At 34.9% G+C, this 72,089-nt stretch overlaps 1 long non-coding RNA gene across 1 annotated transcript; it reads right to left on the reverse strand.

Moving 5' to 3' along the window:
* Positions 1-2,355: 2,355 nt before the first annotated feature.
* Positions 2,356-41,183, reverse strand: LOC124354865. Its single transcript, XR_006921719.1, has 3 exons — positions 39,940-41,183; positions 38,253-38,526; positions 2,356-2,576 (listed from the first exon to the last, which is right to left on the reverse strand). It is a non-coding gene; the product is annotated as an uncharacterized LOC124354865 (long non-coding RNA).
* Positions 41,184-72,089: the final 30,906 nt, after the last annotated feature.

Consider the following 72,089-nt stretch of genomic DNA (forward strand, 5'->3'; position numbering starts at 1 on the left):
GCATTTTATTGTCTTTCAGGATCCTCACCACTGAACTTTGACTCATACCAGAATCAATATCTATTCTTCTGGAAGAATCATTTGGGTTTAGTTGCACCGCCGTCAATACTTCTGGTGCCCTATCACTTCTTACAGGCCTTGCAAGCGTTTTTCCCTTATTGCTGTCAGGCTGTACCTGTCCTGTTTCACGAACTCGAATAGCAAGTCTTTGAAAGGCCATTCGTGACTGAGGTTCTGTATTTGGAAACCGTTCGGCATACACCCTCGCAGAAGCCACATAGTTTTGAAAACATTCGCCTAACACCATTAGCATATCAAATGTCTCTGCATTTTTGTACGGCATTTCGAAAAACCACAAGCTGTCCTTAACAGCAGACACCAATGAACTGACTAAGGGTAGCCTTATCACATTTGTCAGATAGATATGTCTATCCAGCATACCGCAAGTGATAAGCCTGTTGAGGGTGGTACAAAGTACCTTTCTAGTCCAAGACTGCATTGAGTTTGTGCATACATGAATCAATGTTATCTTTAAAAGATAACATAGAAACTACTACAAAAATATTGGGCCACATTAGAAAATTAAAACATGACAAATAAAACATGAACAATTAAAAATTTTGGTCTGATTTCATAACAAATTCTGTTTATTTAATCACAAAAACCTGTTTGTTCAAATAAAAATAATTTGTTACATTTTGTAAACAGACATACGTAATTCAGTTTTTCGGCTGCCATTTTGAAACAGTAAGAGATAGGGAAAAAAGTTAAATACAAAAAAAGTTTGTTTTAAAAAGACCTTTTATTTGATATAAAATTTATTATATGTTGCTATTTAAGAATTTTGAGTGTTAGGATTTTTTTGTATTCTTAAATTTTGAATATTTTTGAAATTTAGAAAATCCAGTGAAAAATGCCCGTACCCCATATTTATATAACAGCCTAAGTTATATTTTTAATTTTTTTTAATGGGTCAGTAATATTGCAATTATAACATCCAGAAGACATATTTTTATTAATCTACGGTATAGTATCGTACATATCAAGTCTCCGTATTTGCAGCATTACTTTAATGGAAGATATCTGATACAACCCGTTAAACACAAATACACACTAAAGTGTTTTGGATACGATAATTGTAAAATATAAATAAATATTTAATACCACTAGTCGTGTACATCAAAATGGGAATGTAAGTAGTAAAATATTCGTAAAGTTGTAGTACTTTTTAAATTTCAACATTGCGATTATGTATACTTTTTACATTCTTATTACATAAACCATGCGTATTTCTAACTTAGACTGCAAAATACAAAATAATTCAATGTTATATAATATTCCGCAAGATTTTAAAAGGACATTTTAGGCTAAATGGCATTAAAACGGTGTTTCAAAATGTAAGTGTATACAGGTCCGGCAGCACACTTGACACAAATTCCATTACAAATCTAAATATTAAATAAAATGTCCTATACGTTGAATGGTAAACAATGACTAACAACCTGTCAATCACTTACTTATCGGTATCATTAAGATAACTCTAATACAGCGATATGACGAGTGACGCGGTTCTGCTTTTAGTTCTGTGTCAAGCCACTCGGAATTCTCCGAAATTAGGAGTAATTCAGTTATTAAACAATCCATTAATTGGTGACAAACAAGAGTCGCCAGACTCTGTAACGGAGTAATTAAACCAAGGGAAAACTTACTACTATGTGCGTTCTAGTCTAGATTCTTAGACTGTTCAACTTTAAAACATGCACTGTCACTAAATCGTCAGTATTATAATATTATCTGATTGGAAAACCACCGGTAATGATGACGTAACCACCGCAGTAACTGAGTAGCAATACTCATAAGGAATCTGTAGTAACACCTTAGGAACCAGTGCTACCACTTTCATGGCCATGAGTCAACGGAAATGAAATGTAAAAACAAAACTCTGACAACACAAAACTACTAAAGTGTAAAGTTTTGGACAAAATGACATACAATTTTGTAAAATATTCGCTAAGTATTGGACTCAAAAATTGAGGTAAGGTAAGTTAAGTGACATAAAAAACGCGTTACATGTTTTTAATAGATGGGAGTGTATCAAAATAATCTCTAACGCTTGAGACGTAAACTTTTGCCTATACGATACAAAACGGAGGATTTACAATTATTTGACCGCATCCTCTTCAATATTTTTAAGCGTGTATCGTGGTAATAATTCAAACCAAAAGAGAAATTCACCGCGAATTAGTACATTATTATAATTTATTCACTTTCTATTAACAAAATATTAAGTAATTACACAGAAATGTTATAAACACCTACAGTTCACAGAATTAACTCAGATTCCGAAGGTATACAAAGGTGTCATTATTTATCAGTATTCCTTTTTATAACCTTTATTACACAACTACATATAGACTAGAGCATGTTTCAGGGTACTCACCAGTAGTAGTGTCCCGGGCGCTGTAGACCTCGCCGTATGTCCCCTCGCCTATCAGCTCCTGGAGGGTGAACCGGGTACCGGGCTCAGGGCAAGCTTCCAGGTCCACGTGCCTGCTGAGTCCACGGTACGCCATAGCCTGCAACAGGGGTCACGTGTTAGAAGTAATTGTGCAGGCGGGCGCTGTAGACCTCGCCGTATGTCCCCTCGCCTATCAGCTCCTGGAGGGTGAACCGGAAAAAATGAAAATTTTAAATTGGAAAATCATCTCACAAAAATTACTAGCGACGAAAAACTTGCAATCAACGGAACAATAATAAATATGAACACGAAAAATGGTATGAATATAATTAGCAACACTTGGGGTCGGGAACTTAGACGGTGAAACCTCCACAAGTTCCGACTTTCTAAAAGTAGTTGAATACGTAGATTACATTTAGAATTTAGTGTAGATTTGACGAATAAAATAAATTAAGTCAGTGGTCTTAGATAGTGTTTCGGATACAGGTGCTCTTGTACACTACTTTACTTACTATTTATGTGTAATTTTTAATCGTGTGTTTTGATACTGTTATCATTAGTACAAAAAACTTGTTTTATGGTATACATTACGTTTAACATCTATATATATATATATTAAAGTGAATGTTTGTTTGTCCTTTATGGAATCGTAAACTACTTAACCGATCATTATGAAAATTTGTATGTACATGTATTTTTCCACAGAGAAGGGTTTATATGCTATGCCCATTGATGTAACTCGCCACCAGGCAACGCTGAAAAAAAATAAAGGTTTACAAAGCGCCTGCACATTATAAACTGCAATTACGAGACAGTTATGTATATTAAATAACAAAATACTATTTGAAGGCGCTAAGTTTTGAGCTCGTATTATGTTTTTAAAATACATTTTTAGGTTGAACTTAAACGTTGAGTGTTAGACCACTTTGTAATAAAGTACAGTACGTACAATATTCTTTTGACAGATTTTCTTGATCGTGACATCGAGGCAAACTCTACATCGGCGTTGGAAATATAATTCACTTGAACCAGAAGTGCTCATACACGGGCAAAGCTTACGAAAAAGCGTGCGAAGCCGCGGAAAACAGCTAGTTTCTTATAAAGGATTGTGCCGATTTATGTTGAAAAATATGCACAATCCTGATCCCGTTCCAAGAGCCAGACAGTTTTTAAAAATTCCAAAAGTCACGTGACGTGGTATTGTTAAGGATATAGACAGTAAAAACGTTTTTCAAGAATTATTCCTCCCTCAAATTAAAAATAAGGTATTTCTATGGAGTTCTTCCCAAAAGTAAACGCGCCACAGACTCCAGAACCGATCGCGTAGATAGGGAGAGTGACTGCGGTGGGAAACTGTCGTGAGAACGCGGGACGAGGTTTGAGTCGTGCAGAGGCGGCCCAGTTCTGTCAGTTCCCTTCACACTTTCACGGCCCAAGTGGACAATACAGGGCCCGCAGGCGCAGCGGCTGGATTCACCGGCCGTCATTGAATGAATGAATCCACCACTTAACCTCCATTACAAAACACAACCGACTGATTTAATGTTCCAATCGGACCCAACTAGACCGTGAACACTGCCCCAGGGTGTAGCCTATAGTTAGAAGAGTGCCATTTGATCAATTTGATTCGCTACAAGTTTCATTTAGATGAGGAAATGGTCGTGTACATCGATGATCGACGTACTGTACAGAGACTGCAAGGTCAGGGTGCAGTATAAGCAACAGCCCGATGCATGAGGGCTATGTTCACCATTCGATTTGGTGGCTGAGTGCTGATTCCAGTTCTCGCAGTCACTAACCTTGTCACCACCATAATTATTACACGCTCTACTGTACTTAAATTGATTATTTAACTCTCTTAGTATTCATATCCTATTGAGGAATTAAAGTCAGAGGGAAAGGAAGTCTTCTACGTAGCAAAACAGCATCTGACTTTTAAACTTGAATCTAAAATGAATCATTAGATTGGAATACCTTTCAGTAACTATCACTTAACTCAGGAATGTTTAAAATGTTATTTTAAATGAAGATACCCATGGCATTCGTGGTTTTCGGCAGGGAATTGCGTGCGAAGGCTAACTGCTAATATTTATTTACAATTTTTAGTGAATTTAAATTTAAGCTATTTTAAACTATTTTTTTCTTTGAGAAACTTTTCACAACGTATTTGGCAAGTTATGTAAGGTTTGTTACCGTTTGATCATCAAAAAGTTGTTTTACGATTAATTTATAACTAACTGTTTATTTATTTCTCTAAAAATGTACAACCTACAGAAGAATTAACCTCTAACAGAAATTAATCTCTTCCACGTAGAAAAACAGCAAGGCCTTTAGGTTTATACAAGCAAAAGAAAATACTTCTAAGGAAAACATTAATTGTGCTTTACTTTACTTACCAATCATCTGTAATCAAATTAAAATTGAAGGACTAAGCATCGGAAATAATAAAACTAAAAACGTAAATTATGTCTAGGGATCCTTGCCTCTTCATGAAACATAGAACTTTTTCCGTTACACACATTCCCACACGGCTAGCTGCTGTAACTAATCAATTAGGAGAATGGCGTATATCATCTAGTTATTGTATTGAAATAATTTAATAAAATATGTTCTCAGTAAAATATAAATAAATTAGATTAAACAAGGTAGAAAATGTGACACATTAAATTACTTATTACAGCCTCATTACTTTATTACTTGAATTCATTTTGTTCTATCATACAAAACAGGGTTCATTATTATCACAGAAAATATTAAGGTGATGATTGACTAAAACGACCGTTCACAACGCGATCGGGCAGTTCAGACGTAGTACTATCGGCTTTATTATAAAATAGACAATCAAGGCTACCTACCCACCGTTAACAGGACTTCGAACAACACTGAAGAACTAGTCCTAGATACTTATCTCAGCGAAAAGTGTAGGTTTGGACTGTCTTTGATTATAATACTTACATGTCTCATATAATACATTACGTTTCACAACAGTATAATGTTCATCACCAGAGATCTAAATACCGCGTGCCGCCTACGGGATGCACCTGTTAGTATCCAGCTTCGAGTCCACGATGACGGCACTTGAGAGCAACTCACAACAACTGTGTTGTAAAGATTTTTTTATAAATCAACCATTAAGATAGGTTCCAAATCATTTTTAAAACGAAGTGGATTAGCTTTATGGAAGAGGCCTAAAACCCTTAATATTCCATTCGCAAAACGATTGCGACGAATAAAATGGTTGAATGGTCAGTGAATGGTTCCCTCAGGAGGAAGGTTGAGGAAAATCCAAGAAAATATAAGGTAGGTAATAAAATAATGTTAATCTCGAGTATACGAGGTAAAAGAACAAAACTGACGACGTCACCAACAAAGGGATACTCATTTCAATTTTTCATGTTATGTATAAATTATTATCACTATTCTACAAGAATAAGTATTTGAAAAAAAAAACACTTATAATAGCTCAAGATATTTCGCTAGTTGTCTATTTTCAAGTTAGACCTCCATAAAACATGAAAAATTGGTTTTCTTCGACCACACTTCTTTCCTGAGTCTTTAAATTCTCAAGTTGTTAATTTATACTAAAGATGCGGAGGTACACTTCATGTGTAAATAAAGTTAGAAATGATTTTGGCAATTTGTTCCACCAATTGTGAATACTAACCTAAGCAAATGTATTGTAACAAGCATTACCTCATGAAATTATCTTAAATGTAAAGACAGCAATTAACTCTTAATTGTGATTTATAATTAGAACACTGCAAATGCAATTAAACCCCTTATGCAATTTGTTCGGCTCGACAGATTCACTATGAAGAAAGTAAATGAAGCCGGATGAAATGATTAATCAAGGGTAACGCTTCCTGACTGATGAAGGAAATGTGCCATATCGATAGAGTTGCAACACACCGGCATTACGTCACGCTCAGTGCACAGATCTAATCAACGGCAGTTTATGCGGTCTTCTACACGATTGAAGAACCACATAGAGACAAGCTTTGTGTGTGGTTTGTAGAACTTATTTTGTCAAACATACTTCTTGACTACTTGGGGTATTTGTAATTGTCCATTTCTGTCGTGGAGTTTCACAACAGAGTTCGAAGCACACTGATTCCAAGTAATCAAGTAATTACTACTAAACTGTAATTTTATGGTATTCCATCAATCGTAAAGGTTAAACTGTAATCGACACGATTGCCTGCAGTGAGATATCCCTTAATTACGAAAACGGTGCCAAAGATTTAATAGTGGGTCGGCGGAAATGTCAGCGGAAAAGGTCAGTCTCCGGGGTTCATTCCAGGCAACCGTAGGGTAAGTAATCGAGCCGGCTCTTCTTGCACTGAATCGGGCGAGGACATTACGCTGACCCGACATGGGATGAAAGTGGAATCAGGCTGAGGTCACAAGGTCACGTGGTTATTAAATAAACGAACCGTCCGACCGACTGTCCGGGTCCTAGGGTTATTAGTGAAAACGGCCCCGGCTGTTCGAGCACTTTCCTTCGTTTACACGGACTATCAGCGGGACCATCACCTCGGATTTACGAGCGCGGGTCGCCCACTTTCACTGATCTTCGTGAATAATAATGAACAATTCTGACGGTGGAAGAGATTCGATAACGTCATTTGAACTTTCTCTGAGTGGTAATCAAGAAAACTGTTTCTCTAAATGGTGGTAGTAAAAGTTTAACGGCCGAATAACGACATGTAGGTTTATTACCGCTACGAGGAGTACTGTGTGTTTTATTTACAAGTGGTAAAAGTTCGCATATGAGCTCTGAACGCTGAAGATCGTGTCGTCCGGAGCTGAGATTGGGAACACCTTCCTCGGGAAGAATGAGGGGTTTGGGGTCTTCCAAGCCGCAAATTTGAGGATATGACCTCAGTTTCAGAGATGTAGAGATTTAATAGAAAGAAGCTTTCGCTTAATTTAAAAAATTAAACCTTAATCTAAAAGATAGCCAACTGTAAATTATTATTATTCTTAAAATTTGCAATTTAAAATCATCATAGGTTCTCTAATTATAACTGAGCAAAGGATTAAAGGTTTTGGAATTTTACTAATGAATGATTGTAATAATAAATGTAAAACAATAAAATTACTCTCCCTGTCTCATCTATATAACCGTTTAATACTTTTTGTACCCATTTAATACTTGTACCAAGTTTATTGCGTTATAAAGCATTGTACTTCAGTGAATTTGAGATATTTTTTCAATTAGTACAGCCTTCTAAGTATTTATATCCGAAATACCTAAACCGTCAATAAAGTACTCATCAAATGATGAAAGTTTTTAAAGACAAAAACGAAAATTTTTCAAAATGTTCTATCATAAACAGATTTCTTTCCAAAATATATTAAGGCAATGAAGCTACCACCATCATTAAATAAAATTCTCAAAAATGATTATGCTTAAAAAGCTTGAAAAATGAAATAATGGACACTTTCAGAAACTTTTCGGTTATAACGATAATGTCAAATTTTAAAAATCTACTTTACCACATAGCATCCAAAACTAATATCAATATGTATTATTAAAAATAGTTTTAAATTTTGAAATGTATGTAACGACACTATATTAGCTTATGTCTTACATTATATTTAGGATAGTAATGGAATTATATGCATACTTAATAATCAGACAGTTTTGTAACGGTTAAAACAAAAAAATAATTTTAAGTGATAGATGCATTAAAAAAGGTTTGTTACGAGCGATAAATAAACAAGTGCATAGAGAGAGTAGAAAGCTGGTGAGGAATCCTGCTCATACATTCGCACCAGTAAAGAGTGTGAAAAACATGCGTTTGTCCTGACATAGACTGCCTATAATTGTTGTACCGAAGAGGGGAACTTGTAAGCTAATTGCAGTTCACAGAAAGCGACGACTCATTAATAACCACGCAGTTAATGAACCAGATAGTTCCAGCGAATGGATAGGACTACCACAAGGACCCGTTCTGGAACCTGTTATGTTCCGGGCTGTATCTTTTTATTAAGCATTTAACAATGAATTTTAGAGTTTTTATGGATGTAACAATTAGTTTTCAGTGATTAAACACACTTTACAGCTTGCTTTATAGCCATAACTGAATGTTTTAATTTGAGCTGCTAGGATGCAGTTTTTGGATTTATCTAAACATCCATCATACATAGTGAAATGTATACATTTATATACGAACGTATATAAATATAATCATTTATGTATGTCTGTTTGTCTACTGTATCTGTCACGATATTTCGAAAACCTGCTGACCTATTGTCATCCAATAACTTTCTTTTTGTTCCAGGTAGACTTTGACCAACCAATCTTTAAGCATGTTGTCTAAAAGATTTACAAGAAAAAGGGCAAGGAAGACCTTGAATAAACATGTTTTCGTCCATGCTTTATACTTGGTTTCGGGAAGGTCAATGAACTCTGTGATATCAGTTATGATATCAAATTCTCTGTAGGTAAGCGAGGGGACTTTGTTATAATAGACTTGAACAGCTCTGAAGCAGCCTTGCTCTTCAGTGATGCTGGCGTTGAGAATAGAGTAATAAACCCAAAAGTTAATAACATACACTTCGAGGTATCGGGCGGTACCTATCTATACGTTTTGGTTCTTTTTCCCGATGTTACACAACAACGAATTTAGATTTTCTTAAAGCTGCGGGTAATTCACCACTGTATAGTATGAAATGAAAGAAACAGGTAGACCACCCTACCCCAGAACCGGTGATATTTATGAACTCAGAAAGATTATCATCCAAATCGGATGCTTTCTCAGTTGGTAAAACGGAAATGACCACTTAAGGATACTCCCCTTTCAGCTATAGGCTACTCATTAATGTTTATTTACTTAATTTGGTAAGTAAATTTCTTGTAACATTAGTGATGAGTATACTTAATACACAGGAATCTAAGTTTATTGCCCTACATATATCTAGTATCATATTGGTTGAGTAAAATTATAATGACATAAATTACAAATACTCGTAGTTTTACAGTTTACTTTTATCACAACCTTTTCATATATCACACTTGGTTAGGAATTTTATACCAAGACTCTATAACCACTTTAAATTGTCGCCCAAGTAAAAAAATAAGTACGGGAAAATACTGAAGCTTCAAAGTTAGAATGCAGGCGAATCATAAAAATCTAACAAAGTAGCAAATTTATTCTGATTATGAAACTGAACTATGACATTACCTTTTTCTCAAATCGATTTTTTCTTAATGAATTTGTATGTAAGGAAATAACGTAAATATTGAGGGTCTATACAAATAAAGCGAATTAAGTGTAAAAGTGATAAAACACATATTTTAACTAAAAATTACTTTTCAATTCCTACTATTTACAGGTGAAGAACCTAAATTTCTAAAACTACACCGTTGAAGAGAGTATAACACGAATAATTGTCTACCTTGGAACACATTATAAGGAAAACCCCCTATTCAGACACATTAATATTTTCAATAACATTTTCTCAACGTTTCCTACCGATGTTGGTCTTCTTACTTTTACGAGAAATCCAGATCCACCAATCTGGAATAAATCCTCGCTGGTAGGAACCCACTTGTCAATGCACGGAGCCGTGGTCAACCTGCTCCTCGGACATAACCGATTATCGCTGCCGATATTACGGTACCGGTGACCGGTGACCGGTGACCGCGCTGCACTCTCGGTGTAACCGGCCGGTAACTCACAGGTGACAGCAGCCTCCGGCCGTGCGTCACGCCTTGTCAAGTCTGCCGTCATGTCCGCGGCGAAACGTCCCCAGAAAAACCACCATTAGTCCGCTCACGTGACGGCGACGCGACGGTGAGAACTGCCCGGGTGATGAGTGGGACCTTGGAGCCGCGTTGTCGTCTGGGTAAATCACTTCATGAGAGCAAAGCGATAAAACTAATTGATTAAGATTCCTTCGTCCAGTTCCACTGAAGACGTGGGTTAAACCTGCTTCACAACTTGGCACTGGATAGATGAAGGTCAGATCTGCCCGGTCTTATAGTTGATGGACTAATCATAGTCTATGAAACTCGTAGTTTAAGTCATCCCAACACGTAAACACACTTACAGACTAGCAATATTTTTGATCGATTTCTTTCACTTAAATGATGGATGAGATAACTTTATTTTATAGCATATACTGAACCTATGATATTTTACCATAAGATCCGAACAATGAAGATTTTGGTTATTTTCCTGTGTCTTTTTTAAATTTCATTAATATTGTCGGTGGATTTTGTCGCCGTTGTAAGTATTGCTGTTACTTACTGATCAACCTGCAACACAGCAGTAAAGCAACAAGACAACAAATATAGCTCTCAAATCCAACTTAAACTTTGGGTGAGATTCGTGTACCGGTAATAGGAATAAATCAACTGCTACACCACTCTGTGCACCCTCCTGGCTATGGTGGAGCGTGCTCAGGCTCAGCGAAGACATCCTACGTACTTTTTACTACTACGAAAAAAGACGACGTCCCATACCCTGAATGGGTTTGTAATCGTGGCAACGACGAACTTTACTTTGCGGCTTGTAAAGTTTCAGTGCTAAAGGAAAAGGTACAAGAAACAAAGTACAGCTCCAGTCTATACATAGTTCGATAAAATCTCACAGAGGTAACTGAGATTCACCAGGTAGAGGCACATAGACCCTGAAGTTATCATTGATAAGTTCAGTACCGCGCGAGAGCAATTTAAGCCTCTTTCAGAGCAATATTTTGACAGTCATCACACTGGCTTAAACAAAATACTCTTTCTTAGGTGGTGTGAATTAGAAACATCTCTACTGGTTGGTCGTTTTGGTTTCTGTACAATAAATCTTTAAACATATAAGAAGAAATTAGCATTGACATATATCAATTACTAAAAGAAAATGTATTTCTATCACAAATTGTTTCAAAATTCTGCACAAATAATCTTCTTGTATGATCAAACTTTTCTTACATTAGCATTACATTTTATTGCAGTTACAGTAAATCGCATCTTAATTGTACTAGCACGGTTAAAACCCACAACGAATGGACTCATCCCTGGCAAAGTAACATCTTTAAATCGTATTCAAATTATTTTTTATGATTTTTAATTTTTTAATAAATAACTTATATAATCTTTGCTATACTTTAACTCTTTTTGCGTGGGTAATATTGTCTTACACCAAAATAGGGATTTAAAGTTTAAGGAACGTTTTCATTTAACTTTATTACTAGAGACACTAATCTAGACAAGTGGCTTGCTGAATGAAAGCAATGCTAAAGGCGGGGTGGAGGAAAATCTCCTCTCCCCAGGGAGTAAAGAGACATAGCGGAGATGCCAGCTCTGTACAGAAGTCCAGAGCTGGGGGCGGATATGTGGCAGGACGGGGTTGGAGGGGGTGGTGCGTGCATTATTGCGCCCTTTGTGCTTAGGCTGTACTTATGTAAGCCTTCTTCACATTCCAAAACCGACCCTCTGCCTTTTGTTGGGAAGACAATCCCGCTGGGTTTGAAATTACTCACAAAAGGCCTACTAATTACTTAAAAAACAGTAATAAGAATTTGGATAGTTGAATTCGTACTAATAATACGTCCTTGAAGCCACAGCGACTAATTCTTTATTTTGTTCTTTATTTATCACGATCTCCGTTTTCAATAACATCATTGGAACTTTGTGGGGTTGTAGTACGTTGACCCAATTATAATTAAATTCCATACATTACACATTGTATGGAATTTGGTAAAACACGACGTAAGCGTGTGTTTCTACATTAAACAATGTTTAACCTACGTAATGGATTATTCTAAATATTGTTTTTTATTTTCCACTTCCTCAGTAACGCTGTGTTTATCATAGCTGTGGTGGGAAGGGTTGAGTCAATGCGAGTGTTGGATTCAGCATTTCACCTTCCGCTCTGTGGAGTGTCTGAAATTTGACACTGTCACTGACGATTCCAGAAATCTGGAGTCCACGTCAGTCTGAAGATATCCTAAAAAGTCGACGAAGAAGCCATTTAAAACATCGTGTGTAAACATTGTAGTGCACTCAATTGTTCACCTGATAAGACTATGACACTCTTCACCTACAGTACATTGAATGGCTGCTGGGTAAACCAGAAAGAGGTCTTTTTTATTCTGGGTGTCTGTGATGGCTAAAATATACGAATAAAGAGTTTTGAATGTCTTCGTCATGACTTTTTAGATCTCCTCACACGGACATGGACTGAAGATTCCAGGAGTCAAGTCTGTGACAGGGTCAGACTTCGGACATTGCACTGAGCGGAAGTGAAAAGGGACTAAACTCAATATTCGCATTAAAACTTAGTCTCTCCTTTTTCAGATGAAACCAATCTAAAAAATTCCAAGTCTTGCGGGGTTAGTAGCAAAATGATAAATTGATCTTTTCTTCTCTGGAATTGTCTTTTTTGTCGCACACTGTAGCCTTCAAGTTTGTTATTGCAATATTTACGTAATGGAACTTCCTGATCGTGCATTCCAATAGCAGTACCACGGCAATTTTACACTACTCTCTGCGTGTTCTTTGTCGCTCCAAACCTTTGGGAAATGTGTAGAACCCTGAGTCCTTTGTGCGTTTTAATTTATCTTTGCAGGGCCTAAATGTTTCAAAACGAGGAACTCAATATGATAATGATATCAATGAACATGAGGACAGTTTGTCTTTGCTTGGTAAGATCTAAACCAGGCATAGCTTCTGATACGCAAGAACTCTACAAGTCTCTACTGGAACTGGAAGCAACGATACTGGAGTTTGCGAGTGGAGGTAAGAGTCAATATCATGCAAGCCTCCAGCGGCGGAAGTGGAAGATCAGTCGCGGTGATCGCGGTCCGTTACAGCGGTCGTCGCCGTCGTTCGGACACGGTCTGACGCCGACGCCACTCTAATTGAAAACTCTTCTTCCGGCTCCGTCTAGATGTGATTGTGGGGGCTGTGGTCTTCGGAGACAGGGCTCTACGCTCTGGAGACTTTGACCGCAGTGACCGAGAAAATTGTTATTGCTCATTGACTGAGATGTTTCCTAGACAGACTGAATAAGGCAACTTAGACCAATACAAACGACCACAATTGAAAACGAATTTCTCTCTTCGTACCACTACAGGGAACAAGGACACGTATACATACCACATTATATATATATATATATATATATATATATATATATATATATACACACAATAACATTACAATCCGTTAAAGTTATTGACACACTTCGTGTTATAGCAGCTCATTACTTCTAGTCCTGTTCTAGCCTATTTTTGTACTGTTATAAAAGTATGTAATGTTATATATGAATGAAAAGGTGAATACATTATTTACATCTTTGTATCGGATGTGTTTGACCGAACTGTCACAAACCAAATTTTCATCATCTAAAAACTACAAATTTAGTGGATAAAATAGCATGTCAAAATACTTCAAAACTATAAAATATAACAGAAAATATTAACGGATCTGTTTTATAGCACATATTTTAATCGACATGTACAATATAGTGATAGGTCTTTTAGTGTCGGAGCTAAGACCATTGCCCCTAGAACTTCCAAAATGCACGGTCAAAAGTTTTAAGGAATGGAAGCACAAAGGGAAAAAGTGGAGACTTTAAGAAAATACTCCTTTAAAAGGGTCCTTATAATGGTATAATGGTAGAAGCTCAGGTTATCTCTAATTTCCCCCGGCAATCAACAATGTATTCCTTACTTTGACAGGGCGGCACCTACTAACTAGTCCTGAAACTAAGTAATTCACATTATGCATAGATACAAAGCTGAACAACATTCTACAGCTTTTATTTCAAATGTTTGGCTAGAAGTGTTATCGTCTAAAAATAATTATTAATTTCTAAATAAACTAGTAAAAACATAGTATAAAAGTGTTTCATCAAATCACTAAAAACCCATAAAGGCAGCAAAACTGTGACGGGAAGGGGTGTGGGCTTCACTCTTCTAATTGGGTCACAACAATAATAACTGACTCATTATAGTCAAGAAAGGAAACCTGACTTCCTTCTAATTTACCAGTAGCCAGAATTTCGGGCTGTATCAGTTATGTGTTAAATTTAAGTTCATCTTAAGAGATGAATTGACTGTTTAGTGGTTTACATACATTCCAAGTACATTAAAAGTAATGGTTTTAAGGAAATCCTTCAAGCAGTTGAACGTGGTGAAAGAGGTTTAATTGTCAAATTATTTCTTGCATACATCAAAGACTTTGTATTGACACGTGCTCTGCTGGTCTATACTGAGTAACGTCCGACGGAAATACGCCTAAACCTCTACGTTATAGGCGACTGCCACATGCAACGTATTAAGCAAGAAATTGTGTGGATGGCTGTTTAAAGATGGCTTCAAGAATTAATAGTTCTATACAAATTATATAGTGTTACTACTCCACACAGCTAATATAGAATAATACGTCATATAGGAGGGTACATTTTAGTGGACCCTGAAGGTATTTAACTGACATCTGCAGAACTATCAGTATCTTCTAAACATAGATTTTTAAATTTCCCAGTGCCTTTTTCATTTTTGACAATCTCTCCTAACTAAATAACAGCAATATCCGGCGGCAGGTTCTAACCTTTATAGCAAGTTTCTACCATTATACCGCTATATGACTCTCATCAGCATTATCATAATTCCAATGCCTTTGCAATTATAATCGATATCCGGCGAGCAAAATCATTTGATCTCCGGCTACATTACCGGAACAAATTTTAATTTTGTTAGATAATATTTAATGCAATTAAATATAAAATTATACTATTCACGGGGAGACATTAGTTATAAGAAGAGAAGAAGAAGAAATAGAGTTTGCCTTTTAACCTACATAGGACAACAGTTTTGATTAAAAACACTGTAATTCGCGACGAAGCCATCGACTAGAACCACCTACTACACCCATGACAACACACGATGCATATCCCGGAACCCCGAGGCGACTATTTGGTTTCTACACTAGTTTCACCAACTAACAACTCACTCCACGCTCGGAAAACTATTAAAAAGTGGAATAACACCGAAGGGACATAAACTCAAGTTCTAGACCACTGAGTTTCGCCGTGAGCGTGTTTGCGTGTCACGTGTGGTAGCAAACACAAGGTTTAACGCCAACAATGGCAATAAAGTCAACAATGAGTGGACAACACGTGCTTAAACAATGTGTTACAGTTACACAGTTGCTGTTTCAATAACCGGGAGAAGACAGGACACCAAACTGACTTTAAACCTTCCAACATTGAAACACAAGTCTGTTAAGTGCGTGATTTGTCCTGGAAATGTTACAAATTACCAATTTTACAAACAGTAATCAGCGTTGACTATGTACTTTTGTCTTTTAGTTTTATTACACCCTAAATTTATAAGTCAATACCTTGAAAAGAAATGCCTGTCGCAATAATAAACATTACGTAAATTAATATATACCACTTAGTGCCAATATCCAATTATTTACATTTTAATTTTTTACAACGTAAACATATTAATAAGCTTAGGAAAAGGCATTCTTGTTTTAACACCACTTTAAAAACTAATAAAATATATAATGTGAATGAAGAAGGCCAGTTGTAGATATAATGGTTAGAATTTCGTGCTGAATTAACTCTGAAAGTTTGACTCTGTAAAAGTCGAATATTCAGAACTTGTTCAAAACTATGCATGGTACTATTTGTTTGTGAGATAGGGCTTCCATGTATTGGGACCTGAAGCCGTATGTGTGTAGGTATTGACGTTTGAGAAGCTACACAATGACATCTATTTTTATATTAAGAATACCAAAACAAACTGTTTGAATTTTTTATTCTATGGCCGTTAAGGATGAATCGAGATCAGATTTTGGTGTCGTCACATGCAGTCTAGCAAAGCAATGCTCGTTGGCCGGTACAAGCGACCACGTCTACCTGACACTAGTCAGTGGGTGGTGACGACTGGACGGTTTGCAACTGATGGCAGAAATATGTTAAATTATTACTAAAACCTTCACCGTCAGAGCGTTACTACTTCCCACCCTCCGAGTCAAATTACTGTACCTACCGTGCATAAAGTAATAAATTGGCGTTTCTCCAAAACGGCGGTAAATTAAAACTGATTGAACGACCAATTTGGAGTCGACGGACTGTGGACTGGGTAGTGCCGAGCGATAGCTGATCTCCCATCAAGGCGGTTATCTAGGCGAGCCAACGATATGCTCTCGGATCGAATTAGCAGCGTTCAATTCGGCCCCGGCCACGCGCGAAATTGCGTTATGAATAACGGCCTCACGATCTGACATGTTTTTTACTTGTAAAATCTGTGACGTCTTTTAAGTCCAGCAAGAAGTTTTGACTAGAGTAATGCTCATACAAATTCATGTTTACCGGTGTTGTTTTTGATTGATCAATTATTTTGGTGACATGTGTCACATTTATTAGTTAGTCAACTAAAAATCTTAAAGTGTACCGAATTAAAAATATCAGTTGCGAAAAAATAGTTTTACAAAAAGTTCCAAATACTTTCGATGTGCCTTATAAGCCGTTCCATAATTTTAAAGGATGCACCATGGAAGAGTCTATAATAAAAATGAAAGAAAAAATGTTTCAAGTTCATACTTATTCTCCCAAGGTCGTTTCGACAAAGCCTACGCATAAACATTATCGCATTATCGTAACATAAAGGCAGTCCATCTTGTTACGGTTCTTTTACATCATCATCTAAGGATTGGCCTTGGATAACATCCAACATATATATCTTGATGTATAGTATATAAATATTCATGTTACATGTATAAATTATACTTGTATTACAACTTTTACTGAATTAATTGTTAGGATACCATCATACGCTTAGATCACTCGTGTTAATATTATTCATTATGAATAAACGCAAACCCTACAATAGACCTTATCCCGAGTACTAGTTAGGACTTACATAAGCTCCTATTCCTGTAAAACAGGCAAATTCTTAAGTGTTAGGCTTAAAACTTTGAAATTGAAACATTTTACTCGCATCCACAACTTATTTAAAATTCGTTGAAATAATATTATCAGAACTTCAGCATGAGTAGCCACATTAGGAAAGACAATTAAAATAAATGTAATACTTGCTAACCCACTGAATGTTCACTCACTTGGAAAAAGATTCTTTTGAAACTGCCAAAGAATCTTATACATTACAATGCTATAAAAGTAATTGAAATTTATGTAATGAATGCACTTTCGTAATTGAAACATCCATAGTATTTTCCATTCAGTAGTGAAACAGTTCTAGGCACTTAGTAGTCTTTGATAACATAGTACCTATCTGATTTTTTACGGAGAGGCCGAATTATCTTGCTTATGTCCATGTGCTACTTCCCTGTGCAAGGATCTTATCAAATGAAATAGGTAAGGAGAGTTTACACTACTGGTAAACGTACAAAGGTCACTTACTGGTCTGTACTAAATCTATTTTGGCGCAAAAAATGGCGGTCTCTTTAGACCGTACTGGTTTAGTATTTTGTACTTTCTTGTATCTATTTATAACACAAAAATAATTCGTTTTCTGTACACGAGAGGTGTTAGCTGAATATAAAACTCACCTTATTAATCGAAGTCAGCTAAAACGCAGCAGGCTGACATAAATTAATATAAATGTGTGTAAAATTTTTGTTTCATTTCGCACGTGCCACGTTGGTATATGAAATTTAATAACACACGTAAATTTTTAAATAATTAAAGATTCTTGAACTTGAACTTGAAGTGTAGAAGCCGTCTGTGAGTCAACAACGCCTTAATTTGTATTTTATGAGCGATTTAATATATTTATGTGGTGCCACACCACTCTTTTTACAAGACTTTAAAATGAAATGATAGATTCAAGTGAGCTCACTGCTCTATATATCTCAGTTGCTGAAAGAGAGTACGAGGTGGTATTATTTAGACCGTGTTTAAGAGTAGACAGACTTTCCAGGCGTAAAAGTTACTAATGATGGAGTGCTTTTATTCTAGGCTTTCCAAACTGCAAGCGGTGTTTACTTTTCTCACTTTTAAGCGTAGTTCTGGGAAATCTAAGGGACAAAGAACGTTTTATCAATAAAACTACGGACGGCTTTGTTTAATTTCTTTCTATTATCATTTTAAATTTTGTGTATTACAAAATATTCTAACAGTCTTATTGAAATTATGTTAGTCTACAGCATGCATGAAATAATAACACGTACAGTGTTCCTTCGTATCTCTTCAACAGATCGTATTGGGTTACGGCGTACCTAATAATTATAGAACATTTGCTGAGTCCTAAACAGTTAATTACACTTACAAATAAACAGTACAAACGAGTTACAAAAATCCACCTTGTTGACTACACGACAATGGAAAATATGTGAGTAAACGCCGTCTGAACCACTCGCGTGTTTCTAACCGACATCCATTTGGTGCGAACATAAATGAACAAATATAATTATGTTTCTGAATTACCAAGGAAATCATGTTTGTTGAGACAGTGATATTTGGACTGCCTGAATTTAAACCACCCACAGAACTCCGCAGAGTTCAAATACACCAATTTAATAGCAAGTATTCATTGAGTAGTCATCACAGAAAAAAATACAGAAGCCTTACTGTGTTCAGAGCGCGATTCCACGCCCAGGTCCAGTACTACTAACACTAGCGCATTCTTTTGATTGGTCCTCGTTGCTAAGGTTTCGTAGTTATTCACCATTCGAGACATTAACGAACAACTGTTCTCCAAGTATTGCGGGGTAGGTCCTTTCACGTAAGCGAATTCCTCTGCTCAGAACACGGCCTACTCGTGACAGCTCAAGGCGGTCCGACCTAAAGGAATTCGCTTCTCAAACCATTCAGTTGTAACGACCAGGGTGTTATATAATGTACAGGCAAGTCTTATAACCTTACTAGACACATCGCAAACTTGGCAAACAATTTTCATACATCATAAGATAAACATATTTACAATACAATTTACATTTTTATAACACTGCCCTGCTTATTTTCTTCTGCCAAGAGGGATGAGAGAATCTAAATTGGTTGTAAGAGCGATGTACAGTTAATACCTAAATTAGAAATTTAAAATTACAATATAAGAGTTAATAATTCTCCTGAATGTTACTTTACTCATACCATTCTTTAAGTTAGCTATAACGCAAGGTATTGAGCGTACGCTTTTAAAATCCACTATAGTTTTAAAAGTTTTAAAATTTACCTTATTATTTTTTAATAAAACTATACGTACTAATGTTTTAACAAACATTCAGTCACTGACAAGTTATACAAGTAATAACTAATAGTGTAATTATACCATATACTTTTTTGAGATTACGATCTAATTTATATTAACACAGCTTAACATAACGTTTTCTAAAGCTACACATTTTATTTGAACGACACTAAACATACTCAGATAGCCTTACTTTGTATTACCCAATATACATGTTAAAAAATCACACACATTGTGAACGTGCTGTCATGGAGTATATCGTCTATGGTCGACGGCGGTACCGACACTACACTTGTAGACACACCGACGATGACTATGTAAATTCGGTTCTGATGTAAACTATCGATTAGTTCTATCGATGCCACTAGCTGATCATAGTTAACACAGCGTAGAAGATTATAGTGCACGTTTCGTCATACCAGAGTGAGGTGGGATGGAGAGACCGTTATCTATCATCTAATATATCCTCGAGCTTCTTTGGAGCATTCCCCAGCAGCTGAGAGGGGAGTCTCAGTGTAACAATTAAGATCTAGGATTCGGGTTGGAATCCAAGTTCGGGCACGCCATTTCCATACCCCAAAAGGTTCAGACCGGAGTGGAGCGAGGGTTCACAGCAACTGCTGACCGTCTTCACCCCACGGTAAACTATTACTGTGTAGATGCAAGAATATACAAACATTCGGTGTGAAAATCGCTTAGTATGATTCAGCAGCGTTTAGCGTTGTGTAAGAGAAGTGTCGAGCGTTGGGTATTATCTGATGTTATCTGCGCTGATGACTATGCAATTTTCTAGGTCAGCGGCTGCTTTAAGCGCGACAAAATGGCAATTTAACGTGCGCCGGCAGACGCGAGGTTGTGTTTGCAATCATCTAGTCTAGATGTAGGGCGGAACATTTACCTCATTCGCGGTGGAGTAAACGCGTATTTCATAATGGTGCGAACTTGACTTGTGCTAAACACCCTGGTGCGAAAGTGGTTATCGACATCGGCATTTATTACTGGGACGAGATACGATACTGCACGAACAAGAGTATACGATAAAGCAAGACCTACGGGAAGGAGTGAAATGTACGGAACTCAAAGCTGCCAGATGGAATAGAACAGGGTTAGGAATGGAAAATATGCTACAATCAGATCAGTAACTATGAGTTTATAGAATTTCTCAGCCATAGATAGTAACACAATGGATGGCCTGACATCATCATCATACATTCTTATCTCATCGGTGATTATGTTAAATATGAAAGAATGAAATGTACGAAACTCAAAGCTGCCAGATGGAATAGAACAGGGTTAGGAATGGAAAATATGCTACAATCAGATCAGTAACTATGAGTTTATAGAATTTTTCAGCCATAGGTAGTAACACAATAGATAACCGACATCATCATCACCCATTCTTAACCCATCGATCTTATGTCAAACCAAGCATAAAGGCTGAGATGTTCTGTAAACATGTACAGTATACCCTCCCAGAATCAGCGGACGGCTGGCTCCATAAATCATGTCCATTGGTAAAATGTTTCAGTCGATACGTGAAATGAAAGGCAGCTTCCAGATTTATAACGGCCTTTATAAATTACCCTATATATCACTTCTATTACTAAAATATGATAATTCGAAGCAAACAGGTGTTTTGCGAAAGCGGGCCACACAATCTTTGCTTCATCCCAACAAAACCGGAGTCATAATTCTAACCTAAACTTGCAAATTAAATCCATTTCAATATCGAAACTTGCACATTACGTATGTATGAGAAAATGTAGACCGGGCAGTTAAAGAACCAAACTTGTACCAGGATGAGATAACTCATTTCCCAAAATGGCGTAAATCTTCGTGGCGGTCTATAACTCCCTTCGGATCGAGGTGAAGAATGCATCCATTACGACTCCCATCTGCGTGGCCTGTAATACAACTCAATCCCGCGAATTGATGTACACTCGGCTCGACCTGCGCAGATTTAGTACTGCCGTACGCAAATTGCTGCAGCGCTGTGTTGTGGAGTCGGAGATTTTATCACTTAATAGATTTCTGATTTCTCACATCTCTTAATTAACGTCTAAAGATCGATTTTTGAGAAATGGGCATGTAAACAATCTAACAACAACAAAAAACCAAACTAGTGCATATAAATAAATATGTAATTGATCAAATATTTATAAGTGGCATTAGTCTAATTTAATATCAATAAAGGTTTATGAACAAAAAGCACTCGCTCAACCGGTACTCGAACCCGGATCTCTCAGTTACTGGGGGAGAATCGTTAGTTTTATCCAGAGAGGAGAATGTCCAGTTACATTTTAAGGCAGACCAACAATAAACTTGAATCGTTATATTTTTATAATCTACATTCACCTAGCCAACAAGAAGGATTGGAGAATAGATCGGAAAATATCCAGTTACATTTTACAGCACACTAACCATACACTTGGATCGTTATACTTTTGTAATCTACATTCCCCTATTCTACAAGAAGAATTGGAGAATAGAGAGGAGAACATCCAATTACATTTTACGGGAGACACAATACACTTGATTCACTATAGTTTTCTAATCTACATTCCTCTGTCCTATAAGAAGATATGAGAATAGACAGGAGAATATAAAGTTAAATTGTACGACAGATCAAACAAACACTTGAATCGTTATAGTTTTATAATATACATTCCTCTGTCCTTCAAGAAGATAGGAGAAAAGACAGGAGAATATCCAGTTAAATTTTACAGCACACTAACCATACACTTGGATCGTTATACTTTTGTAATCTACATTCCCCTATTCTACAAGAAGAATTGGAGAATAGAGAGGAGAACATCCAATTACATTTTACGGGAGACACAATACACTTGATTCACTATAGTTTTCTAATCTACATTCCTCTGTCCTACAAGAAGATATGAGAATAGACAGGAGAATATAAAGTTAAATTGTACGACAGATCAAACAAACACTTGAATCGTTATAGTTTTATAATATACATTCCTCTGTCCTTCAAGAAGATAGGAGAAAAGACAGGAGAATATCCAGTTAAATTTTACAGCACACTAACCATACACTTGGATCGTTATACTTTTGTAATCTACATTCCCCTATTCTACAAGAAGAATTGGAGAATAGAGAGGAGAACATCCAATTACATTTTACGGGAGACACAATACACTTGATTCACTATAGTTTTCTAATCTACATTCCTCTGTCCTACAAGAAGATATGAGAATAGACAGGAGAATATAAAGTTAAATTGTACGACAGATCAAACAAACACTTGAATCGTTATAGTTTTATAATATGCATTCCTCTGTCCTTCAAGAAGATAGGAGAATAGACAGGAGAATATCCAGTTAAATTTTACGGCACATTAACAATACACGCGAATCGTTATAGTTTTGTAATCTATATTCACCTATCCTACAAGAAGGATAGGAGAATCAGTAGACAGGAGAATATCCATTTAAATTTTACGGTAGACCAACAATACACTTGAATCATCACATTTTTATAATCTACATTCCTCTATGCTAGAAGAAGGATAGGAGAATAGGCAGGACAATATCTAGTTACATTTTACGGCAGGCCAAACATAAACTTGAATCGTTATCATTTTATAGTCTACATTACCCTATCCTACAAGAGGACAGGATAATAGAGAGAAGAATATCCAGTTACATTTTACGTCAGACCATCAATAAACTTGTCTGCATGTTCACGTTTAAATTCGTTCATAATTATTTAGCCTTTATTTCTACGAGTATTATTAATAAAATATTAGGTAGTGGGAAATTTTCTTCAAAATACATCCAAATTATTTAAATTGTGATGAATTACTTACACTGTGCTTGCAAGACAATAAAAGCAAAACCTACCCCTAGCCTAAACTTACACGTAACTTCAAAAATAGCTAGCTTATAAACAGATTTAAGCCGCAGTATACCTTAATAGAGAAATACGCCTGTGTAGGTCAGGGGGTCTTAAACTAATTGTTGACTTGACACCCATGAGCCCAAAGATGATTTCAGTTATTTAAGTGATATTTTAATATTTACAGAGAGAGGCGCGTACTTAAGAGATATAAAACTTGGACAACACACATTTTCCTCTTAATAGTACAACGTGTGTCTTACTAAAACTAATAAACTAGTTGAAAAACTGAATATTTCGCGTATGTAGGCAGAGGCAAAGTATCCTCAAGTAAAAGAAAAAAATGGAAAACTTGAAAAAGATAGCAATTTAATTGTTACAAATAATTATGAACTTGTGACAAATCACTGTATCACCAGCACACGCACCACGTCATACACGCGCGGCCGCCGAGAATCGGTAATGAAGGCATGCAAGGAACATCTCTTGAACATTTCACTGAAATAATTGAAACTTTCTTTGAGAAAGCTACATAAAAGTGTGAATAAATTCGATGGCAAATGCACGTCAGGAACGAGAATAAAATACGAGTAATCAGGTATCGACTGACAACAGAATGTATATTTCAATGGCCAAACTCTCGAAACATCTTGGTAATTTGTGAAAATCTCTCCGGCAATAATCTTAAATTAGTAACGAGAATCTTTTCTCGAACACTGCTTTTCACAAACTTGTACGCCTTTCCGTTTAAGACAACCCACATTTTAGAAAACTATGCTAATAACAAACGTTTAACTTTTATTTTAATGAAATAAATTCATATTAGACACAAATTATTTATTATAAGACTTGGCAATACAGCAATTTTATTTTTTTAGGTACGATATATATTCACTCTTGATGTACCTAAAATCACGCAACCCTTAAAAATATCCGACAAGGGCCAATATTTGATATCTTGTCAACAGCTTATGTAACTTGTTGTGTCGTTGTAGGTTTAAATTTTCATCTGATAGTAACATAATACAAAATACCTAATACCGAAAAAGACGTGCACAAATAATGACAGGGAGCACTTTCAAGATGCGTTCTGATAATCATGACTTATATTTATGATCGCACTTAAACCATATGATGCTACTTGTTAACAACATGACGTCATATCCCAAGAGGGCTTCTGTGTTCTTTTAAATGGCACATTGGTTTAATGAATGAGTATCGAATATAATACAGCAAACATGAACGAATACCGCAACCTTGTTATTATCAAGTAATTGACACGTATCGTATCTAATTAATAGAATGATAAGTGAAATTTGGTGTATAGTTCATTTTTAACCAAAATGACAAATATGTTATATTAAGGATGCAGACGAAAAGGAAGGCGTGAACCTGCTACACACATCACGACAACGTTTAACACATATCTAACGGAAACTAGCTCCGACAGAAGGATACGCCCACGGACGAGAATCTATATCATCAGCGACACCCGGGGCGGCTATCATCATAGCCTGATCAGGATAATCGGATAGAGGTAAACCCCTCGATCCGTGGACGTTTACAAGGTCTCCTGTACACTGTCCAGTCCACTGGGCAAGGTTGACCTCGCCGCGGAGCCGCATATAATGGCTTCGTCGCGGACCGGAAGTGCGGGGGAGCACCGGAACCAGATTCTTTCACAGGTGCAGTGTGTAACTGGTTGACGCCCTTGCGCAAATTGTTACCGATTGCTGGCTCAATGAAATGTTAATGATCTATTACTTCGTACAAATTTTGTTCGCCAACGGACGAACAGGACAACACCCTTTTCATTCAACTACGCACAATACAATATTATGATATTTTGACAGGTACATGTGTCAAATACATGTATCCTTTACCAAAGGTACTGAAACTATCCATTTGATTTTTTTGTAGTGTTTTATTTATTTCTACTTATAATGTTATATATCTATCTACTGTATACTATTATATTAAAATCTAATTGCGTCTGTATGTGAGTTCTTATGGGTGTTATACTCAATTAAGCAAAAATACTTACTGGACCAATTTGTACTGACATTCTTAAGGTCCCCGGTTAACATATGGCCCTATTCCTATTTCGAAAATTCCTTTGGACTACGCCCAAGGAATTTCTAATCTCTAAACTTGCGAAAAATCCCATCTTTGTCCCTAAAGTTGCGAAATATTAACTGAAATAGCCTGTTCAATGTAATCAAACAGTCTGTGTAAACATTGTATTATGACAGCACAAACATATTTTTAATTAACTTAACCAATATTTTCAATTTAGTCTTGCATATAATATAGTCTTAAAATTATAGGGGCTTGATAGTAACAACGTTTCTTATTTCAACCTTTTCTGCACCCGTTGTTGAGCACAGAGTAAAAAAATATCCAGTTAGGAACATTTAAAGTTTTAATAAAAATATAATTTTCAACTGTACGTTTGAGGGAATATTAAGTATGCAGTGCTTAGTCATTACTGTAACGCACATCAAAGACAGAGACCTAACCTTTATTATACATTTGAAGACTATTATAAAACACATCTTAGTTGTCTTTTCACATAAGTAGGCTTGTCAGACCTGCTTATGTATGTATATATATATATATATATATAAATTGTATAAATGGCAATAGCCTTATTTTATTGAAATTATATATATATATATATATATATACACACATAATTTATTTTGTGATTCTGTGTATATTTTAAAAGTGTACTTGAAAAAGTTGTTAATTACAACGAAATATTGTACGAAAAAATTGTAGTTTTCTTTTGAAACTGCTCTAAGAGACTATACATACATATATATATATATATATATATATATATATATATATATATATATATATATATATATCTTCTTCATCAGGGCAAGAAAGCAAACTCAATTGTGGCATCAGAAATATCTTAGTTAGGGAGTAAATTAAAATGGCCTAAAAAGTAGACGCTTTATTGCCGAATTAGGTTTTTCAGAGCTATTTATGCGTATGTATGTTTTGTAGATCAGGGAAACAAGGCAAAATCATCTATGGCGTACAAAAACACCAAGACCGGAGTAATACAATGGCAATAAATATACACTGTTTGAATTATTTCTTTCATTGTGGCAACAAGGCAAACACAACATCAGCGTTGGAAATACAATTCACTCACCAGAATCAGAAGTGCTCTCTCATACACGTGCAAAGCCCACAACATTGGGTGCTAAGCCACGGTGAACTGGATATAAAACCAAACACAAAGTAATTACGATTTACAAGTTTACTATTTGTTCATTTTTTAAATATTGTATTTGTAAAAAGTTTAATAAACTGTATGTATACATGGTGTTTATAAAATCCGATTAAAGAACTTTGGATATGATTATTTGCGCCAAAAATAAAGAAACACGTTTTTATGAAGACATGCCCCTGAACGCATAGTTTCCATCTAATTGTAATCGTCTTTTTAACGACATGATTGAGGTTGATAAAACGCTATTGACGGTTAAGTTACAATGTACCAGTACTTGAATCATAAACCTCGTAATGAAAAAATAGAAAATTCACTTCTGTTCAGTACAAGAATTACAAGTAATACGAAAACATATAAGGGCATTGAGTAAGTCTTGCTTTTTTAATTAGTTCATAATCACAGCAAAGCAGTTAAGAGAAATCTTTACATCTGTGTCGTATATCATGTTATGGCACCGTAAAACATTAACGACAGCTAAAAGAATACGTAATGTACCGCAATTAAAACAGTGTCCAACACTAACTACTCGTGTCAATTTTGTGAGTTTATTGTAGTTCCCATATTTCGGGGACCAGATAAACAGCCGTTTCAAACCATGACCGTTCAAGCCTGCTTTAAACGTATACTTTGACCACATAAATTACATATTATTTTCAAAAATAATAGAAATTGGTCGGTAAGACATTCGTTACGTCCTTTTGGGCCTTTTTACACTCCGTATCGGTTAATTCGCGTACAGTCTTTGTTTGACTTTCCAGAGAGTAGGTCTTACATCCATATGGTGATAGTGTGACAGGAATTTTGTTCGGTAAAGCTAGTTCTGTTCTATACTAAATATTTTGTTGAAAGTTTTAACCTGTTTCAATCTTATAGTGATTCATTTTCATAATTTACATGTGATATTTCGATCATTATTTATTATTGTCACAATTTACTCAATGTAACAGGTGTTTAATAGTGTTCTATAATATACTTATAATCGCTGTTTCCTTCGTTTGCCACTACATAGGTAGCGCACAAACGACGGCGTTTCAAGTATAACTGATCTTAGCATAGCAGTATCTTCCCATTCGCTGATACACAATCAAAGGTGTAGTTTTGATGTTAGACAGCATAGCTGTGAAAACTTAATTCATTCACGTGAACAAAAATTATGAAGTGTTTTGTTTTATTACTTTATATGTTAATCATTTCTACGCATTAATTTTTAGTGTAATTTGTAAGCTATGTATGTCCATTTGGATCTAATAACTTAATTTAAGAAATACGCTATAATAACACTACAATGCCTTGCCACACAACTTTGGCAATGTCCAGAAGTAACCAACGGCATGGTCTGTAGATACATAACGCTACACCAGTATTATTGTGTTCAGCTGAATGGCGAAAGAGCTGATCAGTTTGAAACAGTTAATTACATGATTGTAGACCAGAGATTGCTAAACTGCGACAAGGAGACGCACGCAGCGACCAAGACGTGACGTGACGTGATGCAAACCATTATGGTAATCAGCTGATGAGAGTTCGGGGACCGCACTCCATTGCAACAATCTCCTGTCTGTCTGTCTGTCTAGTTGTCTGAAACCCGTTTATAACGGGACAAGCTTGTGGGTCTTATTTCCGTTGCTCGCATTCTATTTGTACATTAAAGCAGGAAAAACTTAGAGTACCATAGGGTACACTTACATACTAGGGCAATGTGCAGTGGATACAAGAACGTAGCCAGCGAGGGGGTCCAAGGGGTCCGGACCCCTTCCCCAAATTTTTCACCTTTTAGAAAACGATTATTATTATTATTTAAGTAATTCAGTATTACTGACATTTACTGCTGAAAAATTGTTCTGTCACGGGTCAAGAACGTTTTAAGGGACAAAATGAATAATGAGTGGTTGACTGCACTTGCCTTATTTTCTGTCCACTACAGGAAAACCCCCTCAAAATATTTTTCCGGCAACGTTCTTGAATGGATATAATTACAATTGTATATCGTAAATATACAATATAAAATAACAATATATTTTATTTTAAATAAAGAAAATATTAATTGCACTACTGTCAACTGACATCAAAGCTATAGCGAGAATAAGTCTTACATTCGCCGGTTACTAAGTTGGGAAGGAATTTGCCCAGCAGTACAGAAAATAGATTGTTATATAAAGTAACAAAAAATTAAACCGATATATTTCATGCATTTGTTTTATGAATAAATGAAGAAACATTGTACACTATTGCTACAATATTACATCGCAATATAAGCTTTCGTCTGAATAGCCTGTATTGGCCCTGTCACCACACGTATCCCATCTGCTTCAAGCGATAACAACACCCACGGATTCTTTACCAATCGGGACTGTAATGGATTATCCTGTGACTGTACAAAGTCGAACATTCGAGACGTAGTTCTTAGGTTATGTTGGGCCTCCACAATGTAATATATTTATCCGCAATTGTGTAACCATAAATAAATGATTGAGACATCTCAGATAAGATTTTTACTATAAAAAAGATAGTAATTCAAAATACAGAACAAGTATTGAAACATTATTATTATTATGAATAAAACTGTAAATAAATACCTATTACAAAATACTTAGCACTGAAAGCAGTAAATAATCTGAGAATAGTTTATTGTTAGTAACAACCTATGACGGTAAGTATCTAAAACTATCGTTTGATGCTTTGTCGAATCATTAAAAAATAACATTTCATATCTCCTTACTAAACGATACCTTGCACAATAACCTAAGTACTCGGCTTAAAACTGTGTTGAATATGTTTAAAGCAAATAAAAATTAATACAACTAAAACACGAATCAAACGGTTTCATTTTTCTAACCAACACTACTGCTATTGCCATTCCCATTAGAGCCCAATGATTATCTCCTAGAGAGCGAGTTCACACGTTACTACAATATTGGTAAACGCCTTGCTTCTACAATCTCGAGTAGGCGTGATGTATAACGTGAGACCGGCCTCATTGCACACCAGCACACTCGTGCCCGGCCAGGAGAAACATGATGCTGTGGCGAAACGAAACACAGTACGATTTGCATCACTGTACTCACGGGTGTGTCAACTTCGCAAGCATTCAACGTATACAAACATATGATTTTGCATTGGAGTTTACAAAGATTTTCCAGCAGTTTTTTTTTAATTTGAAGAAAATCTTAGATGACTTACTTGTCAACACGAATGTCGGCATAATGTTTCGTGTTGTCAATATCAGCCCACCTAAGTAAAGTAAGTGTTGCTAAAACTGGCTAGCAACATATGGACACGTAACTGGGGCCTTCGCTCTTGGCTGCACAAGCAGTTTGGACATGAAAAAAGTAACTCTCATTAACTTAGTACTCGCGATACGTTAATTAGTGAAATTGGCAACCTCAATGTAATAAATAAAACCACAAACATTATTCTACTGATGACAAAACATTGCTCATACCGTACATTACACAGAAATGATAATCAAATCTACTCCACTGACACCGACATTCAGGTTGTATATTGACAGAGACTTTGTCTCCAGTGTTTTTCTACCGTTATCTTTAAAGATTTCCCTGTAATTACCTTCCCTCGATTTCCATGACATTACTGGTTAGTCTTATCTTAGGATAGATTTTTAAAACTCTACCTACTGTTTATTTCATACAGACACCTACATACATGTAGGTGTACAAAATAGGCATTTCAGTATACCAATACTCGATTTGAACAACACCAAAACTTCAATTTAACAATCTAGTAAATACTACGGTGTGCTAATGACGAGCTGTGTAACGTACAGTATACGATACGAGCTGTATCATGTCACAAGAGGAACGTTCATCGCGTAAACGACAGGTCCTGTAACGCAGCAATAGGCCACCAAATAGAAAGTCCAACGCCAGTGTTTTGTTTAGTGAAACAGACATTATAAAGATTGGAGGAAAGTAACGATCCATCCTCCATTCGACACACTGTTCGGCCTGAAACTGTGCAAGAAAGTGCGGCAGTTTACTTTCAGCAGTGATAATGACAATAGACGAGACGCGGAACGGCGGACCGCGGACCACGATAGCGACAGTGGACGTCATAATGGGCGGTTTACTGATTGTTGGTCTGTGATGTGGCTATTTTGATGTTTGATTTCTCCCACTTTCATCGGACCGCTGCTACGGAGACGGAAAATGTCCAGTACTCAAGCCTCTCGTGCTGACATCCGGTAGGGATACGAGATAACCACATCCGGAGTCGGGGTCTGCTACATCAGCCTTGTGTTGCAACATTTCACATCCGACGAATTCCGCGTGTACAACACTTGAACTTTCGCTGCAAACATAGTAAACGTCTGGTGTTTACTATTTGTTCTTATATCAAGAGGGGGGGTTGGACTTCCCAAACTTAACAGGTGACCAAGCTAATGACAACAAATTAATGATGGAGGATCAGACTTTCGCCACTGATATTTTATTATTTAGCTGAAAATTGCTAAAAGATTTGGCAGATTACAGTGAAAAATAATGTACAAGGCGATATTTAAGTTTTTACTATTAGGATACGGGGTGGACGCCTGATCGTTGGTTATATAATTCCTTCGTGATTGTGAAAACCACACGTTCTTATAGTTCCATTCTGCAATAACTTCACAGTAATTGAAAAATCATTTACTGTTTTAGAATCGATTTTAATACAAGACTGACTTTAAAAATAAAATATTTATCTAGTTAACATAATTTTAGTGTCATACCATTAGATTAAAACCCCATACAAATCAACTAATTTCAACATAACTTTCAAAATTGTTAATACATTTGCGTTGGTCTTCAAGAAATCTTCCAAGGATCTAAAATTCAAGTGGTATGTAACTTATTTAAAAACAAATTTGAATTTGAAGTTCCTAGTCACGAATTGATTTGGCATGTGGTTTATAAACCTATTCTTCGGCACAGCAGAAAGAAACAAATCACATTTGTAAGGTCAGACCTTAATGCAGGCCAAAAGTGAGGTCCTTCTCGACCTTTCGACTTGTTCACCAAGCCAAACTCGAACGTCTAAATGAAAGTGGGGCGGTGCTCCATCTTGCATGGATATAGTTCTCTCAGTTCCTTCGCTGTCAGAAAGAATTGGACAAACATAATTTCTGAACATTTATAATAGTTCAACATTATTATCCTTGGTAAAGCCACACCATTTTTTAAACTGTACAAACCGGCTTTTCAGCCCAAGAATTACAGAGTTGAGTCCATAAATTCACCAACATGAAATACGGCTTCGCATGGACAAAAACATTGGTCCACCTCTTCTGCCAACCACGTTATCACTGAACTCCATTTGATTATCACAATCTTTAAAATAAAGTTCTTGGCCGAAATGAGATTTCTACCGTCATAAACTCTCATCTTTTTCAGAACATTCGAAACAGAATAAAAAGTTAAGTTGGTTTATCGCACTACTTTCAGGATAAATGTCAAGAATTCATTCAAATATGTCCCTAACAGTTTGATACTTTCATTGGAAAGAGACGTTTTGGGTCATCTTGATCGAATACTGTCTAAAACTGCCTGTATGTTACATTTGATGACAGTTATTTTAATATGTGTTTGAACTAAAATAAGAATTCTTACTATTTTCTGTTCATCACCATTGGGCAACTGACTTCCAAACTTCGTACTTTAATGCAATTTTCACATGTCCCTCAATACTTAATTTTGAAACTAAAACAAAAATAATCTCAATTAATGAACCAAAACAAACCATAGTCATTGATATAAGTTGATATATCATCAACGGTTCTTGTTATTTTTATCAAATATGTAGTTTTCATACAGTAACAGAAAAAAAGTCGGACTTTTCATGTGCCCTTTATATATTAGGTATTGGTACTAGTTGAAACATACATTTCAGATATGACATGGGTACATTGTCACGATTACAGTGCGTTCACCTCAACTTTGCAGTATTTGGCAACGCATCGGTTCACTATCACATGGCACGTATCCTGCCTGGCGAGTGAGTGATGATGACTCGAGTCATGAAACAGCGTACACTGTCACGATTACAATGTGTTTGTTCACTTCAACTTTGCAGTATTTGGCAACGCATCGGTTCACTATCACATGGCACGTATCCTGCCTGGCGAGTGAGAGATGATGACTCGAGTCATGAAACAGCGTACACTGTCACGATTACAATGTGTTTGTTCACTTCAACTTTGCAGTATTTGGCAACGCATCGGTTCACTATCACATGGCACGTATCCTGCCTGGCGAGTGAGTGATGATGACTCGAGTCATGAAACAGCGTACACTGTCACGATTACAATGTGTTTGTTCACTTCAACTTTGCAGTATTTGGCAACGCATCGGTTCACTATCACATGGCACGTATCCTGCCTGGCGAGTGAGATATGATGACTCGAGTCATGAAACAGCGTACACTGTCACGATTACAATGTGTTTGTTCACTTCAACTTTGCAGTATTTGGCAACGCATCGGTTCACTATCACATGGCACGTATCCTGCCTGGCGAGTGAGATATGATGACTCGAGTCATGAAACAGCGTACACTGTCACGATTACAATGTGTTTGTTCACTTCAACTTTGCAGTATTGGGCAACGCAATATAAGGTAAAGGGCGGGTTCTGTAAAAATTGTACTGTAAACGTAAAAGGTGATTTTTTTATCAGATGAGTTGAGCAATGACTGAACCAGTATAGTTTGTATCAATAACAATGTGTAAAAATACCAAAAACAATGAAAAATAAAAATAATGTAAAAATAAACTTTTAACAAATTCATGCGTTCTTTACTTTCATCGTTCATTTTCATGAATTAAATGGCCTAGCTTTTGCACAAATGAAAATTTTGATTTGGTGTGGATTATGAATGTTATTATAGAAATAATGTTTGTATTAAATCAATTAATCTTCAATATGTTTCGGAATTATAATTAAGGTAACTGTAATATAAGCGAACGTCCCATTAAAATTATACTGTATTAGCGTCGTTATTAAGTAGGGCCTACCCGATATAGGTCCTACTTAAAATCATATCTGTCTGCCTGTCAGTTTCTCTGTCGGTCTTTGCGATAACTCTTGATAAAAAGGTCCTAGACACTTGAAACTTGGAACAGACCCTTTTGGTTTAAGGAAAAACTCTATTGATGTTAATCAAATGGTAAACCTGTTGTTAACATATAATTCTAACATTATTACATTAATTTTATGGATAACCTCGGTGGGAACGAGAAATTGCAGAGTAAACTAATTAGTAAACAAACCGAGAACAATTTAATGAGATTGTATCAAGTGACGTAGGGGAACATGAGATGAAGTTGGATTAGTTGGCAAGACTCGTTACGTTCATTCGTACCCTTCGACACTCTGTCGCGATCGGTTTATTTATTTTACAGAAGTATAATGGAAAATACACGTTAAATCGAAGTATTAATCTTTAATTCTGTAGCCAATAATTGAATTATAATTACAACGGAGGGCAAGTGTTTTACTGGAGACATTTTAATCAAAATTCACCACGTTCTATTTCATTTAAACCACTTTAACAAAAACTAATCTCTATTTTAAGTAAATTCATTATAACTCATAACTTGTATTAAATTAAATGAGTACTTTTGTCAATGGCGAAGCGTGGCTGCTGCTTAGATAGGTGACCGCTGAGCAATACCCTTGATTATAATAGATCCTTCTGTCTTTGCAAGCCTGCCTGCCCGAATATTGGTGGTGGTTCAAAAGTCACCTTTAAGCCGTTGGTCCCCAGGTTGTGTTATAGAGGGCTTCTTAGTCCAGAATTCGCCTGGTAAAATAAGACATTTTTACTTTACTTTTAAGTTTGTTATAAATATTCTATATACAACTACCGTATTTCTTTATTGATATCATCACGCAGATCTACTACTTCTTTCATTTACAACAGTCTTAAAATACCTGCGTACGGTATACACTATGAGTAACAGATGACACATGTTGAAAATAGCAAAAACTCCAGTGGCAAAATGTTTTCATCTTCAGAAATTTCAATGTATGGTTTCATCTATAGATCGTAACATACGCTTACACGTGTCTTTTATTAGCATATATACTAATCAGTGTAAAAACTCAAGGTTGGATTTTATAAATTTGCGAGGAAAAGTGTATTCTGTCAATCATACTTATGAGGTACTACACTGATCATTAACTCTGTTTATAAAGTGCACTATAAATTATTGGGAAGACATTTAAGCAAGCTATAAAGGTGTTTAGTGTGACAAAAACCCAATTATTATAAAAGTGAAAGCTTATAAATTACAAATTTCTATTTATAATTAACAAATTTTATTCTAATACTAAATAAATATTCATCATTATGGTTAACGTATCACATATTATCAATCCGAATGATTTACCATAATAATTACGAATTTATGTCTTCTATGCATGGTTACCAAAATTCTTGACGTAGTGCACTGCCAGAATTGGTTAGCATTTAGCTTACTTCATAAAGAGCAAATACGTTCATATAAACATTTCCTATCTCGATTTGTTTAGTACTTATCTGTTGGTCTATGTGAGTATTTATTTACAAATTCAAAACCTACTAAATATTTAAAGTTGATGATTATAATTTTTAGGAAGAGTTTGTCTACTTGAAATTCCCAACTTGCGCGAAAAACCTAAAAGATTTGGTGTTATTTCAAAACCGATAATCTTTTAAAGGTATGTAGACAAATAGAACAAAACCTAATAAGAAAAAAATGGTTTTAATCAATTTTTGTATTGTATCTCTTGGCGATATTGTTGGAAAATTTAAGTTTGTAGAATGGTGAGGACGAGGATTTATACGATCTTAGGTGAAATAATTCTTTTTTTTCATATGACGGAACTTTTGTTAAAGCCTTAAAATTTATTTCTCGAAGAGCTCTTTTCATTTTATAAGGATATGCACAAATTGGAATCATGTAAAATGTTGCATATTTGAGCCCTTAAAATTATGTTTTTTTGCCAATGAAAAGTGTCCAAACCAACTCAAGAGATTGTTTTTGAAAACCCAACAACTGAAATTGGTTGTATTTTGTACAAGCAGCCATCTTCCAATCAGGCTGTTTTACAAGTCAAAGGCCAACTCATAAATGCTGTTGAAGTAGCGGTAGGTCTCTCTGATGTGACAAAAAGGAAGAAAACTTCTTTCATGCCACTTTTTAATGGTCAGCTGTGAAAAAACTTGAAGCCAATGTACAGTCAAGTTTTTATGATACCTGCGTAAAGTATCGCAAGCAATAGGCCTGCCTTGCTTGAGTTTTGAGGAGCTCGAATAACTTGGTTGGCTCTGTGTGAAGGAAGCTCCAGTTTGGGAAAAAGTAGTTTCGGGTAAAATTTCTTATCTCTGTACTATCTTTAATATTTTTTAACGAACCCAAGAAAGCTGTAAGTTGCTGATTTTTAAGTTATTGAATAAGCTGAATTGGGAAAATATAATGGGTATTTTTTACAGGGGTCGAGTTGCTAACGAATAAACTTACCAATATCAATTGTATTTCCCATTGATAACAACACGCTGTTTGACGAGTTAAACTGCTTAAAAGTATGTGAATGTAGAAAACATCATCCAGCTCAAGGCTACCGGATGATCAACGTCGGGTTGAGTATTTTGAAACAAAACAAGTACCGTGTGCTAACTTTAAGCTTTTACCTAAGCTAGCACACCAGTGGTACCAAAGCATCAGTGCAGAGAGGTTTTACTCTCACGAACAATGTCTGGACTGCAAACAACTTAGGCTACATTTAAAAGTGGAAACAATGAAATGTGTGTTGTTGCTGAAATGTAACGTAAACATAAGCTGTACTTAGTTGTCATCAAAGTAAATTCAAAGTTAGTGAAAGTTATTCCCTCCTCTGAAAAGTATGAGTAATTTTGTATAGTATTTTCTCTATGTTAGATTTTCATTTATAAACTTTTTTCACCCACACATCACTTTTTTGTATAGTTAGTACATTTAACTATACAAAAAACTAACTAACTATATTCTTTTCTGTGCGAGTATAATTACAAAGCTTGCTCTACATTATTATTAGTTTTCCGGACTAAAACTCAATAATTTTATTTGACTTTCTGTATGAAAACTAGAGTAGTGGCTATGAAATAATACGAGTACAAAGAAACAGTTTTACAGTAAAGCAAAGTAATACATAACAAATACGATAGGTATGAAAAGCTATAACATTAATCTCAAAGACATAAAACTCACAATTTTACTTCTCTTTTTTCCATCGCGGCGTTCCGCTATGATTTTTTAAAATTATGGTCACCTTATTCATGTTTCACTATGAGACTTGTGAATAAAACAAACTTTCGCTGTCATCTGAACCGTATAGACTACTTCGTATTGCTTTATGATTTTCCTTTAACAACTTGTGGTATTTTTATGTTCACAATAATACACAATCGGAAACAAAAAAAGTTATTGTTCATAGAAAAGATTGCCTGTTTTCGCGCGGATATCGGAAGTTAAGCCGAATCACGAAAAAAATAACAAATTGTCGATTGACATTCCTACATTTCCTAAAAGTTTGGTCGTAAAAAAATAACCTATATATATCATAGTGCCACGTATAACAGACATATCCACGTGTAATAATTAGAGACAACGGTAAATATAAACACTGTAATATTCTTCAGATAAAATATAGAATTACAAATTTGAACAAATATATTGCTACGGATGATAAGGCAACATGCGCGGCCATTGTGCATACCCACTGCAACAAGGTCATGTATATGGTATAAATTAATAAATAACGAATAATACGCTAGAGATCCTGTCGGATGCCTTATTGCATCCTATAAAATAAGTAATTAATAAGTTATAAAAAATTAAAACTGACGCAGTACGTCATAATGTCCGTATTGTACAATATTACTGTATTTTTATTTTAAATGTTGACTTAAACACTATAGGTATGTGGAAGTACGTATCCTATAACGATGTGATCATGTAATATTTAAATTGAACGTACTGTAATCGTATAAGTATGTACATATATGCGCACAGCATAGTTTATTTCTAATAAATCGAGAAAATACCGTAAAGTATAACGTAAAAATAAATATCTTTAAAAATATATTAACGTCAGGTACATATTTAAATGTTAAATCATCATTAGATAACCATTAACAAAGGATCTCTTTATTTAGTAGTCTGATCAGGATGTAATTCGTCCAGGTGTCTGACGGTTTTTTTAGAAAAAAATGTCTAAAAAACAAAAGTTATCGTTTTGATAAGTCTTTCGATGCCATACATTTCGATCCCCATCAAAACTACCCTGTCTGACAATCGATTTCTTTCTTGCGATAAACTTCTTTATCGATTTAATTTAAAAAAACCAGCTTACCAGTACCTAACCTTTCTTTTTTAATAACTCTACCGAATTCAAGAATAAAAACAGTTAGGTGTGAACTTACAAAATACACATTGGCACTTAACCCCTTTCGAATAAACATGTAGAATATATTATTCAAGATTGTAACCCAAAGCAATAGCAACTTACCTGATGACTAAATTCGTGTTATGCCATACTATCTGCTGTGGAATGTCACTCACTCACAATGGCACTCACGTCGCACTGATAAGAGACAACTGGACAGTCAGTTACAGTCACAGCCCTTGAGATATCGTCCTCCCACTCCCGGTTCCGCCGCTGTTGTCCATTACCGTATCTATCACAAGAGCAATGACAGCGCCAAAGCCTTCCGGCTCGTCATACTTTTGACTTGCTGATCCGCCAGTTATCAAATCAAATTATCTCTGTCTCGCCTTATGTCCTGTTTAAGTGGAAATGTAATCAAGATATTGTAATTTAATTTTGACTCCACGAATACAACTTAAATACTCGTAGTAATGATCTGTAAGCTGTTTCCCTGCTCTAACCTATTGCCTGACAGCAATTAAAAATACGCCATTGTATATTTATTAAGAACGTATCACTAAAATAGTTAAAATTTGTGTAGACTGTTGAAAATTAGTTTTGGATATTTATAATGGTAAAATTACATACGGAATACAATACTGAATTATATAAATTTTAAATAATTATTATAACAATTAATAAGAATTATTAATTTTGATTAGAAAGATTTTAATTAGAATATATGAATTTTAAATAATAATTATAAGAATCACAAGTAAGTAAACTTTGTTACTTTGGACGACATAATAAACAAAAGCGAACAAAAACATAAGGTTTGAGAGGACTGGGTGATTGAACTCAATAACATTTAGCCCTGCCACATCTTTCAGTAATTGTTTGAGCGATAATTATTATAGGAAGTAAAACTGATTACTATTTTGATTGACAAATAAAATTGACAAATAGTATTGAATGCACGTTCAATAGTTTACTTACTATTTATAGCTTATAGAGGAATAACATTTGAAAGAAAGTTTGACTTTAACAATCCATAACTATCAATAAATAATTTATCTTGACTGTTACAGGATTTTATTGCTTTTGAAGCGTAAATACTTTTGAAACTACGTAAACATTAATGATGTTTCTTGTCTATAAGTTAATAAATCAAATGCTACGTTACTTAGAAAATAAAATCATTCTAACAACTTCACCCATTACATAGTACTATTAATATACTATTACCGATTAATTAGTCAGTCATAATGCAATTGTATTTAGAATGTAGCATGGAAACCGTGGGTTAATTAAGAGATCACATAATTTTCACACGATCACTATCCAAGTAATTAATTAAGAATAATTGGGCTATTCCGATAGGAAAATTAGTATACGATAATTACCAAATTATTCGATTATACATTACGATAGTTTAACGTGGTAAAGTACAGAAGGGTAAAGCTCTCAGACTTTATTTATATTTTAAATCAAGCGTTCCTAAAGTTTTTATTTTTTAATAAAGATACTTTTAAGAATAATTTCGCAGGTTTAGCCGGTAAATTTATTTCAAAACTCTATAGACCAAGCGTACCTGTTATTTCATAAATTTATAATAACAAGTTTTTACTATTAGATTTACATTTAAACCAGTTTAAATATAATGATTAAAATTTAATTTGGTACCCTAAAACAAATAATGTACTTTAAATTTATTAAACAGCCTATATTCTACAAAAGTTTACTGTTTTATACACAGTTTAGAAGAGGAATGGGCTGCTTCTAATACACAACAAACATTTTGCTTTATTACAATTAATTTTCAACTCACGTTTTGCCAACGTAGCGTAAGTAAGTAGAGACAAATACAACTACACACAACACAAAGAACCAACTCGCACCCGCGTCTCACAAATTAAACACCACAATGCAAATAACCTCATTGCTTATTCACTAACGGTAAACACTAATTAAAAATCCTGCTCTAACGTACGTAAACTAGAGTTAGTTAATTCAGCCGCGCGCGGGTTACGTTAGTTTATCACTGACTACGAACAACAGGTGCCGAGCAATAAACATCTGACGTTGACTGGAACTATCAGCTGATCTTATCGTCGCGGCATGAGGACGCCGACTGAATCATGCGGCTCGTTGTTGCTGCAGCCACTGCCACTGCCGTCGTGATTGTCGAGCCGAGCTTCACGCGCCAGTAGCTCCAGAACGATTCCAGCGCGATCTAGCGCTGGCGGAGTCCTTCGCAACTTCTACAATCTCATTCATGCCACGGCTATCTTTTATCTCTCATTATGACTATCTCGGCATCTTTCACACTCTGCGGAGTTTTAAAATCTGTGGGTACGGTCGTTTATTTTGAAAATAATTAAATCATATTTTTAACTTGTAATTGGTTGCGGTACGTAACAAACTAAGACGTTCTCGCGGCAAGTTTATAGAGTGAAGTTACGTTATTTACTACGCATAGGCTCTTTTATTTCCACATTTGTATAACGAACTACATACCTAAATATAGTGACTGTGATGAATGTAGTAATTTTCTAACCAGAAAATAATATTATATAAGTTATATTATAACTACGATTTAAACTTTTTTATTTATTTTAATGTTAAATATTTAACTTATAAACTGTCTATAATTATGTGTACCACACACAGAATACGATTTTCACCAATCTTCTTATTTATAAACTTGTGTAAGTGGAAATATCATAATTGCATACAAACAAATAACTTTAATTAATTTAACTTATGCTCAGATAGTTATTAACTCAGACTGAATTGATATGTATTACATTACTAGCACATACCCGCGGCTAGGTCCGCAATTTCTGTGCAACATTCCGTGTATTTGTTTCAATATCTCTCATGATTTCAGTAACACAAACTATTTTATATCATTGTAAAGGGACTCCAAAGTCGAAGTTCATACTTTTCTTAGTGAAAGCGCTTTTGCTTTAATATGATAGGTTCCTATGATATTTTCAAAGAGGAATTATTCATATATCGTGAATCAGGTATATCTATTTTAGAGTGTTCATAATTAAGAGGACCAGAAGTTAAGTAAAAGTGTGAGTAATTTTTATTTTATGTTTTGCACTTCTAGTTCAAATTATAATTATATTTTCAACGCAAAATTGGAGTTTGCTATTTCGCCTCGAAAAACAATATAAATAGACCTATACATAAGTTTGTAATGAGGTTGGATTCAAAACAGTATAGGCCGCCTTACACCCAACGTCCATCCATCCACTAAATGCCATTATAATTACATGTTTCTCTGACGTCTCAACTCAACAGAAAGGAGAGACGCAAACGAATTCGTCCATCCATCCACTGCATGGCTGCTTGCGGTGTAAGGTAGTGAGTACCCCGTGGACGTCCAAGGCAAAAAAATCCGTCCAGTGGATATATGTACTTTTGGGTGCGGCTGTCTTTACAGTTTTCTAAATTGTATGGATATAGATATTGCTATTGAAAATTAAAAACTAAAATCAACATCAATAATACTAAAACATTTCAATACTTACATTATGACAGTTGCCATCCATATGTAAAGATAATAATATAATAATACATGATACATTAAAGTTCTTGCGTCCCAATCCTAGTTCGCTATATCATACAATTTCCTCGGTCCAGTATAAGAATTATATAAGTTTTTATACACATAATCAGTATCGTTTACCTCATCAGATAGAAATGGATGCTATGTTACCTCGACGATTTTCTGTCATTAAAATTGCATTTAATGTTTCGTGTATTGCTTTGTGATCTAGAATAAATAAATTGGTTTGCTTTCTTGCCACGATGTTGAAATAAGAAGTGTTGTTACTTTTGATATGCACTCTAGAAATGTAAACAAATGGGCAATATTGGTTAAAATAACTAAACATATGGTCGGGCTATCATAATACAATATTTACACATACAGTCAGTTGGGGTAACTTTAGGCCACGCATGGTAACATTTTACCACTATCAACAATGGAATAAAATTTAAACTAATAATTACACATGACTAGTCAAAGATTATACCACACTTCATCCTACTGTTTCGTGTTATTTCCTATGTTCTGATTCTAATGGTCTGTTTCTAACTGAGTGGGTGAGATTGTCTTTGGAATTGAATGGCTACAAAACGTGCTTCTGAGAGTTGTGAATTCAAGTTCAAAATGTAAGTATATTTTATTTAACTAGACTTCAAACAAGATAAGGATAACAATCTAGATGTATACAAGTTTTTGAATGCATGAATTAATGGTGTTGGCATGGTTTCATTCTCAAATACTTACAAATCTATCAGGTAACCTCACATTTGTATAAATATGGGGTTACTTTGTACCGGTACAAAGTTACCCCAGAAATTAGTAAAACAGTCAAAATGTTTGATTAATTGCTTAATTGTATTAAACTGTGAACAATTCAGTATCAAATATAAAGATAAATAAACTTACAGTTTTATGTAGTTCATATTTTAATGTCTAAAATTTTTCTTTTGTTTCAGAAATCATGCCCCGAACTCGTACGAGGCTGCCTGGTACCAGAGGTTATGGAGACCGAACTAGGTATACCACTGCGACTTTGTACACTATTTTAGAAGATATTAAGTCAGGTAAAATGGGCCAGAGAGAAGCAGCAAAGCTTTACAATATTCCTCGGCAAATCTTAATTAACAAATTGAATAATAAGCATGGCCTAAATGTGGGGAGGCCAATGATATTTTCTACTGACGAAGAAATATCATTTGTTCAGCATTGCATTCACTGTGGAGAAATGGGTATTCCCTTAGCAATGATTGACTTGCGGTATATTATTAAAAATTATTTGGATTCATCTAAAAAATCTGTTCCGTGTTTCAAAAACAACATGCTTGGCTATGAATGGGAAAAAAAAGCTTCATAAAAAGGCACAAAGCAGAACTTAAAGAATGTTTTGCTAAAAATATGAGCCAAAAACGAGCTGCAGTTAGTGAAGAAGAAATAAGAACATTTTTCAAAAACTTTGAAAAAGAAGTTGTTGATGTACCACCATCAAATATTTTCAATTTTGATGAAACTGGTTTTCACGATAATCCATCATCAAAAAAGCTTCTTTTTCCCAGGACACTTCGGCATCCTGAAAAAATACTAAACCAAATTAAAACTTGTTACACAACCGTATTTTGTGGAAATGCCGAGGGACAACTTTTACCTCCATATTTCATTTTTAATGGAAAACAAAAATGGAGGACTGGCTGATAAATGCGCCCACAGGAGCACGTATGAACGTCTCAGACAGTGGCTGGATAGACCAAGGTGTTTTTGAGGATTGGCTAGAACACCTTTTCTTGTCTTGGATAAAAACAAACAAGTTATCTGGAAGGATAGTTTTGCTATATGATAATTTGTCATCTCATATTGCGTTCAGGACCGAAAACCCGAGGAGGATTCAGAAGACGTGGGCTTTGCCTTAGGCCAATTCAACACAACCAAATCAATGCAACTCCCTCTGTGTCTTGGGAGACGCCTATAGTGATTCCAGAGTCCCAAAACAACTCACTTTCTCCTAATGTAAATGGTGAACAATTAGAGCCAAACCGACTTGTTAACCGACATTAATGTTGATGATTATGTAATTGTATCGTACATTGACAAACTTTTCCCAGGGAAGGTCACTGAGATCAATTTAAATACTGATTCACCAAACACATATAAAGTTAGCTGCATGATTAAAAAGGGGAGTTACTGGGCATGGCCTGAGAAAATTGATGAACTATTTTATGAAAGAGAAGATTTAATCAAGAAAATTGTTGAAAGTGCCATAGTTTTAGTGAATAAAAGAGGTATGTTTAAAGTAAAAGAGAGACTTTTGTGTTCTGAAGAAGAATTTGAAATGTATTGAAATAAAATAAAATATTCTGAAATATGTAGGAATACACTTTAAGTTGAAAATAAGTTTTTGTATTTCTTACCTAGTTTTATATTTTCATAGACTAGTTTGGGACAACTATAGTGATTGTCTAACAATAAATTTGTGTACAAATAAAAATTTGTTCCTTATGGTTTTATTTATTTTATTCTAACCTTTCTTGGTAAGTTCTAATGAATTGATATTGTGTTTTGAGAGAGCCTTAAGCATTTTTCACTTATTGAAACATCTAGTACAAAGTTTAACCTAAATCCCTGAAAAGTTCCTTTTTCTAAAAAAAAAAACATAAGCAAAAGCAGCTGGTAATTGAAGTGGTTCAACTTGTAAGTGGTTCAAATATATAATTCTGGTCAATTATAAATGGTCAAAAGTTGCCCCATTATTTTAGGAAATAGAATATTGTTGTTTTAAGTGCAAATTTTGAGCAATGATCTAAAGTAACCCCCAGAGCAATGGTAACTTTGTACCACATTAAAGTTTAAATATTTTACATCTTATATCAAACTTAAAATATATTATTGGTCTTAATTGTACCAGGAACGCATAAATACACAGTTTGCATTTGTTATAGAGCGAGTAGTGAATTTATTGGTTTCAGAATATGAAAATGTACAAAAAAGATGGTCCAAAGTTACCCCAATTGACTGTAACAGTTGAATACATTTCGCTGGCTCTTGAAACTCACAATACACAACTTTAGAAACCAAGTGCTACTTTTTTGCTGCTGTAAAGACCAGTGGGGTGTAGCCCGTAAGGATTTACGAAACAATAATAAGGACCCTAGGAATGACTATGTAAATATCAGTACCATTGGTTGGATAGTTTATACGTGAAAGCAAATAACACAAATAAAGGCACTTTTGCATTTATAATATTATTAGGATGCCATTGCTTTTGTTTATTTTGTTAACCTCGTATTTGAAAATGTTAAAATTACCCAAAGAAAAATATTGATTTTACTATATTTATATATAAAATACTGTTTTAATAATTTTAACGACATTAATTTTCGAAGTTTATATTAATAATAATTTTATTGTGATCGCATTTTAATGTTTTTTAATACGAATTACGCCGTTTACTCGTCTGTTTGTTGACTGTTCTGTAGCTGGAACTATTTCGCTGTACGTGCAGAGATGATGTTAGAAAGAAGATATTAAACTGTTTCTGTACATGTATTTATTTTATTTCATAACTGTGAGTAATATTTATAAATATGTGTAAACATCCTACTTAACAAAGCGACATATGTCACACACAATATGCAAAATTTAACTCTATGTCTTCAAAACCAAGATGTGTCTGTATCATATATTCAACTAAATACATGATATTATTTTTCCAAAAAAAGTTAGGATAAGTAACAAAACTTTTCAACTATTTATTTCTATCTTTATTCTAATTTATGAACCTAGTAATATTAATATTATTCTATTATCATTAATATAATTTAAGGCTATGTTTTATTTTCCTTCCAGCATTTTGTCAGATATTTTCATTTTCTTGAACATTAGTAATACAGGGAGGCAGAACTTTGAAAGGTCTAAATAAATCTTTACTAAAATTAAGATGAAAAATCTAGTTCCTATGTGCAATTATTTGAGAATTCATTTATTACGTATAGAGGATTAAATTGTTTGGGCGTTAAAGCTGATCCTTGTGAAACTCCGTAATTAAACTCGGCCAGTAGAGAATAATAGCCTATTTGTGATTATAGTGGCGTAACTATGAGGGATATTAGAAACATACAAACCTAAAAATTATAGCATCAATCGAACTAGCTTGAAATACAACAGTTAAATATTTTAATTTTGAAGCATATCTAGTTTATTCATATTAGTAGTTTATTTGCAAGATTACAAATTTTAACAGGCTTTTCTAATACTGTACCCACAAATCCCACCGTTAGGTATGCTTTAATATCGCGTCCATCCTCGATATTTGTGTAATATTTTTTGTATCTACGCTTTACTAATTTTCAGGTACGTACTTTGAAACTCGTTTACTGTTAACCTTATTTTGAAATAGCGTTAAAACAATAAAATATTGTACGTAAGAAATGGTAAATAGACGTACCGTACTCAATGTGTTTGTGAGTAAAAAAATAACAGTAATTCGCTTTGCTATTTTTTTTTTTGAAAATCTAGAGAAAAACGCAAATTTCATTTTTTTAGATTAAACTATTAATAATTACCTGCCAATCGGTGGGAATAAAAATATTTTCACGAATGTTTGTGAACGATACAAAAATCACAGACCTGATCTGACCGCATACCGCTTACCTCCGTATCACCACGCACTGTCGTAACGTTGGCGTGTAAACGGCAAAACCTTCAAAGTGACAAGGCCACTCGCAAGGCCGTGGGATTTAAGCTTTATTCTGTGCAAATAATGTGACTTGACTAGTACAGTACATTCAGTTTCATCTCAATACTGAATAAACGACGCCGATTTCTCGCGTCCATTCCCCCAGCTATCGGCCCAAACCACCGTAAAATAAACAATCATTTAAATTGAATAGAATGCTTAACTCACTAATAAAATTAACAAACAAGACAATTTATATTTACGAGCATTTTAGTTTAAGCTTGTAAATTAGTATTGGAATTAAAAGTTGGCAAAACTGTAATCTCAAAACGAACTGAACAAAATCATAATTCCAGAGACAGATTAATGAATGAAAAATGAATTAATTTAATTGACCTAGAATTTTACTTTTTAAAACTTCCTATGCTGAGATGAAAGTAATGCTTTCAATATTCTCCGAAATTGTATTTTATCTATTCAGTCAAGACCAAATGAAACAATTCAACATTCTAACAATCTGTTAACTCCATAAATGCAGTCTTAAAATTTTCACAATTAATTTTCGCACGTTTTTGAACCCCGACATCGCCCCGTCTCCCAATAAATACCAGGCAATACCCCTGGGTTTTTAGTATGACCAATCTCCGAGGTAATCACGTATTAATGCTCGCATTAATTGAACGAAACTGAGAGTGTAGCAGACCCTTTAGAGGCAATTATCAGACAATAATTTAACCCGGCCTCGACAACGTATATATTATCAAAAGCCTCTTCTGGACAAAAAAAGAAAACTCCTGTACAGCGTTAATTAGCAAAATGAGTCTGTAGGTTATAAGGATTGCAAGTTTAAAAGTCTAAAAATCTATCGTTTTGTATTAACCCTTCTAGGATTCTAAATTCTCTCCCCACGAGTATCATCCATACCAGAATTAAACTTAATAGGAAGAACAATCAGCATTGGTATTATATGCTTATTGAAATTTAAATATTGAAATTTGAGTTCTTGCTTTTCTTTATTTATGTTAGATCATTTATAAATTTATGAAACATAAAGCCTAACTCTGCTGATAATAAATAAAATGCATTACTCATAAAATTGCTATTTATTTTAATTTTTATATTAAAATCCATCACAATAGCTCCACAAAGCCCTCATCTTCTGAGGCCTGGGAGAACCCCCCTCGGCGACAATGATGACTGCTGCATCCTGTCTGTGAGTGAGTGTGTTGTTCTCGCGAACTGCTGTGTTCCGGCACCATATACGGGTCTGATCCTCACTCTGGAGTAGAAATCTCGCTTACTTAGTTGCAGTGAAAGCTAAATACTGTGATAAGTAGAAGTAATAAGTCAGCAATCAGTGTCCACTGGGTCGACGTTGCACGTCAAGTCTCAGTCTGTCCAACTGAGCGGGAGAGCGCCGGAGTGAATCATGGTCCATCAGCTGACGGAGAAAACAGAAACAGCTGAGAATCGACTTGACTTCAAGGTCACAACAGGTGTTCTCGTGCTGTACCACTTTCGTCGGCACATCACTACCACACTCGCCCGACCAATCAAGGTCGTGCGTAAATTGGGAGAACAGGTACCCAACCCGCCCGTCAGGAGTTTCATTCTTAAATGTGAATAAATAACAAAGTTCTGAATGCATCTTTTACAGAGAAGTTTGGTTGAGAGCAGTTATGACTGGGCTATGTGTCCATGTTAACACATGGATGCTGAGTTAATATTAATGCGGTCATTAATATAAAATGTGATCATTAATCTATTCTCAGTAAATCAAATTTAACTAAACTTTCGTTTTAAATATTGGTGTATTCCTTAATTTGTACATTTTCGAAAAAAGTATCGGTAAACAACACAAATATAACACGACAATTTTACGTGGCAATAATAACGTTAAAGCAATTACTGACTTTATAACCCATTGTGATAAGATATAACATCATTTCTGAGTTAATTAATTATGTAAGCAGGCTAAGAACTCTACCCTACTTACGTTCAACAACATATAAACGACAATTAAGCTCTAGCCTACTGATCAATAAAAATGTAAACAGCATTGTTAAACGCAGGGACACGTTACATGGCTAAAATAGTTCTATAATCATCAAACCTGGCGGAGATACTATGTTAAAAAGATATAAACTTAAATGTTTGAAGCAGTGTACAAGTCTATTACAATATCACAGGCGTGTATCCCCAGTACAGTTACTTAGTATTTGTTATGTGAAAAATTCACTTTGAAAGTAAAGTGTTTTAGTTACAGATATAAAGTTATAACAGAACAAGCTATGTGAGTAATATGTTTACTACATTCCATTTCACCTGCCGTCTCTTGCAGTGTCTGAAATATGCCACTGTCACAGACGACTTGTGGAATATGTAGTCATTGTTTGTTTTAAAAAAAGTCGACGAAGAAGATTATTTGCATCATTTCGACGTCAGAGACACCTAGAGTACTAATAAGCACTGTTTGGTTTCCTAGTAGCCACCCAATCTAATACAGATGAAGATGGTCTTATTGTCTCATCAGGTGTACAAATGGATACACTAAGATGTTTTAGACACGATTCGAAATCACAGCGGAGTAACTTAGCTTTCTGCACACAACATAGTTCATGGTGGGAAGGGTTCATTCAATGCGTAAAAGTAGTTTGTCGCAGGAGGCAAATCTGTGACAGTGTCAAATTCCAGTCACTGGAAGAAGGTGAAATGGAGAACAACTAGCCTTACAAAAAAATTAATCAATTAATTAGACGATACTCTGAGCATTTCATACTAGAAACACTGAAACAGTACATTAATCCAGCAGTAGTCCGCCAACTTGAGGGTCCTGGACCGTCGATTCAAGTGAGGCAGCTGTATCAAGCAACCTGCCCCCGAGAAACGAGTCTATCATAAATTTTACTGAGGTTCGCCACACACAGATACCTGTGAACAACTTAATTAATTTGCATACGTATTCAACGAGAGGCAGCTCTGAAGGATCCAACATGTAAAAATGTGGTCATATATGGCCAAGTAGTAAACCTGATTGCTAACAACTCATACCTTTCCAGTTTCACTCGTCGAAATGCTAATTCCACTCCTGCGTAGCAGTAATATTGAAGATATACTGATACTATCATGTTGGCGAAATTTGAACCTTGCCATTTCCTACCAGCATGTTACTAAAAAAGGGCTTTCAGCCTAAGTGACGTTAGTTACTTGATCGCAACGGATGATACTAGAAGATTTTGCTTTGTCGAACGCTGAATGATTCTGACTACACGGCATGACTTCCCGCTTCACATCTACTGTTATGCTCAGAAGGACAGTTGTGGAACTGGGTTGTGATGTTGAACTGACGACGAGAGGAAGTGGAAAGTTGTAAATCTCCATAGGAGGAGGAGCATAGTGATAAAAATATTCTATCACCAGTATTTCTCGTGACGGTGGAATTGGATAAAAAGAAAGTTGGGAGGGCCAAGCTGGAGAAAGGTACACACTTGTCTAACCAAGGAACTGCAAAGGTAATCAACTTTTTCTGTCGCAGGTTTCATGATTGTTCCCACCAGTTTTCTACAACCTAATCAGGATGTTACAATAAGGAAGGTATTTCCACTAAACCCTTTCTCTTTCCTGCCATTCTGATTTAATTGTCTCTTAGACGTTGCACAAAATTATTTTTGGACCCAAACATCTCTAATCAACAACATATGTTCTCTTCCACATTATTAAGTCTAAAATGTATTGCTTTAATGCGAACAGAGCTTTAATTTTACACGTTGGGATTACGTGGCCTAACAGTCTAAAACCAATTATCAAACTGAAAGGGTCAATTACCGTTATAAACCCACAGAATGCAAACTTTTTCTTTGATTTAGATAGTGAAAAAGGGATTGTAAAAGATGGTAATCATTCTGAATATTTTTATTTACGATAGATTTACATAACGCCTCCGAATTAAAATAAGGGTAAGGATTGATGAGCAACAACGGCTTCTCGCTTCCTCGCCATATCTTATTGGGTGGCACAGGTATGTAAAGAAATCCCAATCGACTAGTTGCGTGGAACAGATATTATAAAACTTACTGAATCTTTAATATTCCAAGTAATTAATAAAATTATGCTAAAATAAAAAAAATGTCTGTGTGTCGAGTGATTTTTGGCTACCGGAAAACGTATTCCATTATTTCTTCACTATTGTGATAAATTTCGTAATGGCTGTAAATCCGTCGACATGTTCTTCTATATCATATACTGATTTTAATAAGTATCATTTTAATGCATATAATAAGTACTTTAAAAGGAGAATTAGTAGTAGGAGAATTGACCCTTTAACGTGTACCGTTCGCTATCATTTTATTTGATTGATGCAATTTAATTACACGTTTAAAACTTTTTTTAATAGTAAATATACGCTAAAAGTAAACAATAAATAGAAATACTTCTAGTATTAGACGATTGATAGTTTAACTTTTACGAAGAATCCTTGTTTTATATGAAAAGTGTAGTTATAAAACACCTAAACAGAGAGAAATCGGTTGGCTGAAATGACCGAAAGTGGTGATAACAGTAAACTTTATACGATATGATAGTAGTTATTTAGAGTTCGGAGTGAAGGGACTATTGAGACCTTGGCCGCCTCATTACCCAACGTCGTGACCAACTTTGACCGCTTTCATTTCGGATCTCGACTCCTAATTGATGATCGAGGGAAGCTTACACAAACTAACTTACGATAACGGAAGTGCACGCGAACTGAATGTCCAGTTGTTATGCCGGAGTCATGCGTTTTATCGCAATGCTAATTAATTACGTGGTGCCGAAATAATTAGAGCTTCCCCGTGGTGTCCTGATCAGTTAAGTATTCTACAGCGACTTATTGCACAACATGTATGTTAATAATTTTGTTACGTATTGTTTAAAATTTTGACTTTCCCTTTTATAAATTTAGCGTAATAATTATTCTGAATATAAATGTTCTAATTCAGTAGGATTACATAACAAGATTTATCACCCACCTTTTAGTTAGTGTCAAATGAAACACGCCAGGTTTACTTTTTTAATTATCTTTTATCCTGCTCAAGGTTATTTCGCTGCAAATGTTATGATCAAAAAACCTCCTCCCCTATTATAGTAACAGAGAAACAAAACGTAATTGCACAGTTAAATAAGAGTAATGTTTGTAGAAATTTGTCAAGCCTTCATGGGCACGGACAGGACTATGCTAAGTGGTGTACTTCCACCCTTCTGAGTATGGAGATTGGAGAATTGTATTAAAATCAGAGAAAGCGGTAAGAAACAAATACGTATCGCACCCTATATTACCTATTGTTGAAAATGATTACATGTATGATATATTTAATACATAAACATTTAGATTTGTTTGATTTAGTTCACAAATTTCAATTTCTTATTTTGCTCCTGCCCATGTTCTTGATTGCTAGATCATTAAACTCCCTTCACCCACTAAGTGGTATAAAGTAATATGCTACATTTTAAGCAATATAATAGCGTAAAATGTCATTTTAAGACGTTAATATTTCCAAAAGTTTCCCGGGCATTAACTACGGGCTCCACTTTTCTGGGACTATTCTATACTTCCCCTATATTCTGTGTACACCCTTGTAACGTGTCGTGGCGGTGGAGCCCATGCAAGCCTTATCTTGTTGCTTTAGTTGTTAACAATAGTACTTAATACAAAATTATCACTCACAAATTCCTAAAAAGACGTTTAAATGTTTTTTATACGAACAATTACAATTTGCAAAGCATTTTAGAAGTTTTATATAGTATACATCTAACTTAGAGGGTTATCTTCACTTATTAAACTATGCGTATTAACCTCTCTAGCTATATTAAATGTTGTAAAACCTTCACTGCTACACGATTTATAGCAATTAGTGATTGCGGCTGCCCGACACTTGCCGCTTTACGTCCCGGGTAGTTATGCTATAAGGATAAAAAAAATAAAAATAAATCTGGGTTTGATTGGGGAGGTGCACTGGGTGACTGTTAGGGTGGAAATGCGGCCGGCCCTAAACCCCTGCACATGTGTGTGTGTATGTGTGTGGGGGGTCTGCGTGTGTGTTGGTGTAAAACTACCTGGGCCTCAGCAGCAGTCACAATGTGCTAACACCTTAGTAGAATGTGCGTGCTGTCAATTTGTTAAACTATAACACATCTCTAGCTGTATTATAGTGTTTATATGTTGTTAAGCTACGTTTAAACATATAACTGACGTAAAATTCAAAACTAAAATTTTATTGCTTTAGTGTACGGTAATCCTACTTTGAAACCTTCTAACCAGTTTATCCTAAAATATCAGACTGAAAGTAAATTTGGACTTACAAACTATTTCTTAACTCCAGTATTCATCTATTAAGTTTAATTTTCATAACTTGAATCAAGACAAGAATATTAAACCAACTAGAACATAACATATATTGTAAATGTTTAAAACTTCAAACGAACACATTTTTTTTAAAGAGTGGACACTTTGAGGTCGGATTTGCGGCATTATACTCTACTAATAAAGACTTTTAATTTGATGTACTACTCGACCTATGCTATCCTTTTAAGGTTATCTTCTGACTCCTTGCGGGACATCCCCTTGACATGACAATAAATGGTAGTTACTTCAAAAAGTAGATTTATAGGTGCAGTAATGATGTACCAAGGTTTATTGCTTTACCTGTAATCGTTAGGAGTTATGAAGCCAGTGAGGGACTTTTTTACACCATGTGCGTTTATCTTGATTTTACAGCATAAACGATTAATGGTTAATAGTAACTTATAATTAAAGAACAGTCATGAGCTGGAGCCTACAACTCCATTGTAAAAATGTATAGACTGAAACATTTGAGCCTTTCTTGAACAAACTGAATCTTCCTGAAATGTACAGAACTTGATCTACCTAGATAATACAATATGAGGTTACTTTTCTGATGGATATTAGAAGTTGACACATTGCCTCTCAGATCAGTTATTCAAGATATATTTTGGTTCGATTCTGACAGTTCATAAATCCCTGATACTGTTGAATCTATAGATGAACATGGTTACTTCAAGGTTATGTAATAATAATAAAGAGTAATATGTGATTATGTATCTTTAAATATAACACAACATAGAAATTCAATTCCTGATATAAATATCCTAGTTCGATAAATTAAAAGATGTTTATAATACACATAAACTACAATAAATATAAGTAAAGTACATGAAGTATGTATAAGATTGATTTCCATTTATGTTTTGTGAATTTATTAAATATTGGCAATATGTATAAACTTTTAATGGAGGTCTAATTTTGTAACACCAAGGTTTAACATTGGCAACCTTTGAGTTTCAGATTTATACTTTTACCCTGAAAAAAATTTTTGGGTATACTGAAAAATACTAGACATATATTGTAAGGTACTGCGAAAAATACTGGGTCAAAATCCGCGTTTTTGTAGATATTTTTTTCAAAAATCATAACGCCTTTATTTTATGACATAGGATCATAACTTTTTTTTTTATTTTCTTACAAAATAAAAGTATTTTACGTAAAAAAAGTAATAAAGATATTTAAAAAAATAAATAATGTAAAAAATTTTTTATTTTGAAGCATAAAAACTAGTTTTCATGAACACATTTCATTAGACAAAATTATATTCATAATCATCACAATTTATTTCTAAATTAACATACAAAAATTCAGACACCTACCTTCAAAAACTTGGAAGAACGATGAATTTTTCAAAATTGTGGTAAAATCAACAATTTGTCCATTTTACAAGTCAATAGTGGTTTCTGTGTCTTTGATGCACTTTTATAGTAAATAACACAAATTGACTATTGCAATAAAAAATGTATGTTTATAAATCATAAAATAACTAGAAAAATTAGAGTTCATATCTATTTAGACCCTACATATTTACATAATTTACGGTAAATATGTTGGGAATCTGTAGTAGACCAGTACATCTTTATTGTGGGTTTAGGATTGAGTCCCATGTTCAAGAGAGCAGTAATAAACGCTTTCTTTCTGGTAAAGTGACGTTTTTTCCACATTCTTGCACTTGAATTTGGAGCTAATGTGTCATAATGTTTACTAATGTACTCCCTAGCATATGTTTGTTTCATTTACAAATGTGGTAAGAAGATTTACTGTAAAAATAATGAGAAATAATCAATGGGTTTTGAATTATGAGGAGGGCAATGCTTTGGCCCAGGTGTCTCAAAGAATAGAATATTATTATGGTCATAGCCTGGGTCATTTTATTCATCACAAAAAGTCCAATCATCATTGTCATCATTATTTACAGGGTGTAAATTATCATCATTTACATTTTCTTGAATAGCAGGTAGGTCTAGGTTGTCTGAATTAGCGATTACATGATCAATTGTATCACTAACATTGTCATATATTTTACTGGTATGTTTACAGTTTACATAACCAACTCACATCATAAACAAAACTAAATTGCAATCTAGTTTGTTCACCAGCTGGACAGTCAGGTGAGTCATGTAGTCAGCTGACAGATGACAAAGCAACTTTCAAAGCAGTCTGCTACCAAGACAAGTCTTCAAAGACTTACAAATTATATATTATTTCCTTGTTTATAATTTCATTACCTAACAGCTGATTTAAAATTGGTTAGACTTAGGCAAAATTAAAATACCAATAAATAAAAAAAGTGAAGATCCTATATAAAGGACGTCGGTATTTTTAGCAGAGATGAAGGACGTCCTACATATATAGGACCTCAGTACTTTTGGCAATAACTCAACGGTCCTATGTATAGGACGTCAGGGCTAAAAGGGTTAACAATTAGTTAAAATTTGTGAATTTATGAAATATTGGTAATGTGTATCACCTTTTAATGGAGGTCTAATTTGGTTCCACCAAGATTTAACATTAGCAACCTTTGAGTTTCAGATTTATACTTTCGAATTAGTTAGTACTTAAGGATTATCTTAAGATTAATTTCGCGTATAAAATTTGTAATTGGCTTCTATATCAACTTTTGTAATGTAGTAAAGATTGCAAATTATTGACGTGAATGAGTGACAGAACGCGATAAGATAAGTGCACTACTCGGGACGAGCGAAGCCGCATAAAAGCCGTCGACTCCCATGAGCACGTCCAGGAATGCGCTGACACCCTGTCACCTCTAAGCTCTCATCTGACACGAACTGTCTCTTCCTGTGGCGCTTAGAGTTTCCTCTGGATTATCCGTCACAAGCTTAAAGGATAATCAGTCAGAGATAAAGGTTAGGAAGAAGATTAGACGCACAAATCTGAGGATACGGTATGGAAATATCAGTGTTAAATAATAAACGACTCGTCCTTCCTATTCTGTCTCATTAGATTTACTATAATAATTCTTCGATACATAGCAGTTTTCTATATATGCTAAATATGAGGAACTTCACAATATTTTGTATTTGTCGATTGGACTGGAAGGTCGTGAACATATGCTAAGCATATTCCTCGATCTTTCCAAAGCCTTTGACTGTGTGCATCACGGGACACTGCTGCAAAACAGTTAGAAAAATGAGGCGTCCGGGGTCTCCCACATTTATGGCTCACGTCTTATCTAAAAGATCGAGATCAGCGTGTGATGATCTCGAGCGTCGTTTCCAGCAAAATAAAAATGGCTTATGGTGTCCCTCAGGGATCTATCCTTGGACCTCTCCTTTTCCTGATTTATGTCTGTAGATTGAACTCAGTGATCCAACTTGGGGCACTGGTTCAATATGCTGACGACACGACCTCTCTGTTTTCAAAAGCAATTCAAAACAAGACCTGGAAATAAAATCTTTTGAGGGATTGAACGCATGCATTCAATATTTCAGAGAATTGAACTTGACAACAAACCAGTCAAAATCAAGTGTCCATCAATTTTTTGTCTTCGTCAGCATGATCATGCGATGCGACCTTCTGTTTTTGCGGATGATGTCCCTTTTAGAGGATACAGATTCCACAAAGTTTCTGGGGATGTTCCTTGACAGAGGACTGACCTGGAATGATCATGTTGATAGCATCTGTTGCTAGAGTTACCACAGGCATATTTGCCCTACGGCACCTAGCAAAGTTCTGTACCCTAGAGGTTCTAAAAACGGCCTATTACGGCCTAATCCATCCACATCTTGTGTATGGATTAAGACTCTGGGGAGGATGTGCCAAAAACAAAATGGAGCGGGTTTTTCAGGGCTCCAAAAAAAAAGCAGTCAGGATAATTTTAAAACTGAATTATAGAGAGTCGTGCAGGGCATCTTTCGGGAGCCTGGGATTGATGACATTGCCCTGCCTTTACGTTTTTTGAGGTGATCGTGTACTGCAGATCGAGATGTGCCTTGATAAGTGGCAGAGACGTTCACCAATATGAAACTAGAGGCAGGGACAACTTGCGAACTCATCAACGCAGACTGACATTATCGCAACACCTCCCTCAGCATGTGGGTGTCAGACTAATCAACAAGCTCCCTGAGGATATAAAAAACTCCAACAACCTCAATCAATTCAAAACTCGTCTCAGACGCCTGTTGGTGTCTAAAGCGTTTTTTAACTCGATTGATGAATTCATGACGAGCCGTTGGGATGATTGAAAATCATGGATCCGAAGTCTGTGTGATTGTGTCGTGAGAATGCTGAGATGTAAGTATGACTGTGAGTGAATGTGTAGTTAGGATATATTTTTTATGATGCATTTGACTATTGCAATACAATGTTACATATGTTAAACACGCAATAAAGAGATTATGAATTAATTGAATATGAGTACCATTGGTTGAATAGTTTATACGTAAATAAAACAAATAAAGGCACTTTTTGCATTTATAATATTATTAGGATGCCATTGCTTTTGTTTATTTTGTTAACCTCGTAATTGAAAATGTTCAAATTACTCAAAGAAAAATATTGATTTTTACTATATTTATACAGGGGTGAGTCAGAAATATGGTAAAAATATTTTTAAGACGTGATTGTAGAGCTAAAAATAAGAAAAAAATGTTATATAAAGGTAGGTCCGGAAACGCTCCATTACTGAGTAATGGCTGGGCGAAAGATTTTGCTTTGTTTTCAGTTCACCTGGTGAAATTAAGTGATTCTGAAAGGTTTTTGTTCTTACTTTTTAAACTCAAATAAGATGGATATATAAGGAAAATCACCTGAAAAATCAAATAAAACCACTCTAGAGTTTGTAGTGTGAACAGTTTTTGAGAAAAAGTATGATATTTGCCAAAAATCTAATAACAAAAATACCATCTTAAATGTTTGATGTCAAATAACATTGTTAAATGACCAATAAACAAATTGTTTTTCCTAATACAGATTGTAGAGAATTTAATTCTAAAAACAACCATAATAAACAAAGTTAACTAAATGTGTAAAAAAGTTATGATATTGACTCCTCACGTATCACACTACACAGCAAACTTTTGCTGTTTTATAAACTGTTCACACTAACAACCTCTAGAGTGTGTTTTATTTGATTTTTCAGGTGATTTTCCTTATATATCCATCTTATTTGAGTTAAAAAGTAAGAACAAAAACCTTTCAGAATCACTTAATTTCACCAGTGAACTGAAAACAAAGCAAAATCTTTCGCCACCATTACTCAGTAATGGAAGCGTTTCCGGACCTACCTTTATATAACATTTCTTTTCTTATTTTTAACTCTACAATCACGTCCTTAAAATATTTTACCATATTTCTGACTCACCCTGTATATAAAATACTGTTTTAATAATTTTAACGACATTAATTTTCGAAGTTTTATATTAATAATAATTTTATTATGATCGCATTTTAATGTTTTTTAATACGAATTACGCCGTTTACTCGTCTTTTTGTTGACTGTTCTGTAGCTGGAACTATTTCGCTGTACGTGCAGAGATGATGTTAGAAAGAAGATATTAAACTGTTTTCTGTACATGTATTTATTTTATTTCATAACTGTGAGTAATATTTATAAATATGTGTAAACATCCTACTTAACAAAGCGCCATATGTCACACACAATATGCAAAATTTAACTCTATGTCTTCAAAACCAAGATGTGTCTGTATCATGTATATTCAACTAAATACATGATATTATTGTTCCAAAAAAAGTTAGGATAAGTAACAAAACTTTTCAACTATTTATTTCTATCTTTATTCTAATTTATGAACTTAGTAGTATCAATATTATATTATAATTAATATAATTTAAGGCTATGTTTTATTTTCCTTCTAGCATTTTGTCAGATATTTTCATTTTCTTGAACATTAGTAATACAAGGAGGCAGAACTTTGAAAGGTGTAAAAAAATCTGTACTAAAATTAAGATGAAAAATCTAGTTCCTATGTGCAATTATTGAAGAATTGATTTATTACGTATAGAGGATTAAATTGTTTGGGCGTTAAAGCTGATCCTTGTGAAACTCCGTAATTAAACTCGGCCAGTAGAGAATAATAGCCTATTTGTGATTATAGTGGCGTAACTATGAGGGATATTAGAAAACATACAAACCTAAAAATTATAGCATCAATCGAACTAGCTTGAAATACAACAGTTAAATATTTTAATTTTTAAGCATATTTAGTTTATTCATATTAGTAGTTTATTTGCAAGATTACAAATTTTAACAGGCTTTTTCTAATACCCACAAATCCCACCGTTAGGTTGTGCTTTAATATCGCGTCCATCCTCGATATTTGTGTAATATGTTTTGTATGTACGCTTTACTAATTTTCAGGTACTTTGAAACTCGTTTACTGTGAACCTTATTTTGAAATAGCGTTAAAACAATAAAATATTGTACGTAAGAAATGGTAAATAGACGTACTCAATGTGTTTTTTTGAGTAAAAAAAATAACAGTAATTCGCTTGGCTATTTTTCTTTGAAAATCTAGAGAAAAACGCCAATTTCATTTTTTTAGATTAAACTATTAATCTAAAAAACCTGCCAATCGGTGGGAATAAAAATATTTTCACGAATGTTTGTGAACGATACAAAATCACAGACCTGATCTGACCGCATACCGCTTACCTCGTATCACCACGCACTGTCGTAAACGTTGGCGTGTAAACGGCAAAACCTTCAAAGTGACAAGGCCACTCGCAAGGCCGTGGGATATAAGCTTTATTCTGTGCAAATAATGTGACTTGACTAGTACAGTACATTCAGTTTCATCTCAATACTGAATAAACGACGCCGATTTCTCGCGTCCATTCCCCCAGCAATCGGCCCAAACCACCGATAAATAAACAATCATTTAAATTGAATAGAATGCTTAACTCACTAATAAAATTAACAAGCAAGACAATTTATATTCACGAGCATTTTAGTTTAAGCTTGTAAATTAGTATTGGAATTAAAAGTTGGCAAAACTGTAATCTCAAAACGAACTGAACAAAATCAGAATTCCAGAGACAGATTAATGAATGAAAAATGAAATTAATTTAATTGACCTAGAATTTTACTTTTTAAAACTTCCTATGCTGAGATGAAAGTAATGCTTTCAATATTCTCCGAAATTCTATTTTAATCTATTCAGTCAAGACCAAATCAAACAATTCAACATTCTAACAGTCTGTTAACCTCCAATAAATGCAGTCTTAAAATGTTCACAATTAATTTTCGCACCTTTTTGAACCCCGACATCGCCCCGTCTCTCAATAAATACCAGGCAATACCCCTGGGTTTTTTAGTATGACCAATCTCCGAGGTAATCACGTATTAATGCTCGCATTAATTGAACGAAACCGAGAGTGTAGCATACCCTTTTGAGACAATTAACAGACAATAATTTAACCCGGCCTCGACAACGTATATATTATCAAAAGCCTCTTCTGGACAAAAGAAGAAAACTCCTGTACAGCGTTAATTAGCAAAATGAGTCTGTAGGTTATAAGGATTGCAAGTTTAAAAGTCTAAAAATCTATCGTTTTGTATTAACCCTTCTAGGATTCTAAATTCTCTCCCCACGAGTATCATCCATACCAGAATTAAACTTAATAAGAAGAACAATCAGCATTGGTATTATATGCTTATTGAAATTTAAATATTGAAATTTTAGTTCTTGGCTTTTCTTTTATTTATGTTAGAATCATTTATAAATTTATGAAACATAAAGCCTAACTCTGCTGATAATAAATAAAATGCATTGCTCATAAAATTGCTATTTATTTTAATTTTTATATTAAAATCCATCACAATAGCTCCACAAAGCCCTCATCTTCTGAGGCCTGGGAGAACCCCCCTCGGCGACAATGATGACTGCTGCATCTTGTCTGTGAGTGAGTGTGTTGTTCTCGCGAACTGCTGTGTTCCGGCACCATATACGGGGTCTGATCCTCACTCTGGAGTAGAAATCTCGCTTACTTAGTTGCAGTGAAAGCTAAATACTGTGATAAGTAGAAGTAATAAGTCAGCAATCAGTGTCCACTGGGTCGGAACGTTGCACGTCAAGTCTCAGTCTGTCCAACTGAGCGGGAGAGCGCCGGAGTGAATCATGGTCCATCAGCTGACGGAGAAAACAGAAACAGCTGAAGAATCGACTTGACTTCAAGGTCACAACAGGTGTTCTCGTGCTGTACCACTTTCGTCGGCACATCACTACCACACTCGCCCGACCAATCAAGGTCGTGCGTAAATTGGGAGAACAGGTACCCAACCCGCCCATCAGGAGTTTTCATTCTTAAATGTGAATAAATAACACAGTTCTGAATGCATCTTTTTACAGAGAAGTTTGGTTGAGAGCAGTTATGACTGGGCTATGTGTCCATGTTAACACATGGATGCTGAGTTAATATTAATGCGGTCATTAATATAAAATGTGATCACTAATCTATTCTCAGTAAATCAAATTTAACTAACTAAACTTTCGTTTTAAATATTGGTGTATTCCTTAATTTGTACATTTTTCGAAAAAAGTATCGGTAAACATCACAAATATAACATGACAATTTTTAAGTGGCAATAATAACGTTAAAGCAATTACTGACTTTATAACCCATTGTGATAAGATATAACATATTTTCTGAGTTAATTAATTATGTAAAGCAGGCTAAAACTCTACTCTACTTACGTTCAACAACATATAAACGACAATTAAGCTCTAGCCTACTGATCAATAAAAATGTAAACAGCATTGTTAAACGCAGGGACACGTTACATGGCTAAAATAGTTCTATAATCATCAAACCTGGCGGAGATACTATGTTAAAAAAGATATAAACTTAAACTTTTGAAGCAGTGTACAAGTCTATTACAATATCACAGGCGTGTATCCCCAGTACAGTTACTTAGTATTTGTTATGTGGAAAATTCACTTTGAAAGTAAAGTGTTTTAGTTACAGATATAAAGTTATAACAGAACAAGCTATGTGAGTTATATGTTTACTACATTCCATTTCACCTGCCGTCTCTTGCAGTGTCTGAAATATGCCACTGTCACAGACGACTTGTGGAATATGTAGTCATTGTTTTTGTTTAAAAAAAGTCGACGAAGAAGATTATTTGCATCATTTCGACGTCAGAGACACCTAGAGTACTAAATAAGCACTGTTTGGTTTCCTAGTACCACCCAATCTAATACAGATGAAGATGGTCTTATTGTCTCATCAGGTGTACAAATGAATGCACTAAGATGTTTTAGACACGATTAGAAATCACAGCGGAGTAACTTAGCTTTCTGCACACAACATAGTTCATGGTGGGAAGGGTTCATTCAATGCGTAAAAGTAGTTTGTCGCAGGAGGCAAATCTGTGACAGTGTCAAATTTCAGTCACTGGAAGAAGGTGAAATGGAGAACAACTAGCCTTACAAAAAAAATTAATCAATTAATTAGACGATACTCTGAGCATTTCATACTAGAAACACTGAAAACAGTACATTAATCCAGCAGTAGTCCGCCAACTTGAGGTTCCTGGACCGTCGATTTCATGTGAGCAGCTGTATCAAGCAACCTGCCCCCGAGAAACGAGTCTATCATAAATTTTACTGAGGTTCGCCACACACAGATACCTGTGAACAACTTAATTAATTTGCATACGTATTCAACGAGAGAGCAGCTCTGAAGGATCCAACATGTAAAAATGTGGTCATATATGGCCAAGTAGTAAACCTGATTGCTAACAACTCATACCTTTCCAGTTTCACTCGTCCGAAATGCTAATTCCATTCCTGCGTAGCAGTAATATTGAAGATATACTGATACTATCATGTTGGCGAAATTTGAAGCTTGCCATTTCCTACCCAGCATGTTACTAAAAAAGGGGCTTTCAGCCTAAGTGACGTTAGTTACATGATCGCAACGGATGATACTAGAAGATTTTGCTTTGTCGAACGCTGAATGATTCTGACTACACGGCATGCCTTCCCGCTTCACATCTACTGTTATGCTCAGAAGGACAGTTGTGGAAGTGGGTTGTGATGTTGAACTGACGACGAGAGGAAGTGGAAAGTTGTAAATCTCCATAGGAGGAGGAGCATAGTGATAAAAATATTCTATCACCAGTATTTCTCGTGATGGTGGAATTGGATAAAAAGAAAGTTGGGAGGGCCAAGCTGGAGAAAGGTACACACTTGTCTAACCAAGGAACTGCAAAGGTAATCAACTTTTTCTGTCGCAGGTTTCATGATTGTTCCAAACCAGTTTTCTACAACCTAATCAGGATGTTACAATAAGGAAGGTATTTCCACTAAACCCTTTCTCTTTCCTGCCATCTGAATTAATTAAGTCTCTTAGACGTTGCACACAAAATTATTTTTTGGACCCAAACATCTCTAATCAACAACATATGTTCTCTTCCACATTATTAAGTCTAAAATTTATTGCTTTAATGCGAACAGAAATTTTACACGTTGGGATTACGTGGCCTAACAGTCTAAAACCAATTATCAAACTGAAAGGGTCAATTACCGTTATAAACCCACAGAACGCAAAATTTTTCTATGATTGAGATAGTGATAAAGGGATTGTAAAAAGATGGTAATCATTCTGAATATTTTTATTTACGATAGATTTACATAACGCCACACCGAATTAAAATAAGGGTAAGGATTGATGAGCAACAACGGCTTCTCGCTTCCTCGCCATATCTTATTGGGTGGCACAGGTATGTAAAGAAATGCCAATCGACTAGTTGCGTGGACAGATATTATAAAAACTTACTGAATCTTTAATATTCCAAGTAAATTAATAAAATTATGCTAAAATTAAAAAATGTCTGTGTGTCAAGTGATTTTTGGCTACCGGAAAACGTATTCCATTATTTCTTCACTATTGTGATAAATTTCGTAATGGCTGTAAATCCGTCGACATGTTCTTCTATAATCATATACTGATTTTAATAAGTATCATTTTAATGCATATAATAAGTACTTTAAAAGGAGAATTAGTAGTAGGAGAATTGGCCCTTTAACGTGTACCGTTCGCTATCATTTTATTTGATTGAGGCAATTTAATTACACGTTTTAAAACTTTTTTTAATAGTAAATATACGCTAAAAGTAAACAATAAATAGAAATATTACTAGTATTAGACGATTGATAGTTTAACTTTTTACGAAGAAGTCTTTTTTATATGAAAAGTGTAGTTATAAAACACCTAAACAGAGAGAAATCGGTTGGCTGAAATGACCGAAAGTGGTGATAACAGTAAACTTTATACGATATGATAGTAGTTATTTAGAGTTCGGAGTGAAGGGACTATTGAGACCTTGGCCGCCTCATTACCCAACGTCGTGACCAACTTTGACCGCTTTCATTTCGGATCTCGACTCCTAATTGATGATCGAGGGAAGCTTACACAAACTAACTTACGATAACGGAAGTGCACGCGAACTGAATGTCCAGTTGTTATGCCGGAGTCATGCGTTTTAATCGCAATGCTAATTAATTACGTGGTGCCGAAATAATTAGAGCTTCCCCGTGGTGTCCTGATCATTTAAGTAATTCTACAGCGACTTATTGCACAACATGTATGTTAATAATTTTGTTACGTATTGTTTAAAATTTTGACTTTCCCTTTTATAAATTATAGCGTAATAATTATTCTGAATATAAATGTTCTTATTCAGTAGGATTACATAACAGGATTTATCACCCACCTTTTAGATAGTGTCAAATGAAACACGTCAGGTTTACTTTTTTAATTATCTTTTATCCTGCTCAAGGTTATTTCGCTGCAAATGTTATGATCAAAAAAACCTCCTCCCCTATTATAGTAACAGAGGAACAAAACGTAATTGCACAGTTAAATAAGAGTAATGTTTGTAGAAATTTGTCAAGCCTTCATGGGCACGGACAGGACTATGCTAAGTGGTGTACTTCCACCCTTCTGAGTATGGAGATTGGAGAATTGTATTAAAATCAGAGAAAGCGGTAAGAAACAAATACGTATCGTACCTTATATTACCTATTGTTGAAAATGATTACATGTATAATATATTTAATACATAAACAATTTAGATTTGTTTGATTTAGTTCACAAATTTCAATTTCTTAGTTTGCTCCTGCCCATGTTCTTGATTGCTAGATCATTAAACTAACTCCTTCACCCACTAAGTGGTATAAAGTAATAGGCTACATTTTAAAGCAATATAATAGCGTAAAATGTCATTTTAAGACGTTAATATTTCCAAAAGTTTCCCAGGCATTAACTACGGGCTCCACTTTTCTGGGACTATTCTATACTTCCCCTATATTCTGTGTACACCCCTTGTAACGTGTCGTGGCGGTGGAAAACCCATGCAAGCCTTATCTTGTTGCTTTAGTTTTTAACAATAGTACTTAATACAAAATTGTCACTAATAAATTCCTAAAAAGACGTTTAAATGTTTTTTATACGAACAATTACAATTTGCAAAGCATTTTTAGAAGTTTTATATAGTATACATCTAACTTAGAGGGTTATCTTCACATTAAAACTATGCGTATGGCACCTCTCTAGCTATATTAAATGTTGTAAAACCTTCACTGCTACACGATTTATAGCAATTAGTGATTGCGGCTTGCCCGACACTTGCCGCTTTAACGTCCCGGGTAGTTATGCTATAAGGATAAAAAAAAAAACAAATAAATAAATCAGGATTTGATTGGGGAGGTGCACTGGGTGACTATTAGGGTGGAAATGCGGGCCGGCCCTAAACCCCGCACATGTGTGTGTATGTGTGTGTGTTGGTGTAAAGCTACCTGGGCCTCAGCAGCAGTCACAATGTGCTAACACCTTAGTAGAATGTGCGTGCTGTCAATTTGTTAAACTATAACACATCTCTAAGCTGTATTATAGTGTTTATATGTTGTTAAGCTACGTTTAAACATATAACTGACGTAAAATTCAAAACTAAAATTTTATTGCTTTAGTGTAATCCTACTTTGAAACCTTCTAACCAGTTTATCCTAAAAAATATCAGTCTGAAAGTAAATTTGGACTTACAAACTATTTCTTAACTCCAGTATTCATCTATTAAGTTTAATTTTCATAACTTGAATCAAGACAAGAATATTAAACCAACTAGAACATAACATATATTGTAAATGTTTTAAAACTTCAAACGAACACATTTTTTTTTTAAAGAGTGGACACTTTGAGGTCGGATTTGCGGCATTATACTCTACTAATAAAGACTTTTAATTTGATGTACTACTACGACCTATGCTATCCTTTAAGGTTATCTTCTGACTCCTTGCGGGACATCCCCTTGACATGACAATAAATGGTAGTTACTTCAAAAAGTAGATTTATAGGTGCAGTAATGATGTACAAAGGTTTATTGCTTTACTTGTAATCGTTAGGAGTTATCAAGCCAGTGAGGAACTTTTTTTAACACCATGTGCGTTTATCTTGATTTTACAGCATAAACGATTAATGGTTAATAGTAACTTATAATTAAAGAACAGTCATGAGCTGGAGCCTACAACTCCATTGTAAAAAATGTATATAGAATGAAACATTTGAGCCTTTTTTTGAACAAACTGAATCTTCCTGAAATGTACAGAACTTGATCTACCTAGATAATACAATATGAGGTTACTTTTCTGATGGATATTAGAAGTTGACACATTGCCTCTCAGACCAGTTATTCAGGATATATTTTGGTTCGATTCTGACAGTTCATAAATCCCTGATACTGTTGAATCTATAGATGAACATGGTACTTCATGGTTTATGTAATAATAATAAAGAGTAATATGTGATTATGTATCTTTAAATATAACACAACATTGAAATTCAATTCCTGATATAAATATCCTAGTTCGATAAATTAGAAGATGTTTATAATACACATAAACTACAATAAATATAAGTAAAGTACATGAAGTATGTATATGATTTGATTTCCATTTATGTTTTGTGAATTTATTAAATATTGGCAATATGTATACACTTTTAATGGAGGTCTAATTTGTAACACCAAGGTTTAACATTGGCAACCTTTGAGTTTCAGATTATACTTAACAGTTAGTTAAAATTTGTGAATTTATGAAATATTGGTAATGTGTATCAACTTTTAATGGAGGTCTTATTTTGTAACACCAAGGTTTAACATTAGCAACCTTTGAGTTTCAGATTTATACTTTCGAATTAGTTAGTACTTAAGGATTATCTTAAGATTAATTTCGCGTATAAAATTTTTAATTGGCTTCTATATCAACTTTTGTAATGTAGTAAAGATTGCAAATTATTGACGTGAATGAGTGACAGAACGCGATAAGATAAGTGCACTACTCGGGGCGAGCGAAGCCGCATAAAAGCCGTCGACTCCCATGAGCACGTCCAGGAATGCGCTGACACCCTGTCACCTCTAAGCTCTCATCTGACACGAACTGTCTCTTCCTGTGGCGCTTAGAGTTTCCTCTGGATTATCCGTCACAAGCTTAAAGGATAATCACTCAGAGATAAAGGTTAGGAAGAAGATTAGACGCACAAATCTGAGGATACGGTATGGAAACATCAGTGTTAAATAATAAACGACTCGTCCTTCCTATTCTGTCTCATTAGATTTACTATAATAATTCTTCGATACATAGCAGTTTCGTATATATGCTAAATATGAGGAACTTCACAATATTTGGTAAAAATAAAGTTATTAATTTCATTTTATACTGTATTATGCTTATCTTAGAATCATATATATATATATATATATATATATATATATATATATATATGTATGTATTATGTGTGTATGTATATATAGACATCTCATCGCGTTCTGTCACTCATTCACAACAATAATTTGCAACCTTTACTTCATTACAAAAGTTGTTATTAAAGCCAATCACAAATTTTCTTCACGACGTTAAAGCTTAAGTATAATTTTAACGATATATATATATATATATATATATATATATATATATATAAACATATATAATATACAACATATAATATATATATTACATACAATTTCATAAACTTTAGTTACTATAATCACTAATATATTATAATATTATAATATGTAATTCATTATTTATATAAAATTGTATATAAGCTATATAATGTTATTCTTCTTCAATTAAATTATCTATATTTCATCATACAGTACTCATTATTATAATAGATTTGTACAAAGCCGAATAATCATGTAATAAAACACTACAAAACTATAACTCTAGAGTGCATCTAATAAAAGATTTAATGAATTGTCTTTATGCATGTCGTTATGTTAGCTATACTCACGAAGCAGGGAGAGGGGTTACAACTTCCTTCACATGAAGTCTCATAAGGGTCCCAAACGTAAAATCTAAGAAAATCGTGTATCGCAAAGGGGTGTTTGGTGACGATGCGAAAAATGCTAATACACCGCCAGTATATTCCACTGGCGAGTGAAACTCGCACCCACTAAAAACCACACCGGCCCAGGCATTACTCCCTCTCGGGACTCCTTTCTGCATTACTTCAAGAGAGCGCCTACTTAAACCAACAGGGGGCTCTTTCAGCTATATTTCCTTTCTTCTACTTTCTTGGTTTCCAGCTCGTACATAGGGAGAGACAGTATTCTAAGTCTGTCTGTCAGAGACCATTTTCCGAACAATGGTGTCCAGTGAGACAACTCTCTTGGCCTATGGCTATATCGAGTCCCTTCATTCGTTATCCCACCGTCTGCAGAGAAGAACGCGTGGTTGGCGTCGTCGTGTTCCGCATCCCCATAGGAGCACTCTGAGTTTTAAATCTTATTTATCTTAAAAAGTTACGCCCGAAAGTTGCCATGACCAGCGAGGAACTGGGTCATGTAGAAATTTACCTCTTGTGTTATCGCTCCACCCATTCTCTCAGGTCCCTTATCAGCCTGGCCGTCCAAAGTCCTGTGCTCTCGAGAAGCCATCGCTCCTGCTAGTCTCTGATGGCGAGTACTCGAACCTCGGTGTATGTTACCACACAGTGGAACACTCGTATACCCGCTTCTTTCGAAAGCGGGCGGTCGATTGGAATGGCTCCCGGCCACCACAAGGACGGCCGGTTCGGAGACAGTTCGGTAAGCACTCGCAATTTCAAGTGTCCCTTTTATCTGTACTGCCGCCATATTTTGTCTGTAGCACTCTTGACGGTATACCGCCTGCCCATATCTCACACCCGCACAGAAGCACAGAGTGCGTGACCGACATGAGCAGCTAACTCACCACTGCAGAGATCTGCTCCTAGAACGAGAGCTCAGTATCAAGCGTCACGCCGAGATACTCCACAGCGCTCTTAGTCTCGATAATCTCCCGGCTACGCGGACCTGGACGACGGTGAGTTGAATGCGGTTTGCACGTCCAGCGTGACCAATATGACCAGCCGGCGCGCAGTGGTTCCCACGCTGAGACACCCTGAAGGCGTTTAAAACCTGCACCACCTGATTATGAAGGGGCCTGCCCGAATATAGTCGGAAGCTTCGAATGCTTCAACGAGCCTCGGCTTCAACAGCTGCTCGCGGAGCTTCCCTGCCATGTTGAGCATACATAGAGGGGTTTCAGGATATCCCTTGCCTTTGTGGATTGCAAACGTATTATTAACACTATAATTATAATGTGGATTACTAGTTATACTAGTTATCATCACTAGTATTTTCTTTTCCGAGATTGTTGAATGTGAATACGCAGAGTACCCCAGTAGAACCCCCTTTTGAAAACCCAGGATTCACCACTATTTAGTTGTAACCAGGCGTTATATATTTATAATTATAATTGTATAATTTAATTATTCATTACTCTTCCATTTTTTAAGTAATGAAATATAAATATTAAAATTTATCATTTTAGTGTTTTATTTTATCTACCTATGGGCGGTACAAAAGGTAACTTAGAGACCGCCCAGATTGTACGTTTGTTTATAAACCTACGATTAAATTAGAATTTTATCACCTTATCCGATATATGTAGAAGTTCTCCTTTTACACACAATATAAAAGTAATTATCAGATTTTAATTTACGACATGCGGATGGAGGTAGCGTAGAATGATTGATGGGAGTCCATAACATTGTAAATATTAACGAAAGATAAATAAAACTTTGTGAAACAAAATATGTAGCTTTAAGTGTTGTCGTTCTTATTTTAAATGTCATGTTCAAGTTTAAAATGCTGACGGAATCCAGATATGAATCCCAGTGGATATATGTGTACTAGGGTACTAATGTTAAAATATTATATTCAATCGTATCTGAGTAGATAAAATGTATCATATAGCGACTACTTTATTCATTGTTTGTGTTCCAGACACGTTACACTCGATGATCTTGTGTTATGCATAATGACCAGGCAGAGGCAAATTAATGTCGTCAGCCAAGGCACACTTTCTGTGACATGTAGTGCAGAAAACTGGCGACCGTCACTGCTTCTTCTAATAGTGCAAGCCTCGTGCTGCGTAGAAAACAGACTACAGACCATCTAGACATTGGGTTGTCATTTACACTTGGATATGTCTCTAAAAACAATAATTGAATGTTAATAGGTATATTTTATATCTATGGTCTTATGTAACTGCCGATAATTTCATTTTGTAAACATACACATCAAATATATGTGTATTAAAATATATCCGTGCACTTATACAATACATTATTTTTTATAAACATTGTAGTTGCGAGACCTATTGAAGACCTTATTATTATAAAAACAACATACACAACGGTTGTTTGCACTTTATTCTGTGATATACTATATACAGGATACAACATAGGATATCCACATATTTTGTACACAAAGTTGTAAAAATACATTTTTTACACCTTTGTTTGTCACTTTCAAATGTTACATCTACATTGCCAATTAAACTGACACAATATTAAACATAAATAATGATTGTAAACCATTACAAATCGATTAAGGTAACAATCCTAGCAAATTATTTTTAATAATTAGATTGCCACAGTCAAATTAAATCATACAGGTTGTAACAACTTATAAAACAGATAAACATCCAAATCCAGTTAGATTCAGATCAGGTTACTTAACTGTATAACGATAATTAATGGCATCTCATTTAATTAACTTCAATACTGGCAACAGTCTCATGTTGAATTTTGGCAAATGTAATTTTGTTCATTCCTACACTAGGAACTATGAGAACAGTAATTTTGATTCTGAATGAACACTTGTTACCTATTTCGAATGTTATTTCCTTTCTTTGTACTCTCATATATCCAGATCTTAAATAGAAATCAGGGTCACTGTATGTTTGGAAGGGCTGTAACTTATTGTATTGCTTGAGACGTTTTTTTTTATTTACCGGGTTAGATACTATGAGGACGTTTTACATTTGTTAGGTCCTCTTATTCTCAATTATGGGCGTGTCCTGGAGTAATGCGTTCGATACCTCTCTGGAAAGAATTTTTTCATCATATATAAACGTTACGCAGCTTAAAGCACGTGGAGGGCTGGAGAGCTCATTTTGACTCTAGCGTCTCTTTTGATAGTTTAAATCTGAATTTTTGTTGTCACTTTTATGTAGTCATACTTATAATTTAAATAACAACTCAAACTTCTTTATTTCACATATTAGTATAGTTATAACAGTAATTCCTAATCTTTTTTCAACGTCGATTAAAAACTGCTGTAGTCACAGTTTATTTGAATTAAAACGATTCTTTCCTGTGAAGATTAGTTCTAAAGTTAATAAAGTTAACTTGTAGTGTAAATTTTAATATTACATTTTATTCTGATTATTAATATTTTGACTATGTTTGCAAGCATTTCTGCGTTTTCAGAACACGCTGTAAGATACGGTGTAGTGGTTGAGATACTTCATGATACTTCATGTTTATATGAATATACACCATCTAATAATTATTAATTTGCACCGAATGTACATGCATTTAAATGTGCTGTCAGAATGATGCACAGTATAATTATAATGATAAATTCGCATTCTATTAAATCAGCATTCCCGCTCTTTGCTTGTTACGTTTCGCATCTTGCTGAGCACGACCTTGTGAGTAAGGAATATGGGTAAAGTGGAGTCAGATATGAATAATTGAAAGATGTGTTCCTGCTATCCTAATTGCATTATTCTCGAATATATTTATTCATAATTTCATTTAAGTTTTCATTCAGTTGAGCTCATTATTTTAAAGATATGATACTCTTAAGTTACGTAAACCGAATATGTTTGTAATTTTAGGCTGTTCCGCATTATTATTGTACAAAAATTGTTCAAGTTTGTTAGTATTAATTTATTTTATGTTACTTTATTGTCATTAATCTGTGCAATCATTCAAACTTCCTGTAGTTATTTTTGTTTGATTATATAACTTTATTTGTATATCCAACCAAATCGGAGTTTCACCTTACGAAAT

The sequence above is a fragment of the Homalodisca vitripennis genome, chromosome 2 (genome assembly GCF_021130785.1).
Source record: "Homalodisca vitripennis isolate AUS2020 chromosome 2, UT_GWSS_2.1, whole genome shotgun sequence".
NCBI classification, from domain to species: Eukaryota; Metazoa; Arthropoda; class Insecta; order Hemiptera; family Cicadellidae; genus Homalodisca; species Homalodisca vitripennis.